Below are 70,823 nucleotides of genomic sequence, written 5' to 3' on the forward strand. Positions count from 1 at the left end.
CGCTGTGGGGCTCCGTGGTGGCCCCCAGAATCTTGCTCACCTGAAGGGCGCGGGCGCCCTCATCCAGAGGGCGCTGCAACTTAACACGCCGGGGACCAATAGTCGCCCTTCTCCAGGGCAGCGCCTCGGTACTCCGGAACAGGCCGTAGTAGCGGATGCATCTGGGTCTCCATCAACCACGCATCAAGGAAAACACGACGCGGGTATCACAGATAGCCCGCACCAGTGCTCAGGGAAGGAAGGCAGGGCTCAGACCCGCCGGAGCTCAGGAGTGGGGTGGGCTTCGATCCTAGGAGGCGTGGAAGGGGTGGGGCGCTCCAAGGGGGCGTGGCAGTCAAGAGGGCGGGGCCCAAGGGGTGGGGACTAGGGCTACCCAGGCCCGCGGAGCTGGGGGTGGGCGGCTAGTTTTTGCAACGGCTAGGAGCCTGTGGGTTTATTATAAGGCGGAGCTCGGCGGGAGAGGTGCGGGCCAGAGCAGACAGAGCCTGGTGCAAAGGAACGGATCTGGCAGTCGGAAACTGACTCCAGCCGGAGGAACCTGCAACCCTCACTCAGGACAGCAGCGTGCTGGGCAGGCGTCCGGGACCGCAAAGCACAGCGCAATCAGCAGAGCGGTCCCGCAGCTCCGCGCAACCCGCAACTCCGACCCGCGCAGCCTGCCGAGCTCCCGCCGCCGGTCTGGGCAGCATGAGGCGCGCGGCGCTCTGGCTCTGGCTCTGCGCGTTGGCGCTGCGCCTGCAGCCTATCCTCCCGGTGAGTGTGGCCCGGGGCAGGGCTGGAAGGCGGCGGGAAGCCTGGACTCGCCACCCGCCGATGCCATGCAGGCGGCGGCACGTGGAGGGGGAGGGGAGCGGGGACTTCTTCCCGCGCTGCCTGGCGGATCCAGGGATGGTGAGCCCTTAAATAAGGACTCCTCTCCCAGTTCCCTCCACGGTCCGTGGGTGCCGCGCGAGTCCCACAGCTCGTAGTCGGGGCTGGGGCGTCCCGCAGAGTGGAGCCTTCACTGGTTCCCGGCTCCCAGTTAAGTAAAACGACTCCACATGGGTCTGAGTCCGCCGGCCTGTGGCGGCGCCTGGAGTCACTCTCTCCCGTGGCTGTCTCGCTGGCCACCTCAGCGGCCTGGCCTTCGCCAGTGACCCAAAGGGATGCAGTGGCCATGGCCACAACGCCCTTTCCGCAGACCCTAATTCAAACCAGACTGTGTCGGCTGCGCCCCCAGCGCCGGGGAGCCCGGGCGCTCGGCCCTTTGCACCCGGGCAAGTTTGGGCGCAGCAGAGCTGGCGTGGGAGCGGGAGGGGCGGACGTGCGGGTTGCCGGAGGGACCGGGATCAGGACTGTGCGTGGGACACAGGAGGGTGGCGTGGGGCCCTTGAGTTTTTCTCTGGCTGTCCCAGGTGAGCTGGGCCGAGCCGGCAGTGGGAGACTCCGGGAAGTTGGCTTCACAACGCTAAAGACCCTAAGAACCCAACTTTGGGGTCGCTGAAGTTGTGCTGCCCCCCGGAGGGCCTCCTCCGCATGGCCAGCGCTGGGGACCCTCCCCGCGAGTGGACCCCGGTACGGCTCTTCCCCTCCCCCGACTCGGCTTTGTGCTGAAGCCGCGCGCAGGGAAGGCGGGTCCCTTGGCCCGCCCAGTAGGGCCGCGGGGAAAGAGGGACGAACGTGGAGCTGGCGATTGGTGGGGGGAGGCCTCTGAGTAGGATGCAGCCATCCACCTTTGGCGGGGGTCGGTCTCTCTAACGAGCGACTTGGCCGACAAAGAGCTTGTCGAGGGTCCCTAGAAAGTGCTCTCCCGCCCCAGCCGCCGTCCGCTAGCCCGCCTTCCCCAACGGGGGCGCTTTGTTCTCGGCCCCAGTAACCCTTCCCTGGGAACCGCCCCGCAGCGCCGGCCCTTGACGTGGGCCGGGTCCCGGGTCGCCGCCAGGTGTCAGCGCTGCCCGCCGGGTGTCCACGCCCCTAGCCCCCGCACCCACTATGGAGTACCGGGGTTCCTAAACTGGCCGGCTTGACCATCCCCCTGAGAGGCAGAGGCGAGGTGCAGAGCCTCAGACTTTATCCCTTCCGGAAGTGGCAGTCTCCCACCGCCACATCTGGTCTGCTTAACTTCGATAGTCCTGGCAAAGAGAGGCACGTGCACAGGGAAGGCGAGCTGAGCGCTGGTAGACACCCAGGTCGTGTGCATATTAGGTGGCACCTGGACACATCCCCGATCACTGCTAATAGGCTTTGTCTTTGCCGCTTCCCAGGTGACTCCATCACTCTGGAGTCTGAGAGGACCTCGATACCTATCAAACTGCCCATGAGTTGGGGGGCTGTAGGGTGCTGAATCAAGGTTCTCAGGGAGGGATATGGTTTCCAAACTGAGTCTCCGTTGCACTCCCGGCTTTAAGGTCCAAGAAATTGCTCTTGAGGGTTGTGGTTTCTGTGGGACTCAGATCATGCCTGGAATCAAAGTTACCACTGTGGAGAAGAAAGCGGAGCCGCTTGGCATGTCTCCCTGACCCGCCTGGCATTACCTCCAGCCCGACTCTCCAGGCCCAATGTGAGGCCTCGCTGGGGCAGTAGAGATGCTGTATTGCATTTCTTTGCAGCCAGGATCTGAAGAGGTGTCGATCGCTTTCCTGCTGTCTTTGGTGAGGCAGATATTCCTGTGAACTAGGGTCCTCAAGCTCCCGTTATCACGGCTGGGTAGGCATGCAATTGGTGGCCGGTTCTCTATGGACTGTGCTTCCTTTCTGACCTGGGAGCTTGGGCCCTCTAGGCAAACACAAGGTGAGGGACCTCCAGTCCTGGGAGGGTTTCCTGGAGGAAGGGATTGAGCAGAGTCTGAGCTCAGTCACTGTCTGAACTTTGGGGACAGACTCCTACTTGAAGACAAGGGTGTACTTTTTGCTTCTTATTTTATAAAGTTGGGTTTGTTCTCTTCCATAAAAAAAAAAAAAGAAACATGTTTGGTTAGAAGTGGGTACATAGAGTGAGGGCATTTCCAGAGCGTCCCCCCCCCCCCCCCCCCCCCGAATAATGAAAGCAGCTGGGATTTGCTTTAAATGGAAGCAGATACCCAGAGGTTGCCAGAGATCTTGTCCCCTTCCGAGGGTTCCCTTAGCTCCTGTGGGAAGCAGGTCAGAGCACCTCTGGGGACCAGTGAGTGGGACAGAGAGGGACTGTTGGGTGTCTGCCTTTGAATGGGCAAGGGGAGTCTGCTGCGAACCACTCCCCAGAGACTGCAACAGGTTTGTCTAAACTGTCCCTCAGTGTGTGTGTCCCCGTGGTCTTTTGTCTCAGCTATGTAAGGAAAAAAGTCACTCTGGAATAGTTATTCGCTATTTTTTCTCTTTTCTTTCCTTAATTATTTGGACTAGTAGAGACATTTCCCCTGAGGTCTGGCAGAGTGGGAGGGAGTGGGGGAGGATGGGCTCAGCCTTTGGAGGTGATGTCACTGCTGGCTTCAGCTCCCTAGAGAGGGTGGAGCTGGTTTTAGCCTACCTGTGGCTCCTGATGGGCCCCAGTAAAACCTCATTAACACACATTGGTGGGGAGCAGGGCCTGGAAAGAATGACAGGAAAACTTGGTTTTTGCAGTACTTTCTAGACGTCTCCATCCCCCCTCCTCCCAGCGCTGCAGCAGAATTTTGGATTCCTGAAATCCTCTGAGAATGTATCATCATGGTAGTCAGACGCTTTTCCCTGAGTTAAAATCGCCTCCTTACAAAGTATCCTTTTTTGTTGTTGTTTGGAGACAGGGTCTCGGCTATTGTAGCACTAGCTGCCCTGGAACTCACTGTGTAGACCAGGCTGGCCTGGAACTCACAGAGATCCACCTGCTTCTGACTCTAAGTGCTGGATTTAAAGGTGCATGCCACCACGCCCCGCTTTTACAAAGTATTCTTTCTTGGAGCAGGATTCTGAAACCCTTATTTCCTCTCCGTTATCCTCAACAATAAAAGGCTAGTTGTATTTAATCCCTTCTGATGCTAGGCCCTCCTCTTCATGATGCCAGGTCAAGCACTCTCCTGGTTCTATGCGGCTCTGAAGAACACGATGTCCTCGTGCCTGGTAGTTTTCATTCTTAACTGCCCCTTTCCTTCTCACTCTCTGGTAGTGACACTGGTGTGACCAAACGCAAACATATTTTCTTTTCAATTCTGGTTTATTTTCTTTAGCAGGCCGAAAAACAAATCAGATTGGTTATAATTCTTACAAGAACAAAGGTCTCACCTTTGGGTTACTCTCAGGCTGTGTGAATTTGACATTTCTCGTGGGTCTATGTTGAGGTCGCTGCAGTGTGGTGGTAGACTGGACAAAGGGGAGCTGCCACCCCTACAGTCTTTGACCTAGAGTGATGTGGAGGCTCTGGCCAGGCGAAGGACTTAGGGACCTCCCTCAGTGAAGACATGTACACAGTGCCAGGAAGCATCTGTGAGCATGAACCCCGGTTCTCTAGCTCCTCTCCTCTGTGAGTTTTGGACTCCAGCTACCTAGGACTAACATGGCTAGCTCATTCTATGTGTTAATTAGCAAAGGCCTTTGTTTTGTTTTGAGACTGATTCTCAACTCTGTGGCCTAGCCTGGCCTTGACGTCTTAGCCATTCTTCTGCCTCGACTTCCAAAGTGCTGACATGACAGACATGAGCCCACCGTGCCTGGCTGGGACTCTTAGCCTTGGTCTTTCCCCTTCTCTTCAGAGTATGTTTCTAGTTCATGTTCTCCACAGTTGAGCACCCATGCTGTTTGGCAGGTCAGAAACAGCTTTGGATCAAGTAGCACCCCATGCTGAAGCTCAACTCTGCCACCAATTTACTATGTAATCTTAAGTGACTCACTTTCCACTCTGCCCATCCTCATCTGCAGGACAGACGTTGCCGTACCTGTTCTTTCTGTCCTCATTCTGTCACTTGCGTACTCATTTCCTAAGAGATGGTGTGAAAGTGCCTTGTATTGAAAGTGCCCGAGGAAAGACAGCTCTTGACACTAGTTAAGGTTACCTTTAATTGACTGCTTGGTGCTTTTCCTCCTGTCCAGCTTAGTCTTTCCTTCTTAGCCTTTAGGATACACACCATCGCCTCATCTTTTGAATGGGGGAAGAAATGGCTTACAGAGGCCAGCCCTTCACAGAGAAGAAAGTGGCAGAAACAGGCCTTTTGGGATGTGGTTGCATGTGTGTGCTTGTGTGTATATGTATACACTTAAGTATATGTATGATATAAATATGCTGTAAAGTTGTCAGTGCCTACAACCCCAAGACACCCTGTACACGAGGTCTGGCTGAGCCCTGTGAGGCTCTGCCTGGTGTTTCCAGGTCTTACTTGGTTGTGAGCATTTTGTGTAGAGGGGGCACTTGGCTGGATTGAGTTGGCCTGCACTGTGCCTTTGGGCAAATCCTGAGTACTGGGCAACACCCTGGGCCTTGGCTGGGTGTACCTGATGGTTGCTTGGGTACAGGCAAGAGCTCTTCATAGAAAGGTAAGATCAGGAGACAGCAGCGGGGTCCTGACAGTGGGCAATATGTATCCTGGGCTACACAAAGTTCACATGCTGTTGACTGAGTGCCAAGGAGTCTGTCTGGGCGGGGCATGGAGGACACACAGATTTAGTAAAGCCTTTGTAAGCCCTGGGGAGGTGGGTATCCTGGCCACAAGACTCCTGGCTCCTATGCTGCATGCTCCTTCTGGCTCTCTCCAATGCCGGGGGTATGCTAGGGTAGTGTTTTGGACATTAAGTTATATCTAGTCTAGTCCCAAAGCTCACAGAACATACTGTTTCCTAATTGCCTTTTTTTTTTTGCCCCAATTCAATGATTTTGAAGTGTTGGGTTTGAAAATTCCCCCTGAGAGCCTGCTTTAGTGCGTGCAGAGGGAAGATATTGGAACAGGAAGTCTGTAGAAAGAGTGCTTTCATCTCCAGGACCTTGTGCCCTGGAGCAGAGTCAGCAGGGTGTCATTTCCCTATTGGTTATTCCAGGAGAGACTGAGTGTTAGGTGGGAATGCACTTTCTAGAACCTTCTATCGAGAATGACAGGAGTACCTTGGCAAGTGCCAAAAGTGCATGGGTATTTGTCTTTTACCATAAGCAGGTAGCTTCTGGTAAAAGGTCCTTAGAGTGAGACCCTGAATTTGTTGCCATTTCAGCTCCAGAGGGACATGGGGGTGGGGGTGGGGGCTGGGCAGCCTGCTTGCTCTGGGATGGCTCTTGTTCTGTAGGAGCTTTCCAGATTACTTCCCCATTGTTGATGCTGGGGAAGCCCTGGCAAGGGGTGGACATTGGAAGAGGGGCATCCCGCTGCCTTCTATGTGCTGTGTGATTGGGGAGTCAGGAGGCCTGGTGAAGCCTGCAAGTGGAGGCAGGTTTCACATGACTGGGGAGAACTCAGGAGGAAGTCTTTGGACCACTGACAGGTGGGTGTGGTGGTGTTGGTCTTGGTGGTAGACTAACTCTCCTTTTAGAGATTTGCCTAGGAATCTTTCCTGCTGACTCTGGAACTCAGAGGCTTCCAGAGGTAGCTCTGCTGGGAGCCTCTCAAGGGTCTCAGACTGTCTCCTGGTGTTTGTGGCTTCGTGGGCTGCCTAATTATATAGAGAGGTTACGTTTCTCTGGCCTCCAGCCCTGGGAAAAGTTCTGCCCAGTGACTCACCTGAGGCCTGCAGCCGTGTGTGCGCTCAGGCACACAGGCATGCTCAGGGGCTGCGGCCATGCCGGCGCAGCCCTGGCGGTCTCTTTCCACCAGGCTTTCCTTTGACTTCTCCAGCAGTGGTAGAAACATCTGGGAAATGTGGTCACCTCTTATTTGCAGCCCCCTCCCTTTCTGGGTGTCTTCCCCCTTCTGAACTGCGCATCTGATGTTCTTTGTATCCCTGGCTTAGAAGCATGCAGAAATGATTCCTTTCTTTGGCCTAGCCTTGTTCCTGACTTCCTTGTGGCCCAGGTAAGTAGCTGACCCTCTGGGCCTGTGACATCTGCTCCAGGACCTCTTCCTTCCTACTGCTGCATCTTTAAGAGTCATGAGCTAGCAGAGAGACCTTGTCTTGGGATGGGTGAAGGTGACCCTGCAGGACCTCCCAGACTGCTTTTGCTCTGTCCTTATTCCTTCTGGGGACTCATCAGAGACAACTGGCTGCTCCAGGGGTCTCAGGAGAGACCACCCTGGAAACAGAGGTGAGGCAGGTTTTCAGATCTGTGCCCTTGGCATTCATTGTGGGAACTAGAGTGGATGAAGCCCTCTGGGCCAGGTCAGACTGGGGGTGGAGGCCAGGTGATGTTCTCTGCACCCACACCCAGGCACCCTGGCATCCTGGCATCCTCCCCAAGGTCCGCTCATCAGCAGGAATGAAAGCTGCGCCGGGCAGGTTGGGGCAGTGGGCAGGTGGGCGTGTTTATCACTGCGCTCATCAGCTGAGTCACGATGCCAGGCCCCATGAATCCTCCCTGGAGACTCACCCAATCCACCTTGACCCACTGGCGCCCACTGGCATGAAGTGGGGCAGGGCAGTGAGACAAGTCAGGCCTCAGGGGCTGAGAGGCAAAGGGGACTTCACTGTCTTCAGGTGTTCATGACCTATCCTGGCTGTGTCATGGGGCTTGTGGCTGTCTCAGGTGCCACCTGGGTCTCTACTGCCCCAGGAGGATTCTGCCTTAAATGCCAACCTGGCTAGAGTACCTGCTGGGGGTACCCAGGGAACACACCAAGGGAGAGTGCCCGTCTGTGGAGTAGACCAGACCCACCATGGTAGACCAGAGACAGTGGTAAAGGGCATTCGAGACTCAGCCCTTTCCTGGGTCTTCCTGGCCAGCTGGAGGGTTTTATCTCAGAGTTCCACAAGCCCTCATAAGATCCACTTGGGAGCCTAGACTACGAAGCAGACTTCTTTCAGGCTTTTAGACTTGCCAGCTTTTTGGCTATGGAGAGTGCTTGGGGAGGGTCTCATAGATGGGGCGTCAGGAAATACAAGATGGCCTTGTGCCTCTGTCTCCAAGGAACCCTTCCAGTACAATGACAGGGACGAGACACCTTTATCTTTCCCACTTAGGTCTATCCCAGATTTTTCTGTGGCCACAGAGGCCCCCTTCTGTCTCATGGAAGGGCCTGATGCCTGGGTCTGCTCACCTGTAGACATTGGGCAGACCAGGTGAGGGGGGACCCAGAGCTGGCAGGCTAACACTAGTCCTGGGGTAGGTGGATAGAGTGAGGGAACTTGGGGGCTGATGTCTACCCGTGGCATCCAGTGTGTGCTGGTTCTTGGTTGCCATACCGCAGTGGCTAAGGATGTTCCTGGGGCTTCACTGGTTGGGAACATGATTATGTTGGAGGGGCACAGAGTGACGCTAAGATATTCTCTGCAGCAGCCCTTGGCCTCGCTGCTAACCCGGAAGCACTCAGACCTTGGAGGTTCAGGTTTTTAGGAGAGTTCCAGGTGGATATGGGGGTCAGGTTTGGGCTCGCAAGGCCCCAGGCTGTAGAGTGTCTAAGGAGCCGCCAAAACCGTTGTGGGAGCGTGGAGGTTGACGTCATTTCAGCTTCTCCCAGAGAAAACTGAGGGGTGTGGTACAGTGTTAGGATCACCTCTCTCCCAGGATGGCATGTTGGGGAGGGATGGGGCCCTTGTTTCCTGGTCCTAGGTTTGGTCTATGGGCTGTATGGTCTCCAGGTTCTCCCCTACCTCCCTGCCCTTGCACTCTGAAGGGCATTCCAAGTAGGCACCGCGTTCCCTCTGTTCCCCCACCCCTAGGAGGAGGCTGGCCTGGATTGTAACTTCCTAGAAGTGGTCCTGAGGACTTCATTGGTGGATTTGAGGCAGGGCAGGCCGGGCATCCACTGGACTCACCAGCCACCTGTCTTTCCACAGAAGTCTGGGTCTGCCTACCTTTGGGTGTCCAAGCTAACTCATATCTTCGGGGCTTGAATAAGGGGCTCCTGGAGTATTAGCTTGCTCCTTCACCGGGGCTGGCCTAAACCCAGGGTAGGCTAGAGAGAAGTGTAGGGTAGAATCTGGCCCACCCGGACCACATCCTGCCTTTATTAGTTCCTTTAGCACCTTGCACATAACTCTTCTAAGTCTCAATTTTCTCACCCGTGAAATGGAAGTGAATGTGCGAAGTGGTTGGCATTCTCTGTCGTCTGGCGGGGGCTCCGACTACAGGAGTACTGAGTATGGCCTACTGTGTACAGCACTCACAGTGGCCGTGCCAGCGTAGGAGGGTGCGGAGTCTCCTTCATGTGATTGGCCCTCCTAGTCTTGCCCCAGGAGCGTTAGTGCCACAGGGTCTGAGAACATAGCTTTTGTCCTTCCTCAGAAGCCCAAACCTTTTCTGACAGTCCAGACTTTCATCTTCACTGAGTCTCTATATGAGGCTGGGCCCTGACATGAGCTGCATGGGCTGGGCTATCAAAGGGGGAGGAAGTAGGGGAAACAAGGCACCAGGGAACGTTGGCGGAGACTTGGGGGAGCAGGGTTCCAGTTGTAGGGAGCTGTAGGTTACCTTGAGAGGAAGCAGGTTTTCTTTAGACGCTAACACACTGGGCCAGAGTGCAAGGTGGGTGGAGGCCCTTGCCCTGAGCCCACTCAGTGCTGGTGAGGGCTGCTCTTCTGTGGAGTAGGGCTCTGGGCTGTGTTGTGATGATGACTGGGGTCTGGCGAAGCAAATCTGCCTGACCTTTCTTCACGTTGACGCTGTGTTCTCTTAAACAAGTGACTGTCCCCTTTGCCTCAGTTTCCACATTGTGTAAGATGGGTACAGCACAAGGGCCCGAAAGTGGCTTTAGAGACAGGTTAACTAATTCAGGGAAAGTGCTCAAACCGGTACCCCGCATGTCACTCAAGAAAGAGTGGCTGCCAATGACTGATTTCCTAAAGTCTAGATTTGCTTCTGTGTCTCATGTAACCCCTACAGCCTGGGTCAGGTCCTTAGTTTCTCCCACCCGCTGCTGGCCCCAGAACCTAGGTAGCTGAAGGCTGCCCCCATATTCCCTGTTAGTCACCTTTGTGTCAACGACAAAGACTGTGTGTGCTTGTGCAAGCCTCTCCAGGCTGTGAGATATCAGTGAAAGGGCCTAGGGTGTTTTGTTCCTGTGGGGCTGGGGCCAGTCCAGGAACTGAGGAACCCACCCACCCTTTCAGCCACAGGCTCCTCTCCGAGAGTCCTACCCTGCAGACTAGCCCACCCTGCCACGGGACCCCTCCCAGTGTGCTCTGCCTTCTGCTTGCTTCCCAGTGGCTTCGGTGTCTTTTCTGTCTGAATTGTACTTTACGTGAGAGGGGGAAGGCACAGATATCTTGTAGTTCAAGAGGGAAGGGGAAACGTACTATATTTCCTAGGTGTTTCTGTCACCTGCCTTCTGACAAAGGCTATAAAGACGTTTGCTCTTGGTCTCTTCTAGACTCCCTTTTATAATCTTTTCAGCTCCTACCCAGCTGCAGAGCCCCAGTTCCAGAAGTAGCCCCCCCCCCCATAGGAAACAGATTGATTGCTCCAATGTGAATGACTAGTACCCCTCAGCCCCTCCCATGGGCATTTTAATTTTTTCGGGAGGGCATTGTGCAACTGCAGGGACTCAAGAAGAGAGATTTGGTGGTTAGAGTTGGAGTCATGGCCCCAGCCTCCCAGCTGGAGCCCTGGCGGTTGCAGGTGTGTCAAGTGTCTGTGCCTCTGAAACCCAAGGACACTTTATTTAGCCAGTTCAGGGACCAGATGGCCAGAGAAGCCCAGGAGGCACAGGTGTCGGGTCTCCAGGCCCTGCTGAGTCTATAATCATCTAGGTAGCAGTTTTTGGGGTGCTGGCAGCCTTGGAGTGATCGTGGTGAGGGTTCCTGCACTGCTCTCTAACCCCCAGACTCGCCAGCCATCTCCAGTCCCTTGGCCCTGGCCAGCAAGATGTGCCCAAGGGAAGCCTAGAGGACCCAGTTTCTCTTTAGGTAGCCTGGGGTCAGTACGATGGTGGGGGGTGGGTGGGGGACAGTGCAAATGCCTTGGCTGCCCCTTCCATCTACACAGGCTGCGACCCAGAGATCCTTTGATTCCAGTCCTCTCCAGCAGCCTCCTGAGCCTGCTCTTTGGAAGTGGGGAGAGATGACATCAAGTCACTGTGCCCAGTGTCCCTGCCCTCCACCTAACCACTAACTACTGTTGGATGTCATGTTTGTGGTCTGCTGCCCGTCACTTCAGTCACGATGGTTTCTGGTTGCCCCTTGAGGGTGAGCTGACCTGCCCAGCCGGAGACCGTTTGGTATACAAGTCGTAGGTTGGACCCTGGAAGCCGTCTTGCTATCGTTCTGTCAAATCCCTGTCAAATCCCTGTGGTATATGGATGGGTAGCCCGAGTCAGGTTTGTTCCAAGAAAGGAGAGCCCAGATTATAAGACATCTTTTTTTTTTTTTCTTTTTCAAGACAGGGTTTCTCTAGCTTTGGAGCCTGTCCTAGAGCTAGCTCTTGTAGACCAGGCTGGCCTTGAACTCACAGAGATCTGCCTGCTTCTGCCTCCCAAGTGCTGGAAAGGCATGTGCCACCACCGCCTGGCTAAGACATCTTTTTTTGCTATTTCGGGTTTCTCATTTTCTCTGAGCATATCCGGTTGGTCAGGGCCCAAGGGCTTGACAAGAGGTGACCGTCAGGCAGGAGTGGGGTTCTGTCTGGCTCCCTCTGGGAGCAGTACCTAGTAGGAGGCTGGCTGGGCCTTGGCCAGGTGCCCTTGCTCTACACTGACTGAAATCTCGGCCTGCCTGTCCTAGCTGGGTTCTGGCGTGAGGGAGCTGTGGAGGAACTGGTCTTCCAGCCCCAGCGCCACACCCAGCTCTCAGCTGAGCCTGCTCAGAGGCTAGTCCTGGCATGTGGACTGTAGGGCAGGTGCCAGCCCCACAGGGAGGTGTGGGCATCAGGGTGTTTGAGTGACACTGACCTGTTGTGGGCCCCAAGATTGGAGGTATGGTACAGGGAAGGGGCCGAGCACTGGGAGACTTGGCTGTAGCATTGACCTTGGTTTGCCCTCTGATGTTACACTAAAGGGAGATGCTGACCAAAAGGGGTTATTGCAACCGAGAAAGGATACCATCTTTGTGCTTTGCCTATTCCCAGGAGTCCCCACGACACACACAGGGTGACTTGCAGGTGTAGAGTAGTGATGGGGATTGCTGAGGTGGGGGAATGTGTGTGCACCCAGGGGATCCTGGGAAATCGGTCCTGTCAGTGGAAATGCTCCCAGGGTCTGGGCCTCGGAGGTGCTTCGGGGTCTTGTGCTGCCTAGTAAGGCAGCTGATACTTCTCTTTACCTGCCTGTCCTCACCTTGGCCCCACCCTGGGTTGGGCCTCTCCCTCCCTCCCTACTGGGTCACCAGTCACCTTCTCTGCAGGTCCCAGCTTGACTGTTGGTGGAGAGACAGAAAGCTGATAAATCATGGTGCCTGTCAGCCGGAAATTTGGGTGTTGCCTCAAGGCACCAGTAGGGGCCCTCCCTCCTGGAGGTGGCTTTAGGAGGGGCGGGGAGGGGGCTTCCAGATCTTGGAGGCCTCCCTATCGTTTCTCAGGTCCCTGAGAGAGAAGTGAGGGACTGGGCATCATCCCAGCATGAAACTCTGCCTCCAATCCTTACACATTGTCCATCGTGACACGTGAGGGCCTTAAAAGAATTCAGGATTATCCAAACAAGCCACGTCATTCCCTACCCACACAATGGGTCCGGAGACACACAGGGAGCTGCTCAGACACCTAGCGTGGGAATAGTTGAGCTAGGACTGTCCCAGAGACCCTCGTTGGAGATGTTTTGGGACAATCCACCCTATTACTACATGCTCCCAGCACTTCATGTAGGACTGAGGAAAAGGTGACCGTGGGAAGGAGAACAGTCAAGACCCCAGGCTGAGGACTACCAGGATAGGAGGGAATTTTAGCCATGTTCTTTATTGTCTGCTCTACCCTTCTGGAGAAACAATGCGCCTTGTAGCACAGCTGCCCTTGAGGCCCATCATTTACCTTGGGGGCACCCTGGGATAGCTCAGTGTCGCCAGCATCTTCCCACTGATGTTGATCACATTGCACTATGGGGCAGCTAAGGTGAGGGTGTTGGGCTAGGAAGCCAGCTACTTGGGAAAAACAAGGTTGTTCCTGGTTGGCCCTGGCAGGAAGAAGGTTCTTGCTTTACTTGGTGAGTTCAAAGGCCTTTAGAAGATTGAATGTTCCCTCAGCTCCTTGGTGAAGTAGGCCCTCCTTGCACCATGGTGTTTGACGGCTAAGAGTGAAGGCATCAGAAGTAAAGAATAATCTAGAGCCTTCCCAGGTTGCTTTGCTCCTGGCTCTGGTTTACCGAGCTCTCTTGCCCGCTTGGTGCCTTGTCTTTGAACACTGAGTTCAGTCAGAGAACTGGAGTTGAGGTCTTGCCTCCCTCAGCTCCTGGCCACGGCACCTGTACATGGACCCTTGTCTCGTCAGATGACTGCTCTCAGAGTACAGTCTGATGTTGTGGTAGTTCTTGGGGTCCCCGGAGACAGGCAGTGGTTTGGATGTCGTTCTCTGGTCATGTGTCCAGTTGCACAGAGGGAGGTGAAATCTAGAATTCTGTATAGCTCAGAGTCCTCAGCACCCCAGAGCTGTGAATTCCGGGGGAAGAGGACTTCCTCATAGCTCTTAGATCCTTAGGTCTAACCAAGACACTGGGGTAGGGGTAGATCTCTTGTGTACCGTGAACCTGCTTGAAGCTCCCTGGGGTGCTGGTGATGGCATGGAGTCTTGGCTGGATGAGAGTGAAAGGTGTTTATCCTGGTGTGCCCGTGGGGGCCGTGTATCCCTACCCTCCTCAGCGGTGCGTGTTGATTGGACGGAGATCGTGTGACTGGAGCCTGGGCTTCTGGAACAGGTGTGGAGGCCCCAGACTAGCTGGGATCCAGGCTGCCTGGGAATGGCTGTGACCCAACTGCTTTGATAACAGCGGCTCTTTGTCACTGGCTGTCGTGACTAATGGGGCTTGTTGATTCAATGACTAGGTTCCCACCCACGGAAGCTGGGGCTTCTGTTATGGCACCAGGCAGCCACAGACAACCTATAGTTCTCCCTCCCTTTCCCACTCTGTGACCAGATGTTCCCAGCACTGCCCAAGTGAACTGTCTTTTCTACTGGGGCTCTTCCTATCCCAGCCCCTGAGGCTTCTCCTTCCTGAAGCCCCTGTAGTGAGGCGCTGAGTAGGTGCTGGGAGCTCTGTTAGGGCCAAGCCCAGTCTATTCCTTCACTTGTTTATACCATCAAGTTCTCCAAGGTGATGATTACAGAGTTTTGAAGTTACATTTAATAGCAAAATTCTGTACCTTAAAATTTTTCTTTTGTCAAATCCCATTTTGCGTGTGTGCCTATTTGTGTGTGTGTGTGTGTGTGTGTGTGTGTGTGCGCGCATGCGCTCGGACATGCATGTGGAGCTCAGAGGACAACTTGGGGAAATCAGTTCTTTCCCCCTACCATGTGGGTCCTGGGGATGGAACTTGGGTCGTCAGGCATGGAGGTGAGTGATTTACCCTTAAAACACAAAGTATCCAGCCCTATGGAGTCAGTAATGCTTTGTAAGGGTGGTGTGATTTAGGTACCACTGATTTGGTAGTACCTTAGGGCGCTGATTGGAAGCCATGGATACCTTTGTACCCAGTGGCTGCAGACTAGTGGGTGGGTGGGGGCCAGATGGGCATCCTCTCCAAAAGTCCATAATCCCTGAGCCTCTCGGAGATGCCCAGTTGGTACTGTGCTTTGGGGCACAGCTGAGGTGGATTCATACTCAGGATGTCACGACAAAGTGCTGGAATCCAGACTTCTCTCAGCCCTAGGCAGCCAGAACATAGGACTCCATCAGACTGCAGTGACGGCCACTGAGGGTGGCCCTCCTTCTTGTCAGTGTGGGTGTGGGAACTGGCAGGAAGTGGCTCCTTTAAGCATCCCAGCCAGCCTTCTGCCCACAGCTCCCAGCATGCTCTTTGGCAAGGGCTTGTAACTGGAGGTGAACTCTCTCCTGTACCTTGTCCTGACCCACGTTGAGTCAGGACCTAGCGTGTGCCTGGCACCCACCTGGGTTGCTAGGCAGGGCTAAGCCCACATCTTGCTTCCTGGTGGTACAGCTGTGGTCAAGAAACTGAGGCCATTTTGCTCGATGCAGACGGATTCAGCCAGGGGAGGTGGTCCTTAGGCCTGGGGGTGGGGAAGAAAGAATTGTTCTGTGTGGTGTGGGGACACTTGGCTAGATGGCCTTGGGTAGGTCCTTCACTCTGGGAGGGGCTGTTTCTTATCTGTCAGAGATGCTAATCTCAGGTGGACCTGGAGGAGCTGCAGGGGAGAGGTGTTGGAATCAGAGAGTGCTGGAAATTCTCTTCAGCTGGAGGGAAAACTGAGTAAGGCCTTTGCCTCTTTTTTTTTTTTTTTTTTTTTTTTTTTTTTTTTCCTGCACTGGGTCCCTGACTTGGGTATCTCAAGAGGGTCCTTACTACACAGCCCCAGGGGATGACCAAAGCAGATGTCTACACCCCATGTTTCTGCCCCCAAACCTCTAATTTTGAGTTTTCAAATAAGCCAGCTTCCAGGCTCTTTGCTTCGGTGGGAGGGAGCTAAGTGGCCCTGAGTTTCATGGCCCATACCATGAAAATTTTTCTCACAATGAGGTCCCTGCTATATTCTTTGAAAGCTCTGTGTGTGTGTGTGTGTCTACACACCTGTATCCATGTGTGGTGTACATACACCACAACAGGCATGTGGAAGAGGTCAGGCAAACTTACAGGAATCTTTTCCTGTCTTCAGTTGAGTCTCAGGATCAAAGTCAGGTCACTCTTACCTGCTGAGCCATCTGAATGGCTGATTTTTTTGAGACCCACAGAGGCGAAAGATAAGACTGACTTGCATTTACCTCCCTGAGTGAGCGGCAAGAGATGGGAGACTCAATGGGAGTTTCTTTATCCCTAGATATCCCTAACAGTCTGGAAGGATCCAGGTCAGAAGCGATACTGGGGAGGGCCCTTATGAGCCTTCAAGAACACAATAGTCTTCTAAATGATACCTGGAGTTGCATCAAAAACTCTAGTCAGCTGGAACTAGGGGAAATAGGGTTCAGGCCACCTCCCCTCAGCCCCCCACCCTGAGTTCTTCACTGACCGAGATTTTTTTCTTCCCTCCCCTGTGATACCACCATGAAGTTCCTAGCTGAGGGTGGAGATGGGGCAGTCAGGGAATTGCTTCTCTTCCCTTAGCCGAGGTCAGGGGGTTATAGGATGGGGTTGCGCCCCCCTATTCCCTGACCTGGACCTGGTTTTCTGGTTTCAGTAGTGATTTGCTTTAGAAGTTTGTTGTTTAAACAAGATCATAGTGTTGGATTAAACTCAGCAAAGCCAGGGGGAACAGATTACTTCCCTGTGAAGACCCCATGTTATCTGGCTCTAAGAAGCCCTCCCTTTTGGGAAATTGCTGGCTTTGGGGACTTCTCTATGGAGGGAGGAGGCTAGCTGCCCTACGTGTGCCTGGACCCCACCCCAGTATATATTTTCAGCCTTAGCTACCTCATGTTGAATAAGGTCTGCACTCCTGGTTGTGACTTAGGCTGGTCTAGTTCGATCCGGGACCTCTGACCTATCTCCAGTTCTCCCTCCTACAGAGGGAGTCCATGGGTTAGGAGAGGATGGAGTTGGGACCTAGAATGAGGAAGAAGTTTTAATCTTGGGGTCTGTCCCCATCTGGAGGGTGCTGTTTTCTAGGAAGGCAGTCACAGAGACGGCTACCATGGGAATCTGGGGTACTACCTGGAGTAGCATAGGCATGATGTGGGTTGACATGTGAGGGGGTGGACTCTCAACTAACCTATGGATGGGTCAAAATGAACTTCGTCTGTTGCAGTGGGTTCTCAACCTGTGGGTCGCAACCCCTTTGGGGTCACAGACCAGATATTCCAATTACAATCCATAACAGTAATACAATTATAGTTATGAAGTGGCAGCGAGATCATTTTATGGGCGGGGTCATCACAGCACGAGGAACTGTATTAAAGCGTCACAGCATTGTGCTGTTACTGCTCATTGGAGTTGAACCCCAGTGAATCAACCGTCTTTGAAGTTGGGCCTGTTTAAGCTCCAAACCTTTGTCCCAGGGGAGGAGAGCATGCTTTTGCTTTGTGCTTCTAAAGGAACCTCAGTATTACTAGCAGCTTCTGCATGCACTGAACTGCCCTCAGTAGCCTGTAGGGCTTACACAGCTTCCCCCACTTCCCCAACAGCCATGCCTGACTCTCCCTGCTCTGTTCTATTCGTGAGCGAGGCCAATAGGGCTCTCTGGGTCCTGTCAAGCTTCCTGGACCAAGGTGACCCTGTTTCCTTGGTGCTAGCTTCAGCTGCACCACTCTGGATGTTTTGTAGAGGCTTAGTGAACCGGCTCTCTCCTGCCTCCTCGTCTCTTGAAATTCCATCTTGATCCTATGCCCTCCTGTTCATAAAAGCCTCCTGGCACCGGGGGTGGCCATGGACCCCAGAGTCCCTCACCACAAATTGGGCAGCTCTCACTCGTTACTTAGAACAATGGGCACAAATACTTGTTACCTGCCAAGGCTGTGTGTTCCTCACATAGAAATTCTGTGACCCTTTTGTAGTGCAGCTGTTAACGCTGGCATCCATTTTACAGGTGGGGAAACTGAAGCTGTAAGATGTGTAGGGACATTCTTAAGGCCACTCAGCTGGTGAATGACAGAGGTCAGGGGGTCTCAGGGGCCTTTAGTTGAACCATGCACTTCTTTTTCTGTTTTATTGAGACAAGAGTCTCTCTATATAGCCCTGGCTGGCCCAGAAGGCATGTAGACGAGGCTGGCCTCAAATTTGCTGCAATCTTTTATGTTTTCCTCTTAAGTATCAGGATTGTAGGCATGCACCACTCCTCCCAGATGTTCTGTTTTTTCTTTTTTACTCGATTCTTTGTTCTGGTCTGTGCTGGGGCCCCTGAAAGATGGTCTGTACTGAGCTGGGTTATTTGGGCTCCCACATCTCCACTGCGGGTCACCTACTTACCTGGTGTCCTGGAGCCAGTGCTGGGAGCAGCCATGGGCCTGACTCTCTGCCCCTTTCCCAGCCTGCCTAGCCGGGGGTGGTTCCACATCCCCCATCCCTGCCCAAGTCCTGTGGGACTGTGTTTGTGCTCCACCACCTGCGCCCCTTAGAGCTGGAGCCGGCAAGGCAGGCCACATTCCTGCAGCTGCCGTTGCCAAGGAGAGCCCATCCCAAGCCTACCGCCCATTCACTGGAGCCTCCTGAATGCAGGAGTCTTTTCAGATTCGCATTCACTGTCCCCGGCCCAAAGGGCGTCCTGGCCTTTTTTCACTAACAAGACCGGGATACAGTCCTTCCTGTGGTTGAGAAAACGGTCCTTGTGACCAGGCCTGGAGCCACCCTGTGTGGGCAGAGCTGCCTCAGCACAGACAGCTCCACCATGCCAGGCCTGGCCCCGCTTCTCATTCTTGAGGCTTCTGCGCCCACACCCCAGGGTCTAGCTCAACCGGATGCTGGTTTTCTAAGTATAAATTGTTTCTGGGGGGATTGTGAAAGCTCCCCAATGGTGGCCCCCAAGCCTGATTCTCAGGGTGGGATCAGCCTATGAGTTTCACATTGATCACAGTTTGTGTTCCCTAGTTGAGTTCCCTGACTAGACGGAGTACCCTGGGGTCCCTCGACTTGCACCAGGTTAGGTTGCTATAGAATCGGGGATATGAGGAAGAACAGTGGCTTCCCAGAGCTGAGAGCTCCATGCAGTGGTTTCCTGCATGTGTAACTGGGATGGTTGGCTGAGCCTGTTCAGCTGCCCGAGATGGGAACTCAGGGACTTGGAGCATTGGCCAAGCTTCATCTCAATCCCCTTTTTGATCTCTTCCAGCAAATCGTGGCTGTAAACGTACCTCCTGAAGATCAGGATGGCTCTGGGGACGACTCTGACAACTTCTCTGGCTCAGGCGCAGGTAAGGTGGACCCAGAACCCTGAGATGGCTACAGGTCATGGCCCCCTTCCTTCCCCATCCCGCCCTCAGCCATCGGAGTCAGAGGGACAGTGCCCAAGGGAAGAAGCTGGCGTCCAGCTGCACACAGTTTAGTTAAGGGAAACCCCCAGAGAAAGAAGTGAAGTGGATCCAAGACGCCATGGGCAGCGTCTAGAGACGACCCTTGGAGAAGGAGTTTGGCTCCACTGAGCCTTGGTGTTTCCGTCTGTGAGATGGGAATACTTTGACCTAGAGGCTGTTGGGAGCTGCAGGTAGCACAGTCTGCTGACTATAGGATTGCCCTCACCTCCTTCCCTAGATACCATCTGTCTGGGGGAAGAGATGGCTTTTTGTTACAGCTAGCCTAAGAGGTCTCCGAGGACTGAGGTGGGGGGATATTCAAAAGGGAAGTCGGGGTAGCAGTAGGAAGTGAACCAGAGCAAAGGGCTGGGAGATAAGAGATAAGATGTAGCCATGTGTTCCTGGGCCTTTGGGGAAGAGGGCAGGGTAGATGAGTGTCCTGGGTTAGGGTCCTATCATCTATGGTGCCATAGCCCATTCTCCCAGCAGAGCCCCTTCCCGGATTCCTGGGCTCTTCCTCACAGCTGAGAGAGCAGGCTGCAAAAGTACATCTTTTGTGGCCTCGTTTTCAGAGTTCAGCCTTGGCTAGTTCACCCTGGGGGACTCAGGCCCCTGTCTCCTCATAGCATGAACTTGTCAGGCTTGACACTCGGGAACCTCCCTACCCTGACACTCCCACTCTGACCCTGTAGGTGCTTTGCCAGACGTCACTTTGTCGCGGCAGACTTCTCCCACTTTGAAGGATGTGTGGCTCCTGACAGCCACACCCGCAGCACCAGAGCCCACCAGCAGGAACGCCGAGGCTGCCTTCACCTCCATCCTGTCAACTGTAGAGAAGAAGCCTGAGGAGGGAGAGCCAGTGCTTGTGCCAGTGGACACTGGCCTCACCGCTCGGGACAAGGAAATGGAGGTCACCACCAGGCCCAGGGAGACCACACAACTCCCGATCACCCAACGGGTCTCAACAGTCAGAGCCACCACAGCCCAGGCTGTCACGTCTCATCCCCACAGAGATGTGCAACCTGACCTCCACGAGACCTTGGTTCCCACAGCACCTGGCCAGCCTGACCATCAACCTCCAAGTGCAACAGAAGGAGGTACTTCTGTCGTCAAAGAAGTTGTCGAGGATGGAGCTACCAATCAGCTTCCTACAGGGGAGGGCTCTGGAGAGCAGGTGAGTGGCTTTGTATTTCCTGGGTGGCCACTAGTACCTGGCATCTGGCACCTTTCATCCTAATGTCCTTTGCCCTTTAAAGCATATTGTAGTCTTCACCACAGTGACAGGGTAACAGGGTCCCACCTTCCTCCTGCCCTGAACAAACCGATTACAAGATCAGCAGGAGGCTCCTTAGACATCACTCAAGAGCTAGCCACCCAACGTTACACCAGGATGACTTTTCTCTCTTAGAGCATCCTGGGATTTTCATACAGAAATGGGTGCTTTGTGTCACTCTGGGTGGTGTATCTGTGCCAAGGTCCCGAACGTGATTGCATTCCATGACAGCTGGTGGCATAGGTTGGGTGTGTCTGATGTAGGGTGGAAGGGGAACCCCAACAGGGTATGGCAGTGCTCCAGGCTGCTGTTGTGTCAATGGCTCCAGCCCGACCTGATGCCAGCTTGGCCTCCTGCAGGACTTCACCTTTGAAACATCTGGGGAGAACACAGCTGTGGCTGCCATAGAGCCTGACCAACGGAATCAGCAGCCAGTGGATGAAGGAGCCACAGGTGCCTCTCAGGGCCTTTTGGACAGGAAGGAAGTGCTGGGAGGTGAGTCTTTCTTTCAAGTAGGTAAGAGAAGGCAGGCTGTGGCTCTGTGGTAGTGTGGGGTACAGCCATCCTTAGCTATGGGGTGGCAAAGGAGAAGGTGTGACTACGGCCCAGGCCATTTCCTGTGTTGTCCATAGCTGCTCAACTGAGCCAGCCTCTGTCCACTCCCTAGGTGTCATCGCTGGAGGCCTGGTGGGGCTCATCTTTGCTGTGTGCCTGGTGGCTTTCATGCTGTACCGGATGAAGAAGAAGGACGAAGGCAGCTACTCCTTGGAGGAACCCAAACAAGCCAATGGCGGTGCCTACCAGAAACCCACCAAGCAGGAGGAGTTCTACGCCTGATGGAGGAATTGTTCTCCCCCCGCCCCTGCCACTCACTAGGCTCCTACTCGCCTCTTCTGTGAAAAACTTCAAGCCCTGGCCTCCCCACCACTGTGCCGCCTCCTCAGCACCCAGACCCTTCCAGCTGGTCCTGCCCGAGCAGCCCTAGGGTGTGCTGGGAATTCATTCTACTTCTTTGACTTCTGCCTAGAAGCTTGGGCGCAAAGGGTTTCTTGCATCTGACCTTTCTACCACAGCCACACCCGATGTCCACTATTCTGACTTGGTTTCTCCAAACGGGAGGAGACCCAGCTCTGGAGAAAAAGGGGACCCAACTGTTTTGGACCTAGGTGGCCTATTACGGCTGGAGGATCCAAGGGACCAGAGAGGGGCTTCGGTTGATATGCCATAGCACTTACCCATAGAAACTGCTAGGGTTGGCCGTGCTGTGGTAGGGGATGGAGTTTGGGGCTCCTTGGAATTCACTTCACGTTGTGGGGAAGCCTACTTTAGATATCAACTTGTTTTTGCACATGTTTCCTCTAGTTTCTCTGTTCAGAACCCCAGTAGGCTTTACTCCTGGGGTAAGGCAAGTCAATTGACTGGTGTCCCTCACCTCGCTTCCCTAATCTACACTCGGGAGACAGCATCGGGGTCATTCAGACTTTTCGTTTTTATTTTTAAACCTAGAAGAACCAAATCCGGATGCCAAAATGTAGGCTTAGTTTGTGCGTCGTCTCTTAAGTGTGTCGCTCATGCGTGCAACAGGGTATGTATGAACTATCTGTTTGTTGGTCCGTAAGGAGGCTGGCTAGCTCAGGATGCCACGGGGTAGCCACCTCTTGACCAGTCGTGCCTGCGTGCATGAACTCAGGGCCATGGCCGTGGCCTGGGCCACTGCAACGTTGGACGAGCCTGTGTGAGAGCTTTAACTCCTAGAGCACTAGAGCACAGTCGAGGGGCGGAGGGGAGAAGACTGGGGCAGGGGAGGGGTGCCAAGGGTGTCTAAGACTCTCCCGCCTTTGGTGCCATCTCTGGTCACCTTCTCTCCTGGAAGTTGACAAGACACATCTTGAGTATGGCTGGCACTGGCTCCTCCATCGAGAACCAAGTTCCCCTTCAGCCCCTGTGGCCCTGCCCCAGGCTGGAGTCAGAACTCCTTCCCAAAGAGCAAGAGTCTTTGCTTTTGGCAAAACGCTACTTAATCCAATGGGTTCTGTACAGTAGATTTTGCAGATGTAATAAACTTTAATATAAAGGAGTCCTATGAACTCTATTGCTTTTGCTTCTTCTCTGGGCTGGTGGTGTAGACGTAGCCAGCCTTTTCTCAGACCCTGGTAGCTCAGGGAAGCTTGGCTCAAGGCTATGTACCTCCAATCTCTGAGGGGTAGGATCCTGGGTCCAGGATTCCTCTGATTTTTTTGTTTGTTTGTTTTTGTTCTTTTGGTCAAACTTCTTTTGGAAGTTGGTATGTTCAGCCAAGGTTTTACAGGGCCTGATGTCCGCTCTTCTGAATGGTTTAAGTAGCAGGACTCTAGCGTAACTTGACCTAGGGTCACTAGAGTCACGCTTGGTTTGCAGAGCAGACACCTGGGACGCTTCCGAGGACTCCTCGCTTATTTAGCTCAATGATGTTCCAGCTGCTGGTGAGGCTGCTCCGTGGCTCAGCTAGACAAAAGACCTGTTTCCTCTGTTTCGTTCCAGAACTTGTTGCCAGAACGTAATGGCTGGATGTGATGTGGGGTGGGGGTGGGGTCAGACCAGAGACAGCGCTCAGCTGAGAGCTTGAGAGACAGGCTGGGCTCGTTCATGTAATTGCAATAAATGGTACGTGTCCATTTGGACAGCAGACTCTTTTGTGGTTGTGGAGTCTCTTCTTGGTTCGGCCATGTCCTACTCGGTCTGGATTTTGGAATGGGAGTTTAGCTGACCTGGGTTCTGGGCTTGGTACCAAATGGCAACAGTTTCTGCTGTCCTCACCAGGCCCCAGGGCAGGACTTTGGGCTTGCCTTCTCCCAGGATTCCCGGCTTTGCACCTGTCCAGCTCTCTAAGTGTGTCGTGCCAACTCCAGCTGGATTATCCCCTCCCCTGGGGTCATGAGCACTCTGCTGTCGCTGAGTTTCAGGGTTTGCTGTTTGTTCTGTTTGCTCATTGTGCAACTCTTAAAACACTCTCACTGGCAAATGGTCTTACGGGGTAAAGGTTTGCAAGTATTGTCTGTACATTGGGAAGAAATGACAGCGAAGGACTGGCAAATTGAAAAAATACAGAACACTGAGGAGTCCCCCCCCCCCCACGGATTTTGGGGCAGCTAGCTGTCTCCTCTCAGTCTCATCTGGTCCTGGGTGCAGCTCAGCCCTGACTCTAGGCATGTCCTTGGTGATGCAGGGCAGGAGGAACTGTACCTGTTGGTACAGGAGGACCTATGGGCTTCGGTTGCTTAGCACATAACAGTCTCTTCCCATGCATCATACTCCAAGAGCAGAACTGGTAGCTGAGCCTAGTGACATACATGCCTATATTACCAGCTTGGAAGACTCAGGGAGGAAGTTGGTAAGTTGAAAGTTTACCCAAGTTGCAGAGTGAGTTCAAGGTCAGCCTGGGCAAATAACAGAGGCCCTGTCTCACAAGGAAAAGCAAACAGAAGGGCCAGCAAGATGGCTCAGTAGGTAACTAACTCTGACAACTTGAGTTCGATCCTCAGAACCACCTGAAGAGAGAGAACGAGCAGACTGCTGAAAGTTACCTTCTGACATTTGCATGCACACACATGAGCACCCTCCCCAGCTAAATACACAAAATGATTTTTTCCTATTTAAAAAGTTATATAGTGTGTTTTGATTCTATTCTCCCCAGCTCCTCCCCACATCCCTCCTCAATCAACTTCTCTCTCCCAAGAAAAACTCAAAACAAGCAACAAAACATCCCAGTAAGAAAAAAAAGTAAGTAAATAAGTAAAAACAGAAAAAAAAAAAACATAGGCCTGGGGCCTGCTTTGGTGTGTATGGTTAATATACCAGTACACTGCCATGCCGTTAGAAAACATTTATTTTCTTTTTCCCATCAGGTATCCATTGCAAATAGCGTCCTAATAGCGTTTTGGTAAGGGGTGGAACTTTGTGTCCACTTTCCCTTGTCCCTGAGTGATTGTGTGTGGTTTGAACTAATGCAGGTCTTGTGTAGGCTGTCCAAGTCTCCAAGTTCATTTGTGCATCCGCCCCATCGCATCTGCAAGATGCCATTTCCTCGGAGTCATCCACCACCTCTGACTCTTACATTCTTTCCATTTCTTCTAAGTAGAGCTCTGACCTTGAGGGGAGGGGTTTAGTAAAGATATCCCATTTAGGACTGAGCGCTCCAAAGTCTCCAGCTCTGCATATTGTCCAGTTGTGGGTCTGTCTTCATTACCATCCACGGCAAGAGGCCACTTCTTTGGTGACAGCGGATGATGCCCTGGCCTGTGGGATATATATAGTCATTTTATGGCTGTGTTCTTTCACAGAATAATAACCCACAACCCTCTAGTTTCAGTTTCTTGGCTGTTTTAGCCGTGTCGGGCATGGGTTCCTTCATGGAGTGAGCCTTAAGTCTGATCAAAGAATGGTTGGCTCCTCCCATGACATTTGTGCCGCCACTATACCAATATATTTAGTCTCCAGGCGGGTTGCTGTTGGAGGTCACAGGGTTTGCAGTTGGGTGATGCTGCTGCTGACTTTTCCTTCAGTACCCTGTGGAGCACCGTCCAGGACCGCGAACGCTAGACAGCGGGAGTGAAGCCACTAGTTGGACATAGCCATCACAGTTTCTTCAGAAATTGAACATTTTAATTAAAAAAGTTTAAGCGTAAAGAGGGCTGGCGATACGTAGTTCAGTGGTAGCACACTTGCCTATCTGGCCTAAGCAAGACCCTAGCTTTAGTCACCGTTAATCTCCGGAAAAACATTCTCTGAAGTCATTCATTTGTTCCTTAAACACCGAAAGTAAGAATGCTGGTTCTTCCCCAGCCTCTGGGCTGGGTAGCAAAAGCAGTGATGGACTTGGCCTCCGAGCTATCCATCAATTTTATTAATTTATATTTTACCCAAGACCTCCAGAAAGAAGCTAAGATGTGTGTGGCCTGTTTGTCCCCATCCGACTCCAGCTCGCTGTCCTGAGTGCCATTGCCCCCTTTCCCATTTTTCAAGACTCTTCTCTGTAGGGAGCCACAGGGCACATTTCTGTCCCTCTTCCCCAGCTCCTGCCTCTGGAATGAGTGTGCTAGCATTCTACGTAGGAAGTCAGAGTCATGGAATTCCCCTTCGAGGGTTCTTCTGAGTAACTTTCTGAGCAGGGTTCGGCTGTATCATGTTCTTAATTTGCAGCTGGTTTCTGTTGGAATCGCAGCCCGGGCTTTGCTTGCCTCTGGGGTTTTGCTCCGAATGTCCTGTCACATTCAGAGTAAAGATCCGGGACCTCTGTTCTGCTCTCGGGGATGCAGAGACAAAGAAGGACAAAGCGGTGTCTGCAGAGTTCTGTGGAGGCTAGTGGCGATTGGAAGCATGGGGACATTGGTCCAGCTCAGCGTCAGGGTCATTGGAGCTCACCTGGGCTGCCCTTGGACCGAGTCTGGAGGAGCAAAGTGTAAGTGGCCTCTGACATAAAGAAGAGGCACTCCAGGAAGAAGGCCCACCTCAGCCAAAGGCAGGAATCCAGATGCTCGCGCTGACTGGAAAGCTGAAGCGGGTGCAGGAAGGCGAGACTGCAGTCTAGTGACAGCTGTGGAAAGAGAAGGCCTTGCAGATGGGTGGCGGAGCACAGATGGAGACATAGAGGCAGAACTAGCGGGATTTTTGAAGCCCATTCTTGGAGGATCTTGCTCTCCCTTGGGAGCCTGAGGGGAGCCCAAAGGCAAAGGGGTGAGATACGCATGCCTTCTGAACTCATGGTCTCGGTGAGGAGAGGTCACGAGGGGAGAGGGGACGGTAGCCTTTGAGGTGAGCAATCTTGAGCTGGTCTCGGCACTGACGGTGGTTGGTCCCAGAACAACACCTGGTAGGTCAGGAAACACATGTAGGCAAACAGGCTGCAGAGGCCCAGAAATCATGGCCATTTTAGAGGTATCCCATCCCCTGTGCCTGTCAAGCTGCCTGTGTTCCTTTTGTCCAGACTCCTGAAGCGTGATGGGCTTCTCTGAGCGTGAGATTCTGGTCCCTGGAGGTGGGAAGTGGTCCTGAGCCAGGGGCCTAGAGGGGCTTAGGAAACACTTCAGCTGTAGAGTTTCAGGCTCTTCCATCACCTCCTGGCTGTGGCAAAGCCTTCTGGCTTTCTCCCTTTCCCCTCCCTTATTACCCAGCACCATAGCATCTCCTTACCTGTGTGCCTATCCTTGGCCATGCACACTCTTATGATGTAATTGCCTCCACCCGCTCCTCAGCTGTTTTATTCGGTGGATGCTCAACTTCAAGGTGGGAGAGGCACATAAATAACCCCACTGCTTCCTGGCCACTCTTCCTTTTACACCTCCCTTGCTAAGATGTCTGCTGCCCTGGGAGTTCCTTGAAGGCAGCGGATCATTGTACAATAATCTGAGCTGGCAAACTCTTGCAGGCTTTGGGGTGTTTGCATGTCTAGCTAGGCTACTATCCTGCTCGGAAAGTCCAACAACTTTTAGACATGAATGAATAACACAAGCTATCCCCATCCACCCATCTAGAAATAGAAGACACAATGGTGTTGGGAGGGCAGATATTGGAGTGCTTCCGGGCTGTTGCACGGTGTGCCAATTCACATGAGTATTGGGAGACCTGCATGGTAGCAGTTACTGAAGGCATCTGTCTCTCTGTGGCTCCAGTCAAACAAGAGCAGGTGTCTGTCAAAAGATGTGCACGAGAATGCTCCTAGCATCTGTAGCCGTCATACACCAGACACGGAAGTATATGTCTCTCGGCAGGAGCAGAGAAAAAGTAGCTGGTGGCATATTCATATACAGGAATACTATTTGGCAATAATCAAGGAACCAAAGTGCCAAGGCACTCACGGCACAGGCAACTTACGAACTGCTTGAAGAAGCGAAGGAACCTAGGTTGCATAGTCCAGCTGTCAGAGTCTAGTTTACCTATAACAGAAACCAGTCTGGCCCTCTGGCCAAGGGTGTGATATTGACTAGGCTGGACACAAAGGAGCCTTCTAGGATGTAGGAAATATTCTCTGGTTTGGTGTGGGTGGTGATTACAAGGGTGAAGGTTTACACAAATAAACCATCAGTCGTGCGCTTAGGTATTGATTCCGCCGTAGGAAAGCAGCTTATCTAAGGGCTTCTGAGACTCTGATTGGCTTCCTTAAGCTCCACTGTAGCCTTTTCAGTAGAATCAGGGAAGCCCACATGCCCAAAGTTTTCTTCAGAGTCCCAGAGGATTCTAATTTATGGACAGAGAGGTCCAGGGCAAAACTACCCACGGCTGCATGCCAAGCAAGCCAGTTGCTTGTCTGGATTTGATGGGGTCTGGCAGCCAACTCCTTTCTCAACTGTGGGGTGGTGGACACGACACAGTGGGCAGCACTGATGACCCCTCCTCCCTCAGCTGCGACCTGGCCCCAGCTCTTTCTGTGCTTCCTGGAACCTGCCTTCCCCAGACGCTGTTCCCAGCACTTAAGGCTGAGAGCTAAGCCATTCCTCCACTCCAGGAAAATATTTGTTCAGGGACTTGGCACCCGCAGAGGAGGAAATCAAAGCCACTTTGGAACTGAGCTGGCGGCCTGCTGCCGGCTGCTTTGTCTGCCCTTGCAGACTACCTCGGCGCTGGTTGTGTCTAGGGCAGGGAAAACGAGTGCCACCTTGCAGAGAGGCCGGTGTCAGCTCTTCATTTAGTGTTCGGTCACCAGCCAGTTCCTCCAGTCCAGACTGGCAAAGCCTTCTCCATGCCAGGTTGGGTGCTGGGCTTGACCTTGCTCTCCAGGCTGATGTATGCAAGGGAGTGAGGGAGGCCAGTCAGAGGGAAGCCATGCTATCACAGGAAGAGCTCAGTGGTAGCGAGAAAGGCACTAGGAACCAGGCAGGGTGATTCTGTCCCTGGGGGCAAGTGTGAGATGTACTCCGAGTCAGCTGTGGAAAGAGGAGCTGGCAGGGCGCAGGGGGCATCTGGGAGGGAATATGGAGCAGCACAGCACGTGCAAAGGTCCCGAGTCAACAATGTCCCACTTCTTAGGAAGTCAATGGCATCGGCTAGGTTTGCAACCAGGAGTCCAGGGAGTGGGAACTGGAGAAAAGGTAGGCAGGGAACCGCCCACGATACCAGTTCGAGAGTGTGTGGACTTTATCTCCAGGGCAGAGAAGGGAGGTGTCTGTTGCAAAACATTCAAACACATTGATTTTTTTTGAGTCTTTTTTTTTTTTTTAATTTAGAAAAGTGTAAAAGATAAAACTAGCCGAGCATGGTGTCGCAGGCCTATAATCCCAGTTACTCCAAAAGGGTCGACAAAAGGGACTGCAAATATGAAGTCAGCCTGGATAACTCGGGGACTGGCTGTTTAGAGATGGGGGAGGGGAGGAAGGAAGAACAAGACAGAATGGAAGGAAGGAAGGAAGAAAAGGGGAAAAAGGAGTAGGAAGGCAGGCAGGCGTGGAGTTCAGAGCTTGTCTAGCACGCACCAGGCCTTAGGTTTAATCAGAAGTATGAGAAAGGGGTGGGGGAGAAGAGGAGGAGGAGGGGAGGGAGGGAGGAAGAGGAATGGATGGAAATGACAGGGGCTAACCTTATCTCAGTCCTACCGTCTAGATACTTCATGACATTTCAAAAGTTAAAAATACTTGTGGGCACATGACTAGAAGTCCAAACAGAGCGAGAAAGTACAAAATAGCAAGTGAACTCTGCCTCCCCACCTGTGGCTCAGGCCAAAGGCAACTTCCTTTAATGGGGTTTCAGGGTACATTTCCAGAATGTTTTTTTCCATGCATGTTCCTGAGAGGGTAAGCCTATGCTTTTAAAACTTGCACAAAACGGCCAGCTCTCTACACGGGAGATCTCTGTGGTTTCCTTTAGCATGCCAGCACCTGCAGAGGGCTCCGCCCTGTTCTCATAATGACTGGGGAGGGTACTCCGTGATGCAGATAGACTGACGCCATCCCAATTCCTTCTCCTGGCGGATGCCGGGTTAGCAGACTAACGCTGCTTTCCTTGGGCAGTACCGCACACAGCCTCCTGAATTACCATGGGGTCCCGGATGGGTGGAAGGGGATGTTCTTCACACCTGTCTTCTGAAAAAGGGACCAGCATCTTACAGCTGTCCCTGCGCCCAGACAGCAGTGAGAGTCTCAGATTCATCACCACACCTTATCAAATGGTCCCATCTGCTTCTGTGTGGGGTGGAGATGGCATTGCGGGTCTTTTCATTCCAGTTTGTTCAATTGCAGAGGAAGTGAGGAATCTCATCATACTTTTTTACCGTTCATGTTTCTGTGCGTGTGTGCATGTGTGGTGTAGTATGCATACATTATATATGCATGCTCAAATGTGTGTGGGTCTAGATGTGTGCACAGGTATCTGTACATATATGTGGAGGCCAGAGGTTGACATGAGGTTCTTCCTTGATACATATATACATATACACACGTGTATGTATGTGTGTGTGTGTGTGTGTGTGTGTGTGTGTGTGCGTTCCAACTTGCATTTTGACTCAGGGTCTCTCACTTGAACCAAGAACTCACTGATTTGTCTAGTGTAGCTAGCCAGTTTGCTCCAACAATCTCTAGCCTGTGTCCTGCCGTCTGGGACTGTAGAAGGCTGTGTACTGAGAATCCACTTGGGTCCTCAAGCTTGCAGGGCAAGTGCTTTGCTCACTGAGCCATCGGTGCAGACTGCATGTTTCTTTTTGCTATTCTCCCCACCTCCCCCCACCCCCCCCCCACAGGAAATCTAACTTTTCACATTTGGAGCTCACTTTCCTCATCAGCCCCTTTCTTCCCCCTGGATCCTGGGTTCTCAAACACTAAGATACTGGAAGCATTAGCATGAGAGCCTTGGTCTTCAGGAAGTCCCACTGTTGCAGTGTTAGGGGTTTTGGAGTTTCAGGATATGAGGACCACAGAGAGGATCTGTGAATGGTTTATGAAACCTGTCAGGAAGGACCTATCAGTGGGTTGAGTGGTTTTGGTGGAAGCCCAGGGTTCCTTCGGTTCTGTTGCCTACTGCCCTGGCAAATCCAGCTAGTGGCAAATCTGGATACGGTCCTCTGTGTAAAATACCCAGCTAGTTATCCACACGCCCGATCATCTGTGCCACGTTTCTCCTTCTCTGGCTGTGTGGGGAATGACAGGGGACAGGGCAACAAGAGAAGGGACACTTCCTTACTTTAAATACTATGGTGCCCTAAGCTGTGCCAACAACCCAGAAATTCCAGGATTTCAACACACAGTAGTACACTGACCCACATATGTCTTCTTGGAGTTGAGCCATCAAATCCCCCGAAGGGAACAAGTGTCCCACTGAGCTGAGTACAGAGGTATGTGGTGTATAGGGCGTTAGGGCCCTAGTTGGTGAGGGAAGTTAACTGGGCTTCTGGCTTCAGTCCTTTTCCATGTAGACTCTAGGACTTGACCTAAAGGAAATACTTAAAAAAATACACCACAGTGGGAAATTCTATTTTAAAAATTTAATTTATTTAAAATTCCCTCTCGATTTTAGTTAAATTTCTTTTATACTCTGTATGTATGGGTTAGGGCACATGAAGGGGAGAGGCAGGGCTTGGGCTGTAGCTCAGAGGTGGAGTGCTTCTTTCATATGTATGAGACCCTAAGCATTTCCAAGAAAAAAAAAAACAGAAAGGAGATGTAAAATTTTCCCTTTTAAAACCATATAAAGCGTATTAATGGTGGCTCATGTCTTTAGTCCCAGCATTCAGAGGCAGAGGCAATCAGACCTCTGTGTTTGAGGCCAGCCTGATCTTTGTACTGAGACCCCGTTTCAATAAAATAAAATAAACATATACAAAGTATATTTTAAAAACAGTAGACTTGCCCCTACTGCATAATTTTTTTTTACAAATGTGTACACTTTGTGTCTCTGCCCTATGGTTTGATGCAGTAAGTACTCTGCTCCCCACACTTCTCCATGCTCCTAATGGTCAGTCAGCCCTCAGATCTTTCTCCTCATAGTTTTGATATAGGTTTCCAGATAGTCTACGGGTGAAATCAGTTAGCAGGAGTCTTCTGAGTCTAGCCTCCCCAGGAGACAACATTGGGTTTATCCTAGTTGGGGATCTTAGGACCTTGTTACCTTTGTGGCTGTACAGTGTTATGCAGTCTGAAAACTTATGTCTGCATAGTGTTTTGCAGCCAAAATACTTATGTCAAGAGCAAATCCTGATTGGAATCCAGAAGCAGGGTCCACTCCAGAGGACAAAAAGTCATCCTTGAGAGTCCACTGAGGGGAACTGCTGCCCATCTGCCTGCCTGTATTCCTTCCTGTCTGTCTGCCTGCCTGCCTGTCTGCCTGCCTGCCTTCCTGTCTGTCTGCCTGTCTGCCTGCCTGCCTTCCTTCCTGTCTGTCTGCCTGTCTGCCTGCCTGCCTTCCTTCCTGTCTGTCTGCCTGTCTGCCTGCCTGCCTGTCTGCCTGCCTTCCTGTCTGTCTGCCTGCACGGATGCATTGAAATCTGCACACCCAGGGGACAGGCAAGAGTGAGCTTCAAGTCCAAACCTGTGCAACTGGAGGTGTCTTGAAGGGGATATGGTCACTCCTTTAGAGTCCACAGAGGAAGACAAGTTCAGGCAAGGTTCCTGAACTGGTCACATAAGCTCAAAATCCTGCTTCAACCCTTTTTCAGTCAAGTGAACTATCTCCCAGCATGCTACAGGGCTGAGGTCCCCTATTGGTGGTACTTGGTCTCGGTTAATGATGGGTGTTGTGATTGTACCAGTGACAGCTCAAGGCTGGAAAGGTGTCAGGAGCCCTGGGGTGACTATCTACCCCCCCACTATGCTCCCCTCCATCAGTGCCTCAGTTCCCCATCTGCACCTCACCCCCCACCAGCTGGAGAGTGTGGTACATCTTCTAGGACTCTTCCAAGATGTGGTGGTCATGTCTTCTGGCAGCCAGGCCTGGAACTGATGTTGAAGAGTCTTCCTTCATGCTTGATGCTCCCTGTTGCTTAAGGGACAAGGGACAGAGCCTACACTGGGCCCCTTGGTTCCTAATGCAGAAGCAGCCTGGACCGCCCTTGTAGGTCCAGCCTAGCCACCCAGGATAGGCATGTGGCCTGTGGGTGTGTTCTATTCTGGAGGAAGGGGGCCTTCATTAGCTACTGGCCTGTGCCCTCCAGGTTCCCAGGGCTATATTAAATGCTTGTTGGTTATTCCGTGTCTTTCTCTTCAACATCAGGTGTGCCACTTCCCTGAATTCATTAGTTTTCTGGTACAACTGACAAGGTCCTTCCAGTTTGAAGAAGCCAGACAGGAAATCACCCACCCTCCCGGGAAACTCTTCATTGCTGCGACCACTGGCAACTGGCCTGGTCACTGCTTCTCAGAGGAGAGCTTGGGTATTTCTGTGATGTGGTAGTGATAAGTTCAATATGATGCTGGTGACCAGGCTCACCCCCACCCCAAGCAGAGCTTCCGCCTACAGTGCTCGGGTGTCACAACCATCACAGTCTCCCATGGTCTCCCAGACACTCCAGGGTTGCTGGAGCGATGCTCTAATTCTCACCCTACGGATGAGGGAAAGGAAGTGTATGTGGAAAGGGGAAACTTTGAGCAAGGCTGCCCACAGTGGGGACGGAAGAGGGAATGCTGGGCAAAGCTGTGCCTGCAGGTGACTTTATCAGCCTTGCTCTTGCACCCCCCGTCCTTACCTGTGCCAGACAGCAGCCTGGATCTCAGACCTGGGTGTCTAGGTGAGTTCTGCCGCACCAGCAGAGGACCTCGAGCAGAGCCCACTGCCTTATGGGAAACCCAAGAATGTGGGTACCTTTCTTCAGGTTCCGCTGAAACTGTGAAAGAGACAGGCAAATGGACTTTCCTGCTAATTGCTACCCACCAGGATCTAGATCTCTCCGAGCGAGAGCTAGTATTACTTACATGCCAAGAAACCACTGACCCTAGACACACCCACCCCCTATGTTAGGGGAAATGTGTAATTCTGAAGCAGAGTTTGGCCTTAAACCCCATCCCACTTGCTGCCTGACTATAAACTCTTTGGAACATCAATCTCCTTGTCTGGGAAATGGGGCAGACAGCACTCAGCTCATCATTAGGACTCAGGCATAAATTAAGGTAATGTTTGTATCTGCTGAGCAGTTTGCAGGGGGCTCTCTGCAAGCCCTTTATAAATGGTAGCGATTACCGGCTCCGGTGACAGAGGCTACCTGGACAGGTGGAGGGACTCTTCTAGCTGCAGCTGCCCTGCCTAACCTCAGGCTACTAACCCAACCCCCAAAGCCTGGGAAAGGGTGGTCTGGAGAATGGGCATCAGTCCATTGTAAGTTGCATCCGTCCGTGATGGTAATGAGCCCTGCATGAACCAAACAGCCAGGAGGAAGATGGAAGCTCATTTCTTCCCCACCTCTGGCATCTCTGTGCCTCTATACCAGTGGCATAGTTCACACCAGAACCTGGTGCCCACGTCCCCCCGGTATAAGGGGACTATGGACAGCACAAGTTCTGACGATGCTAGCCAAAATGCTCAAGCTTCCATAAGGAAACCTAGGAGACGGTCCTGGGTTCAAAGGGAGATCTTCTCCTAGGACTATGTCTGCAGCTCACTTTCTCTACAACAAGTGGGCTCTTCAAGGTCAGGGCCCAAGACCCAAAGGAGTCCATCGGCCCACGGCAAGGACTCTCATGCATTATTAATATGCATTCAAAGGCAATAATGTTGTAGGCAGAGCTTGTGAGCCTGCAGCATGGGGTGAGAGAAGTCTCACTACAGGAGCAGGCACTGAATCCCATGTTCTTGAAGAAGCTAGCCAGGCAATGGGACAGGGTGCTCTAGGCAAATGCTAGTAACACTGAGGGGCAGGCACTCAGTGCACTGAGTTTGTATCAGGGGTAGGGAAGTGGTGGAGGATGGAGTTGGAGGGGTACCAGGGGTCAGAAAAGGAGGTACAGAGAGAGAATGATGCTGAGCTCCTGTTGATTTAGGAGAGCTGATTGTGTTCAGAGACTTACATCGGTGGTTTGAAACTGACCACAGTGGCGGAACTATTTACACCATGGGAATGGACAAGAGCTATAAATCAGAGGCTGTATTTAAAAACAAAAAACCAAGAGGGAAGAGTGGCAGTCTCCAGTGAATTTTAAATGAGGGCAAGGGATCATTAGCTTTGTTTCTTTTTTTTTTTTTTTAAAGATTTATTTAGATGGCTCAGAGGTTAAGAGCACTGGCTGTTCTTCCGGAGGTCCTGAGTTCAATTCCCAGCTTTGTTTCTTAAAGGGATGTTCTGGTCTGGCTGCTGCAGTAGGGAAGACAGGACTTGGATGACCTATCGAGGGTGCAAGGCGAGAGGGTGCAAGGCGGGGAGAGGACAGACTTCGGCTTGGTAACCTAACTCCTGCTGTGTGGGGGCTCAGCTTGGGGGTGGGGCGCAGGATTAGGCCCTCTCTCTCAGCCTTCCTAGGCTGGAGCCTGAGAATCTGCAATAAAACTCTTAATGAAAAACACCTGGGCTCTGCCCCCTAGCCAGGCCCTGGGATGCGGACGGGAAGGGGATTAGAGGATGGAGAGAGGACCACGCACTTTCCACCCGTGTGCTCATTCATGCATTAACTTTTGTCTCTCCCAACATTTTGCTCCTGGTCCTGGGTGTGAATAAGGAGTAGAGAAAAGGCACTAAGGGACACAGTACAGAACAGCGTATAGGGGTCATTATGGGGGGCGGCTGAGGTCACCTGGGCTACAGTACCCTATGTCTATGGTTGCCAGACCGTGTAAGCTTCTGATCCAGTCACAGCGTCAGAAACACTACTAGGATAGGGCCTAGACTTCTGCAGTCCCTTCACAGAGTGCTCTCTCTCTCTCTCTCTCTCTCTCTCTCTCTCTCTCTCTCTCCCTCTGTGTGTGTGTGTGTGTTTAGGGTAACCTGTGAGGATGCAGGAGGGATGGAGACTGACCCTGTCTTGTCCCTTTTGCCCAGGACACGTAGGGGAAGGAACCACTGAGATCCCAAAGTGGAGATTTGACTGATCCCAGAGCCCATTGGGGTTTGACCTAATCTAGTCCTGGCTTTCCATTCAGGAAGGGGATGAACTACTAGCCTTTGGCTCTGTCTTCTGAAGGAATATGCAGCAGGGAGTGGACCAGCTGGTCCAGAAGCAGCTGGGACCTCAGGGAGTATCTGCAGGGACCAGTCAGGTGGGTTGCTTGGGAGGACGCTACTCTGGCAGTGGACCCCTGAGTTTTACAACTGAATTTTGACTGGTGGTTGTGTATCTTCCAAGCCCTTCTCCACACTCGAAGTCTGTCCAGGTACAGGTGACCCCAGCAATAGTTACCGGGTCTGTAGAAGCATGTGACCTCTGTGAACACTGCAAACAGCGCCCCTTATGGGCCCAGGGAGCTTTACAGGCACGTGATCTTTGTTGTGACCAGGAAAGAAGCTATTTCTCCAAGCAGCCAGATGCCAACCACCAATCACCCTGACAAACACACAGTAGCCCAAATGTGCTCATCAGGAGCCACCAGAAAGGGCTCTTTTTGTAAAAAGTAGTCCCTGCTTCGAGGCCCTCATTGCCCTTCCCCCACCCACAGACTACCTTCTTCCCCATTCTCAGTTAATAAACACCCCTTAAAATGATGCTCAGGACTTTGAGGGCAGGGACGGGTGTGGTGAAAACTGAAATCCACAAGCTTCAAGCGTTCTGAGCAGCACAGCCCCCTGCTGTCAACACAACCACCAGCAGCATGGAACAAGGGCAGCCCTTGGATCCTTCTGGACACCATGTGAGGACGGAAGCCCAGGCATCTGGAGATGAAAGACACAGGGCCAGCTGCAGCCCTAGCCACCACCCAGGAGGCAGCAGAGTCGGTCTTCCCAGAGTTTTCCTCTAGGGCCATGTGGTTTCAGCCCATACCTTCAGCCCCACAATAGACACACGGCTTCTGTAGCGTTCACAGATCGTCCTGAGGAGAGGAACTGGCCTTGCTACCTGGGCTGTAAATGAACAGGAATATTTATGGGCATGGCTAAGTGGGTCTCTAGAACCCATCCGTGAAAGAGTCTACAAATCTAAAGGCTGTACTGTGTGAGGCAGGAGCCTTCCCTGAGGCAGCAGGCAGAGATACCCCCCTTTCATGTTTGTGGTACTACATGAAGCCACCCTTCCCTTTGTACCCATGTCTGATTCATCAGCAGTTGGCTTCTGAGAGGAGAGGAACAGTAACCTATGACTGGAAGCTGTTGGGAGCTTCCTTGCTGGATCTCTGGCTAAAACTAGGTCCTAGGCTTACTCTAGAAATTGGACGGCTGTTGGCAAGCTCATGCAAGCTGAGCCTCAGGCAGGCCTTCTGAGAAATCCCACCTGGACTGGCTCCCTGAGTCTGTAGGCCATGAGAGTGAAAGCAGGATTGAGGGGCTTAAGGGGCAGAGCTGAGGCCCTACCAAGCATCAATTGGATGTTCAGCTCCAAGCTTCTCACCGAGATCGCATCCCTGACCTTAGAGATGCCATCATCCCTCTAGAAAGACATGACATTCCTCAGGGCCTGGCCACTGTTAGCTGGACTCAGCACTGCCATGGCGGAGGTAGGGGTTGGAGTAGGGGGAACTGGTCTGGAGAGATGGGCAAGATGCCTCTCCCCTGGAAAAGACTGCAAAGCTGCAGACATTAGATACAAAGTTTGGGCGGGAGATGAGCTGATGGGAGACGGAAGCCTTCCTGTGGGAGCCTCTCTGCATGGAGCCGGCAGCGCTGACTACATCAATAGCAGTATGGCTACAGCAGCACTCACCATGGACTCTGTGAGGCAGGGTCCATATTGGGAAGCGTATGCTGACCTCCGGTTCCCAGCTGGCTTTCCCACTGTCTTCCTCCCGGCTTCAAGGCTACTTCCTGTGAGGGTTACTCAGTCTGCTGAGGCCTCCAGATGAGATGCCCGGCTAGCTGACCCCTCCGGCCATTCATCTTCATTTTGGAGAGACAACTAGGTTAATCCTCTGGATGCTTCCTCTGTCCTGTACAGGAGAGGTTCTCTTTGCACCTGACCATCTGCCCTACAGCTCTATTTAGGACGCTGCCAAGTGTCAGCCTCCCGCTGAGTCCCTGGAGGTGAATCCCGTGGCTTCTCCCTTGGCTCTTCCTTGTGTCTCCCACAGGGACTGCCCCTGCTTTACCAGTTACTCTCTGATCCCATCAACTCTCATAGAGAAGGTGTCCAGGAGGAGAGAGCCACTGAGCTCGATCCGGTAGTGCTAGGAGGACCTGTCTGAAACGTCAGTAACTTCTGAGGAAAGGGGACCTCGAAGCAGCTTGTCCTTCCCCCACCCTGACAGTTCTCTACTGTGACCTTCGTGGTCTTCAGGTTTTCCTCAGGCCTGTGCTGTTCAACCGTTTCCCCCGGGGAAGCTCCCTGAACAACTCAAGAAGGCACACAACTCAAAAGGTCTTCAGGAAATCCCCGAAACCTACCAGGTTCACAAGGCCTCCAGAGTAACCTTTACTGTTTACTTTTATTAGCTGAGCGTCCCTCTCAGAAGCGCAGAACCAAGCTGCGGTTAGTACTCTCAGATGGCCAGCTGCCGGGACGAGGTTTAGATTAACTTGAGGCACCTGGAAAGGCCACTCTATCCTGCTAAGCTGCCTGCAGGCCTTGCAGTGTGCTCCAGGTTCCCAGCTTTGTGAGCTGTCACCCATGCTGAGATGGGCTTGGGCGATGCAGCTGTCTTTTGAGTCATTTCTGCTCCTGTAAGTCACCCCTCACCCATATTCCTGTAAGTGACCCCAAGAAAACTCGTGGTTCATCAAGTTGGACTTGGTTGCTCTCAGTACTTCGGTCTGGCGTGAGATTCCCATCTGGGCTGAACAGATGTGTGTCGCGTCTCCATAGGAAAAGATTTGTCACACAAGAGCCTGACTGGGGGTCAGGGAAAGTTTGACAGTGGTCGCAGGAGGTAAAAGTACACCTTGGAGATCTAAGGATGTGACACAAAGGGTCTGTCTGCCTGATGAGTCCCCAGGTCGAGGTAGCTGCCTGGTGACTCAGCCATTAGAAACCCCCAGGGCGAAGCAAAGATACACAGAGAGAAGCTGGCAGGACCCTGCCATAGCTTCATCTCTCCCCAGAAGGAGTATAATATCTGGCTTTCACACCCACCTGGGGGGGCTGTCTGTTGCTGGAAGCCTCCCCCCCTTGGGCTGTCCCTAGAGGCCCGGGGAATGATAACATGACTGTCTTCCCTGTGCTGAGCTGTCATGGGGCTGCTGGGAACTGCTGTGAGTAGCCAGTGCCTATGCTGGGGCTTTTACCACATGTACTCAGTAGCAGAACTGCTGAATGGCTCTGACCTGTGACAGTTACACCAAAAGGCCCCTCCCCCACCCTACCAGTGAGGCCGAGGACTTCCTGGAAATAGGTTCAATGAAGGGATTGTGATGTGGAACATTTGATGTGACCTGAGAACTTCCTGTTCAGATGACCCCTTGACCTCCTTCCTGAAAGTCTCCCGGACATGGGTAGGATGACCCTAAGTCAGATTTGCCTGAGTAGAGCTACCCACACAGGACTGCCCCACCCTGGACCCTTGGATACAGTGCTCCAATTTTCCAGGCCTCTTTGAAGGGCTGCTGTGTGTGTCGCTGCCTGGTGACCTGAGGGATGTTCCTGGGAAATCCCAACAGGAAGTGGATTGTCCCAGAGAAGGCTTCTGCACCCATGCTCCCTCAGGGCAGTGGGAAAACAGAAACACAAATGGGATTCTCTGGAACTGCTCCAGCCTGCTGCACAGGGTTGACTGGGGTCTCAGAAGGCTCCTCTGGACCTTTACCACAATTCTCCTGTATAAACGATGCTGTAGCGCATGGGTGTGGGCTCAGCTCCGGCTCCTGAGCTTGTCCCCACAGCAGTGAGCCTCATGAGTTCTTGAAGCTCCCAGTCAAAACCATCCTGTCTGCTGGGTTGTCCATACCTTGTGTGAACTTTGCCCAACTTTGAGCACTACCCTGTCTGTTCTGGTGTAGTCTGAGCCCTGTACGTGCTGATAATGAAGCTCATTGCCCCACACCTGTGGTAATGGGGAATTTCACATGGGAAGGCCTTACATGTATATCCTGGCTGGAGTCTTGAGGAAAAGGCTGTAGCAGAAATAAAAGTCCTCTGCCTTCTTGTATAGTATCATTTAGTCCCATCTTCCAGACGAAAAAGCGTCTGGGTCACTGTCCTTGCCAACTAACATACCCCAAGCTCTGCATGGAGAGGTATGCCAAGGAGAAGCCTTGATCTGAGGCTAGATCCAGGATGCTCTCTAAGAAGAAAGGTCTTCCTGGGGGTTTTAAACATTAATTTATTCTCATTTTGTGTGTATGGGAGTTTTGTCTGTATGTTTGTCTGTGTGCCCACCGAGGCCAGAAGAAGGCATTGGATCTCCTGGAACGAGAGTTATCAGCAATTGTCAGCTGCCATGTAGGTGCTGAGAACTGATCCTGCATCCTTTTCAAGAGCAGCAAGTCCAAGTTTTTATAGTTACTGAGCCACCTCTCCAGCTTCCTCTCTGAGCTTCTCAAGGCCCTGGTATCACCTGTGGCCTTGACAGGTCTAGGGACTTTCTCTTGGCGTCACTCTTTTGTTTTGCCCTACTGGGGATAAAGTCCATCCTCCCCGGTCCTGTTAAAGGCATGCTCACTGGAACTGGCCAACCAGTGGGTCAGCTGGGTCCCCCAAGGCTTTTGCTGTCTGCCTGTGAAGCCAAAGGCTGAATCCGGCCTTGCCCAGACAGTTGTGAATACCAGCCCCATAGACTGGGCCCAGAGGAGGCAGGCTGAGGGCTGAAGGCCAGTCAGTCTCTCAAGAGATGTGGTAATCCTCACCCCCCCTTAAAGGCAGAGAATGTGAGATAAGCCACCAAGGCCACTCCTGAGTTGGACAACAGCGTGGTGTTACGTGTTGAGAAAGAGCAGAGGGCCTTGGAAGTGGGATCCAAGAGAAGGGTGATGCATGGCTGTGGTCAGAGCAACAACGGAGCAGCGTGGAGTGTGTTTGATTTCCTGGGAGAAGGCGAAGTGAATAGTGACTCAGTTGAGAAATAGCCGGTTGAGTGTTTGTTTTTGGAAGGACAGTGTCATCAGCAGGCAGTACAATTATGAGGCCTATAAAGAAAGATCTGGGAAGGCCTCAAGGATTTAACCCTCCGGCCGTGACGTGTTTCTGTCTCAGCACTCGGGCCCACCCTATGGGAAAGCCTGGGTTTGACCCCTGCCTCTTAGCATTTTAGGACGGGTCCCTCACAGGAAGACTTAAAACTCCCAAGTGGAAGGGCTTTGCAGGCTGGTGGGAACCCCCCCTCACCCAAGTTTACTGGCTGGCTGCTCTGCCTTTACTTAGCTCATAGCCTCTCTAGAGTCAGAATTCTCCTACACCCCTCCTGGAGGTCCCAGCATGCCCTGTCACTCCTAAGCAAGCTCATGTATCTTAGAGTCTTCTTGCTTCTGAAAGGGACCCCTCTTCTTGTATCCCTTTTCCTGGAGAAATGTGAACCTCTGCTCACCCTGTGTAGGGCTCTAAGGGTAGACCCAAGAAATGATTCGAGCACGTGAACAAATGAGTTGATCAGGCTAACTTACAAGACCATGGGTGAGGTGTTATAGGCGTGTGGGTGACCCCCCCCCCCAACAGCTGTGGCACCAAAAAGTACCACCCTCCAATATGGGTGATGACCTCAAAGTTTCATCAATGGAGTCCCTACTGTTTCTCAACTTTCTGCCTCCTACAGAGTCGGGCATCCTCTTAAAATGATGTGTAATTGGTGCCATATATGGAGCTGGAGTGGGGCAGGTGGGCATGAATGACTGGAGTCTCAGGTGAGGGTCCAATGGTCCTCTGCCTTTCGCTCAGAGGACAGAGTCCCAAAGGCTCTCAGGTCATTCTCAGTGTGACATCTCACCCAGGAGAACAGGGCGGATGGTTGACATCTTCCCACGTGGATGTCATGCTGCTCTCTTCTCTGCATGGTCTTCCCCATCCTACTACTCTGTCTGACAGGGCAGGCAGCATCATTTCAAACTTTCTGGTTAGAATCCGCAGGATCTCTCACAGATAGGGATATGTAAATATATGCAAATAGGGATGCCTTGACTTCCTGCTTTCCCATTTTTATCGATTACATGTGCTTTTCTGGTCTCATTGCTCTAGCTAAGACTTTGAGCACTATATTGAATAGGAGGGAAGCAGCAGGTCCTCTTGTGTGGTTCCTTATTTTAGGGAAAATGCTTTGGGACTTTTCATATGCAGTGCATTGATGGCTATAGATCTGTCGCATATTGCCTTTTGTACACTAAGGTATATTCCTTCCATTTCCTGAAGTTTTCATCACAAAGGGATATTGTACTTTGTCAAAAGTCCTCTCCATATGCATTGAGCTGATCTTATGGTTTCTGTCCTTGAGTGACAGACTCCCAACACACGTGTAGCTCAGACAGCTGGCTAGGAAATACCTCCTCCCTACTTTGCCTGTGCAAGTGGTCCACCTGGCAGCATCAGATGGTAGCCTGCTACGTGTTCATTGTGTGTCTCAGGCAAGGGCTCCTGAATCTCTCATCTCTAAAATGCTGGTCATAGCCTGGCGGTGGTGGCACATGCCTTTAATCCCAGCACTCAGATGCAGAGACAGGCAGATCTCTGTGAGTTTGAGGCCAGCCTGAGCTACAAAGTGAGTTCCAGGACAGGCTCCAAAGCTACAGAGAAACCCTGCCTCAAAAACAAAACAAAACAAAACAAAACAAACAAAAAACCCCCGCTGGTCATGAAGTGATCTGCTTCATAGACTTCCTGTGAAGGCAACAAATGGAGGTTCTCAATGGAAGAGGAAGGGACTGCAGGAGGCAGAGGTGGGGAATGAGAGCATCCTTTGGGGAGAGGGCTCCAGGGTGGCCACAAGACCCAGGGAAGAAACAAGAAGCAGTGTTCTAAGTATGTCACAGAGCTTGGGGCCTCCAAGGCTGGGTTGCTAAATCTGAGACAAAAACATGACAGAATTTTTTAGAATAGCCTTCCTTTCTTCCTTCCTTCCTTTCTTCCTTCCTTCCTTTCTTCCTTCCTTCCTTTCTTCCTTCCTTTCTGTCTTTCTTTTCCCCCCAATTGTGGAGAAACCATTGAAGACCCTTGTCCAGAAAGCCTGAATGATACTTTATATCAGCTAAGACCCTCTATCAGACCAGCTTTTACTGTTTATTGAAGAAGTGGGGGTGGCTTGGGAAGAAATCCACAGCCCCATCTATAACACCCCCAACTCTCCTGCCTTCACTGACAGCTGTTTTTCACAGCCCCACCCCTAGCACCAGCCCGTTCCAGGCTTCCCAGCCTCTGATGCTGAGATGCCTGGAAATGGTACAGTTCATTTAGGACAAAGGACTTTAGTACTCCATTCAACAAACAAGAGGTCCAGCCTTCAGGGAGGTGGAGTGGGCAGGTGTGGAGATGGCAGGAGTCCACAGGCAGTCTTGGCCCATAGGAGCTCTGAGTTCACCGTCTCTATGCGGCCCCCTCAGGAACTGTAGTGCTCCCAGGGAGGGGACCCTGGGCACTGGGTGTGGGGTGCACATGCTTAGGACATGCACACACTTGTTCTTCCCTGTGACCAGACCAGAGGTGAGACCATGGGCAAGGCTCAGGGGAACCCAGGGGAAGAAGAAGAGGGTTTTCTCCAGCTTTCCACCCGCCAATATCCTGAATAAGGGTAAGTGGGACCCGGCAGCTCCTACTTGTTCCAATGCGGTCTTGGGGCTGGTGCTTTATAACTGAGACAGTTGGAAAAGGGTCAGGTGACACTGTTTGTGGGACATCTCCAGCTGAGTTGAAAACAGCACCACGGGCCTAGAGGCTACAGAGGGGAACTGGCATAGCAAAGACTGTAGTTATCACACCTAGCCTGACCGTCCTTTATCCCTCCTGGGAATGACTCTGGCCCTGCTCTATGGAGTCCCTGGAGCCGGGCAGGCGGGTGTGGCAGTCATTGTGTAAGGGGTGAGCTCACCCACTGTTCCGCCCCAGCCTGCACCAGCCTGCCCGCTGCTGGTTAATCATTGTTCAGGCACCCTGGCAGGCATGCAGGGTGCAGAGAAAGACATGATGGGGCACGGTTTGCCTCTGCCAGGTCTCAGCAAAGCTTTCTCACTCAGCAGGCCTGAGCTGGGCTGTTCCTCTGGACCCCACAGAGAACACTCTGCAGTGGGGCTGAGACTTCTCTTATTTCCTAGGTAGACCTTAGGTAAACAGTTCTGAGCGAAGGCAAGAACACACTTCTTGCATTTCCCCTCTTGGAGTGAACTCAGTGCAATTTAGTGGCATAGCTAGGACAGACAGCACTGCTCAAAGGCCTTGCCCCAAACCCCAGTGCCACCATCTACTAGGTGACTTTTGTCAGTCTTCATGATAGTGGTCATGGTTTCTGTTCAGGACTGCTGAAGGGTCAGAACACTTATAAGGTGATTTCTGTGCCAATAACTTGAAAACCTAGCGTCTTGAATCAAGTCTAAAACCCTCATCACTGGGCCTAGCTGGTTCTCCAAAAGGAGGAGAGTGGCCACCAGGTGTGGCCTGGCCTGACTGTATGCATTGTCTAGGCACCCTTCAGTGCCCTCTTGTGAACTGGATACAGCTCTCCCCAGTTCTCTCGATGAGAACGCTCAGATTCCAGGGTGTGGGGTAGGTGTGCGTGTGAAGCACCTGCCCAAGGTCACACAGTCTAAGCGACAGGAAGGTGAATTCCACCCCACGCTCGTCTGCACTCGGCTCCCATGCTTGCTCTCACTATCACCCAGCATCGCCAGGTTTACGGATCAAAGTTGCAAATCTGAACTTGTCCGGCAATTAAATTCTGCCCACGTTCGCTGGCACTCTCTGAGCCCACGTGGGGGTGGGGGCGAGGGGTTCTGCACTGACTCTGTGAGAAAGACAAGAGACCAGCAAGGCCTCGTTCACTCCCCTGGGCCTGAAAAACTCCATTCCCCTGTCCATGAGGAGACGGGAAGAGCTGGCACAGGCTTGGCTCAGGCCCAGTGCCACTGCAGCTGAAAGTCACAATATTTGCCACATTTCTTCATCTGTTATAGTTAGGTGGGGTGAGGGGCACTTATCTAGAGATTACGGGGACCTATGATATTTTCTCTCATCTCACACTCCTCCACGATGCTGTTACTAGCTGGGGTAGAAGCAGATACCACTGTTGGGGGACAGTACTAGGGACATCCCTTGGCTGGGATGGTACCAGAGACATGCCCTGCAAGCCAGATCTGTGGAACATTGTTTCCCAGGAAATGGTATAGCTGTCCAGACGTTCCTTTGGTCTAATTCAGAGGTGTGCCTTAAAGGATAGTCTTAGGAGCCAGATGGCTTTTCCTTGGGCCTATAGGGTTTTTGTGTCCCCTGTCCCTTGGAACTAGCACACTATTGAAGGGGAAGCTTCTGGAGAGGAACCTCAGGCCTTTCTTTGGGGGTCGGTCCTTGAATGTGTACATGTATATGTGCATGCATTTACAGGGAGGTATATGTATGTATGTATGTTTGTTTGTATGTATGTATGTGTGCATGTGCTGGGCGACAATGCTTCTCCAGAACAGGGAAGTTACTTGAGGTCATGCCACAAGAGCTTCTGAGACCTCTTCCTGGATCTTCCCCCTCCATGGTATGCTGACATTCCTCCTGTGGTATGTCCCTTCCCCAACCCCAGCTCTCAGCCTGCTCTCATCCTCCCTCCCTCCCTCCGTATGTGATCTCAGAATATACGCTGAGATTTACACACTGCCGAGCTGTTGGTGCCTGAAATAAGGCTTCCCATGAGGCCTCATGGACACTCTATCCATTCACTGACCGTCTTCCTGTTCCTATGGCCTGTGATCAGGGAACACAGCTTTGGGAAGGAGATTTGGGATGCAAAATGAGGCCAGATATGGATTGAAGAAATTGATGTGTTAGTCTTGATCATCATGGTGAGTGCCAAGCCTCAAGGTCCCTTACATGCCCAACAAGGTACCTTACAGTCCTTGGGCCCAAAGTGACCCTTCATGACCATGGTTGAAGCCATGGAGACCCAAGTACGGCATCAGGAAGTGTGTGTGATACATGATGCTGTGCCAGGAAGGCATGTAGAAGGTGCTGGAACAGTCCCGAGGAAGTGAGACAGCGCCTGCCTCCTCTAGTGTATCTCGCATACCCATCGCCTGCATTATCTCACACCTGCCAGCCCATGTGGTTGTTTAACAACACGTAATGGATGTACCTGGGAGGTAGAAGAAAAATAAGTAGGTCCTGAAGGAAGGAGAAGGTTCTAATCTCATCTTCAATTGCACACAAACATGCCCACTAGCCCCCAGTATCTTCCCGATCTCAGCGAACTTGGCCTTTCAACAGTCGTGGAGTTCTTAGGCAAACAGCCCTATTTGCAAGGATCAAGGAGAAGCCGAGGCTTCTCCATCCTCAGGTGTGTTACAATGAAAGCCAACTGTAGTCCAGATTCTGCCACGGTCCTTTGAATGACAAGTGTGCACAAGTCCGTCACTTTAATCTCCTCTCTGTCTGTCCCTAGACATGTCAACAAGTACTTCTGTGTGAGTTCGGTCCCTAAGACAGGGTTCTGTATTGTCAACAGGACCGGCCAACCTTCTAGTTGGGGATGGGGTACAAGGATGCCCAAGAGGAACACTTAGAACCAACTGGACTCCTGAATGTCAGGCAGACAGACTTTCCAGATTCTACTCTTGTCCAAGCATAAACATAGTTGCTGCCATCTTTCCATCCACGTCTTAAATGTCACATGGTGATAAATTGTCTGAAATGTTTTATACTGGCCAGTGGATTTGGGGAGTAGATTTGAATAACTGTTTGAGGCTCTTCTGCTCACCCCTGGAGTGTGAGTTTGTTGAATAATCACCCCGGAGCACTTAACTCACGTGTGAGATCATCCTCTGGTTCATTCACGAATAGTGCCACTAGCCAAAAGGTCCTCACTTCAGCACTGCTGGCCAGAGAGTCCTTTGCTGTGAGGTTGGCCTAAGCCTCTATGCTTTTCATAGCTTCTTTCCCAAGATCAGACAATCAAAAAGACTTCAAGACCTTGGCAACTATCCTCAGGACACAAAATCTCTACTGCTGTAACCCCACTGGACCAGAGAGACCATATTTATTTATTTAGAGACAGGGTCTAATTATGTAGCCCTAGCTACTCTGGAACTTGTTACTCTGGCCTTTAACTCACAGAGCTCTGCCTACCCCTGCCTCTCCCGAGAGCTGGGATTAAAGGTGTGTGGCACCATGCTTGGCTTGGATAATTTTTGTATTAGAAACATTTAAGCAAATATAAAATACAGAGAACAGTGTGGTGGATCTCCATTTAGTCAGCAGCAAATCTCAACAAGTGTCTGCTCCAATTTCACTTCATGTCCCCTTCCACCCACTCCTTATTATTTGGAAGCAAAGATCAGATAGCTCATCTACATCTGTTGAAGTATCTACCACTGAAAGGTGAAAAAACTTTTCAATCTCAAGTATACTGCTATCATAGCTTGAAAACTAAAAGCAATTATATATTTAATATTTTAATTTAATATAAAACACCCAGTAAGTAATGCTGGCTATTTGTAAGGATGAAGTAGACCTGTGATTCAATAGGATACCTGAAGAGCAAGCAGGAAAAGGGAAAAACGAAGAAGAAGAAGAAGAAGAAGAAGAAGAAGAAGAAGAAGAAGAAGAAGAAGAAGAAGAAGAAGAAGAAGAAGCAGCAGCAGCAGCAGCAGCAGCAGCCCAGGACCTGCCCACACTTAAGAGGCAAGTGTTTTCCTAAACATTGCCTTGACACACACACATTTGAAAGGTTATTTCCCTGCTCTGAATCTCATCTAAATACAAACTCCCAACTCGTCTGCTGCCTTTTCAGGTTATTGCCATGGCTCCATGTGCTTCTGTCTTTACCTGATGTACTGGCATCCAGAGATACCGACACTCAAGGACACTAGGTGCCTACTTTGTTTTGGAGGGACTGAAATGATGCTCTTCCCCAAAATGCTGAGGTTTGTGCAGTCTTAAAGGAGTGTAGGAACGGTGAAAATCTGGGCAGCATCCCACACAGTCAGACACAAGGGGATCCTCACAGAGCGGTTTGTTTAAGACTATAGCACTCCCGCTAAGGCCCTCTGGAAGAGGCAGAATTTCCTCAGCAACCAGGTTCCCGGATGACCTTCATTTCGCATTTATGAAGCGCATCCAGGGCAGGGCATAGAAGGATGACAGCAAGTCTGACTGCTTACGATGAGATGCACAGGTAGCTGGGAAATGCTTCCGTACCCTGCAAGGACCTTACAGCGGTCGCAGGCCACATGCCCAGGACAGGCTGCATATTGGTACTGCTGCGGCTGGTCACCTCCCTCTAGTTCGTCCTCTAGACAAACCTTGCCTGGGTGCTGGCAGACCCCATCATTAGCCTCTTCCCACAGTAGCAGGCAGTTCAGTCTATCTACCCATCACGGAGATCTTTGCTTGCTTGGGTCTACAGAAATGCCCAGAACTTGGTCTATCCTTATATGAACTCCTGATTGCCCCTTCCCCCTTCTGGCCTTTAGAGTCCATTCCTGTGAGGATATCTTCATTCATTAAATAAATAGCTATTGAAGACCTACTATGTGCCAGCTACAAACCTAGGGACTGGACTAGACAATAATATAAACACCCTCCCACTCCCGGTTTGAAGGTTCACATGCTACAGAACATTGCGCCCACCCCGACTGTTAATGACGGTACGGACAGACTTAGGGCCGCCATCTCTCAGACGTGCTGGGGATCCTTATTTCAAATTATCACCTTTTCCCAAGGGATCAGGTTTGCTGAGCAGTATGACTTAAGAGCGAGTTCTTGGGGCAGTGAGACAGCACACTCTGTAAAGGTATCTGTCACCAAGCCTAATGGCATGAGTTCAGTCCCGGGAACTCACATTGTGGAAGGGGAACCAACGCTTGCAAGTTATTTCTGGATTCCAGGAGTACACCATGGCATATACCACACACAAATGCACAACACAAAAATAAATAAATAATATAATTTTAAAGCATTTTTTCCTAAGAGAGCTCTGCCCTGTTATGCCACAAAAACTTGTCCTTGGGCTATCTAGCCCCAATATTAAATTTTCTCCAAGAAAAGTAGGTCAGTTTCAAGGTGATTTTCCTTTCCACTGGGACAGCGTTCCTCTCTCTCTCTCTCTCTCTCTCTCTCTCTCTCTCTCTCTCTCCCTCCCTCCCTCCCTCCCTCCCTCCCTCCCTCCCTCCCTCTCTCTCTCTCTCTCTCTCTCTCTCTCTCTCTCTCTCTCTCTCTCTCTGTGTGTGTGTGTGTGTGTGTCTGCCCGCACCTGTGTGAACTGTGGAGGGACCACTGGAGGGGGGGGTGTCTAAGTTTCTACAGTCTGTTGAATTCTATGAGGATTCCATGTGGCTTCTGAAGGGATTCTATCAAACGTCTACTTGGATTCCATTAAGATAGCCGAAGGATACTATGTTTATCCACAAGAAGTATACACCAATCCTATAAAGATCCAAAGAGGTTTTCAACCACGAGGCTCCCAGCCTTGGCTTGTGGGTGGATGAGCAAAGAGCTTTGCCTTCAGCGGCCGCCCCCGCCCCCGCCCTCGCCCTATAAACTATACTGCATTGCTTTTCCGGGAGCCTCCTTCTGGTGCCCTGCAAAGAATCAGTTTAATGAGATGAATTTTTAAAAAAAAGAATAAAAGGAAAACCCCAGAGCAAACAGCACATGGTGTACTTGGCAGAGGGCATCTCTGACATGAAAGGATGTTGGGGCGCATCAAAGGTGCCGGATACAGACGCGAAGCGCCTGCTCCTCCTGGGGCCAGTGACTTCCAAAAGGAATCAGGAGAGCCACTTCCGGTACCCTGGCCGGCTACCTCAGCACTCTTTTTTCCTGAGTTTGGGTCCCTGTTGTCAAAGCTGTCTTTGCGAGCGCTCGTTGGAGGTGCAAGCAGACAGGCGGCTTCTTAAGCTCCACCCACACTGGGCCACAGTTACCGGCCGCCTGTGGGAGGCTGGGCTGCTCCCAGGAGCGCTGGCTCCTGGTCAGCTCTAGGCAGGTTCCCACAAGTGCTGTTCTCCACCCATGGGTTGTGGAGGACAGCTGCAAGCAGACCTCTGGTCAGGCAGCTGGGAAGAATCAAGGGAGAAAAAAAAAGCAAGACTGTTTGAGCCAGGCTTGGGAGGAAGAAGAAAGGAGATGCCTGATAGCCACTGGCCCAGTTCCTGCAGGTCAAGGCACTGTCTTCTGGTTCATCTGCCCTCCTCCTAGACCCAGCGCCCTCCAGTAGAACTTTCTATGCTGGTGGAAATAGGTCTTCATTGTTATGATATGGTAACTCTATCCAACTGCCAGCAATCAAATACGTCTAATGAACGCTTAAATAGCCATCTTGCAACTAAGGAGCTGAATGTGTAAAATTGCCGAAGTTTAGTAGATTTAAATGTTACTTTATAAAATGAGTGAGTGGCAACCCCATTATTTTATTTCATTTTTTGACATAGGATCTCATGAAGCTCAAGCTGGCTTTAAATTCACCAGGGAGCACAAGGTGGCCTTGAACTTCTGACCCTCCTGCTTCTATCTCTCCAGTAGGGGGATTACAAGTGTACGCCCCTCCCCATCCTCTTGTATGCTGGGGTACAGGTTGAATCCTGGCTTTTTGCATACTAGATCAGCTCTCTAATGATTGAGCCACATCCCCAGCCTGCAGCAACCAAGACAGGGCACTTGGGTGCAGGTGGCACATACTGGTTGTCTCTCACAGGTCAGCAAGCTCTGTGTCTACACAGGACAGTTCTTACCTGTCTGCAGTAGCGATTCCTGTTGGTGCACTGAGTGTATATCACCAGAAATGTGGACGTGCCTTACCTGTGGATGATTGGGGAAATCTGCGTTCGAGTCTGCACGCAGCCCCCCGACTTGTGGGTGAACCTGGGTAGGTCTTCTCTCTGCAGTAAGAGAACAAAGGTTGGCTATGCCAGAGGTTTAGTGACTTTCAAGTGGCCTGGGTATGGGATAGAAGAGCCCTGCAAGGCATTATGGACTTTTTTCCTTGCCTGTCTTGCACACGCGTCAGGCCCACCAATGGTAAACAGGTCAAGGGAAAATATCAGAGACAATTATCTAAATGATAGTGATGAGGTACTTGGCTTTGTGGCTAAACTGTTAATAGCTTCAAATCTCAGCTCCATTACCTACAGCCTGTGGGCCTTTTTGTTGTGTCAGCTTTGAGCTGGTGCGAAGAGCTTGGGCTTGGGTGTCACTGGAGACTTGGGTCTAAACTGGTAGTGGTCTGGAGTTGACGTCTATGCACTGGTGAGAACAAGCTACTGAATTCTCAGGGATTTTGTGTGCTAGTTGATAGACATATCATTAACAACTTAACTACAATCAAATAAATTACATTAAAAGCAAAGGTAAAGAGAGGATTTCAAATTCACCACTCTGCAATCATTTTACTATTAGAGTTATTTATGTAACTGTCTGTAGATTGACTTTTTTTTCTTTGCTGAGGGTTATCAAACCCAGGCCTTGTACACGCTAGACAAATTCTCTACCACTGAGCCTTATAGGTAGGAACATGAATCACTTGACTGCCCACATTTCTGGGTTTGTTGACACTGCGTTAGCAGCCTGAGTTAGCAATAGTCATGGGAATATTTATGCTAAGTAAAAGTTGGCAAGCAACAAATGATGGCTTGGTTTTTGTTTTATTGATTGTTCAGACATAGAAATAATAGTAATAGAAAGTAATAGAAGGGGAAATAACGCAAATAAAATCTAATTATGCCTTTTCCAGTTATTACATTGTCAAATTTAAAGATAGAGGAAATATTCACACGTTGGTCCTCTTCACTGATCTAGCAAAGGTGACCTTCATGTTGTAACTATACACAGGTGGTTTTAAAACATTTTTCAGTGCCCTACCAGTTTAATAGCTGTGCCAGTTTCTGGCAGGCAAGGTAACTCTGCCTCAAGTGGTGCTTCTTTGTGGACCCCAGTGTTGCTGGCCATCTGTAAAATATAGATTTAAAATGTCACATGTGTGTGACAGGCTGTCAGTATCTTCCAATATGCCTTGCTCTTTTATTAGGGGAAAGAGAGAGAGAGAGGGAGGGAGGGAGAGAGAGATTACATTTTCAGACTCCTTTGCAGCTACAGAGAGAGATTGAGATTACGTTTTCAGACTCCTTTGCAGCTAGAGTGAAAGACTGAGATTTTATTTCCAGACTCCTTTGCAGCTAGAGTGCTGGAGTTGAGTTCATGTCTACCTGGGAGACACACAAATTTTGGGGAAGCAGAAATGAAGGAAGTCATGTTTCTTGTCATCAGACAATGGTGTGACAGGGTCACTTGGCATTTCCTTTGACTCGTCTAAGCAGCCAAAACTGTCAGGCTGAGATTCCATGGCCCTCACTGAACCTGAGGTAGAAGTTGACACTCAGAGAGTAGGGGGCAGATAGGCTCAGATGGGACTCCACTGCTCCCACTTGCTCCTATGGCTCCTAGAACCATTAGCCCGTGTCCCCTTCGCTACATGCTGCCCAAGATGAAGCACGCTTCTCACTTCTTCAGCCCCCCCTCCCAGGCCTGTGTTCTCCAGGTGGACTCCCCTCCTGGTCGAGAGTGACCCTCCCCAGACCACTTAGCTCTACCTCACCCACCAGCTGTGTGTGTTCCCCCTCCTGTCTCTGATACCAGGAAGGAAGTTATACTTGGAGGTGCACCCACTCCAGTCCTGGAGATATTTTCTGCTTTTCTGGTCTTCAGGTTGAACCCCAATATCTGTCTCTGGTTTTTTTTTTTAATTAATTGTGCTACATTATATGGGAAGGCAACACGGCTGATCCAGCACAGGAGAACTTTGGCAGTAAGCACTGGAGGGCTTTTAGCACAAGCCAAGCTTTTCCTGGCCCAGAGGTAAGGTCTTGGAAGAGGCGCAGGCATGGGGCATGGCGCTGGCTATGTACCGGCTATCCTGGGTACTGATCTGAGGTCAGAGTTAGTGAATCCATACTTATGTTCTTGGTTCTACTAGTTTGTCCCTCACATGTTTATAGATCCAGGGTTTTTATAGATGTGTTTTATGCATGCCTGTAGGTTTTATCTGATGCTCTTAGGCCAGACCTTCTCTGGTTAGCCAAATGGTAGGTAGGGGAAGGCCTTGATCTCAGAGTCCCGAGCTGTGGTTTAGAGTTCTCACCAGCCCCAGACTGTGTTGCGTCACCCAGACCTGCTCTTTTCATCTCTAGACCCTGCTGTAAAGTTGGACATCAACCCCCTGTCTCGCGTGGTAATTTAAAAACGGGCTTATGATCATGTTTATGTTTCTTTTGACATCTTCCCTCCCCCTCCCAGGAAAAGCTAGATGCTACCAGACCAAGTTGTGTTTAGCTATAACCTTTTAGCCTGGGTTTTCTGCAGGTGGTCAGGGTTGCTTAGCCTGACCCAGCTTTTTCTAGAAAGAAGGTACGTCCTGAGACCAGGAAACCAGTTGCCAAGGAGGAGGACAAGGAAGGTGGATGCTCTTTCTTCTGGGTGTTTCAGGAGGAGTGGGATGAAACAGGGAACTAAGGCTATCCTGAGTGGTGGCAGATGGATGACCAGCTATACCATCTTTCTGCTGCCCTTCCCCTCCCCAAGAAGCTTTATCAGGGAAGGCTTCATCTTTGTTTGGAAAGTCCAGAGTCTGGTGAAGTAAGGGTCTGATCAAATGTCTGAGTCTCTGAATATCTCATCAGGTTATGTTCTCTGGCCTAGGTGTCTGTACTGGTACTCAAGGAACCAGAGTAGAACCCCTTCTACATTCTCCCTCTGCTTTCTCATCCCATGGCAATCCTGCTTGATGCTGCTGGTTCAATTAAGTGGGTAGTCTAATGCCTACCTCCATCCCACCCCACTCCACCCCATAGCCCTGGCTGTCCTGGAACTCACTCTGTAAACCAGAAGTCTGCTGGCCTCTGCCTTCCGAGTGCTGGGAATAAAGGTGTGCACCACCACTGCCCTGCTGGCCCTGTTTCTTACCGGTTTTTTTTGGGGGGGAGGGGCTCACTCCTGCCTCCTTGGGCAGTGTCCTTGACCTTCTTCTCCCACAGTTCTCTGTATTCTATGAGTCATAGTTTGAGATCAGCTCTGACAACGGGCTCTCCTCTCCTATCACCATTTCCAGAAGGTTTGACCAGACTTGGCACAGGAGAAAAAGCTGAGTCTGCCTAGGTCTGAGCCCATAAAGGGAACAGCCAGCTGCCTGCGCCCTGCATGCCAGCCTGGATTTCCTATTAGACACAGCTTTACGGCAGGAAAGCCTGCCCGCCAGAGCTGGGGCTGGCAGCTCCATCTACCCGTTCTGAACCTGGATGTCTGCCCTAGCAGATGTGATTTAACTTGCTGCAGGAGAAATATCTATAAAAAGTTAACTATTGTCGTAAAAGCGGCCCATCAGACCCAGGGCAGGACTGCTGGAGGAACGCCCAGCCTCTGGGTCATTCTCATCTCAGAGACCACGACTCTGCTGGCCAAATGCATCGTTCTCCCTGGACCTCTTCCCCACTCTTGATATGAGAAGGGTGTCAGTCACAAAACTGTCCTGATGGGCAAAAGTTGGTGTGTCATTGCTGTTGCATTCCTCAGATGGTCTCCTCCAGTGCTGTGGAGACCGGGATGCATCCTTCAGTAACAGTGTGCAAATCCCCAATGCGCATGCGCATGCCGCTGCAAAGAGGGGGGGGATTTGCAGAGTGGCCTGAAGGGGTCTCTCTCTTGGGCTTCTATTTGGGAAAGAAGCCCAGAAGTAAAGAGGAACATGGCCCACCATTGTGGGAACCTCAGGCAGAATTCCCCCTGTCTCTCCTCACATAGTGTACCCCCATATTCAAAAGCGATGGCTCTTCTCTCCTCCCTGGGGCCTGGACTTTATGGCGGGAAGGGAGGAGTTGTGGGTGGGAAGCAGTTCCTGAAGAGTCGCTCCATTGACCCCTCTCCACAAACCATAGTCCCCTTCCACCTGCTATACAGGAATGATCAATGACATGCAGGGAGGGGAGGCGGCAGAAGCCAAGAAGACTTTTATCCTCTAGGGAGACTTTGTCCCCTCCCTTTTCACTTCCTTAGCTGCAGAGCTCAAAACACTGCTCTCCAACTCGGAAAGAGTATGTGGTGCTCAGGAAGGTAAGTGTGACAGGCTGGTGGCCTCCTTGTGGACTGTTGCTGTGGCTATGTATACACAGATACACGATGGAGGCCAGAGGGCAGCCTGGAGTGTCTGCAGTTCCTCACAATGCCATCCACATTGTTTTCTGAGACAGGAGTGGCCCCTCTTGGCCTGGAACTCACTGATTCTGCCAGGCTTCCGGGTCAGGAGTCACCCAGGGTTCATGTCTCTTCCTCTCCGGGGTGAGCATCACAAGCACAGGCTGCCGTACCCAGCCCTTTTAGGAACCTAGGGATTGAACTCGGGTCCTCGTACTTGTACGCCACGCCCTTTGCCAACTGAACTGTCCGAGCACCAGCCTGTGTTTTACTTATGTTTTCTTTCTCCCACATGGTCCGCATCCTTGTTCCTGGTAATGCTGAGGAACAGACTGGGCATCAGCTCTAGGAGAAGACAGGGACTTCATTAAGAGGTGTTGGGCTTAGCCATGGGAGTGGAGCTGTCATTTCTGTGGGCTCCAAAGGCAGGAGCCTCGTTCTTTGGTACCTTGATGGCAAGAACAATTGAGAACAGCCATGACACCAGAGTGAAGAGTCGCTCAGGGGCTAGTGGCTATCAAAAGAGACAGCGGAGTGGGAGACCTGGTTCTCCTGCAATGGGTATGGACAGGCCGCTGCTTGTGAGAGCCCTTGGAGATGGGTAGGAAGCAGAGGGGGAGCCATGGGCAACCTCCTTCCCACTCCTAGCCATCACCCTGAAACGAAGGACCACCCTCACCTGCTCCAAAGCATGGCATGCTCCTGAAGGGCCCCCAGTAGGGTGGGCAGTGAGCCTGACAGCCACACTGGACTGAGCTGCTCAAGCCTTCGACCTGTGCCTTGATGTGTCTACACCGCACCACCGAGGAGGATCAGCTGTCTGCCCTTGAGGGGTTCCAGTAAGTAGGACACACAGGCGCCCGATTCTTAGGGCACACAGTGCATGAGTAAGCACTAGACAGCGTCTGTGTCACCCTGCTCTGATGTGAGTAACGGACTGAGCCATTCCATGTGACAGACAGGAGACACCCTGGGCCCACGGTTCTCCTTGACTTGGTGTGAATCATAGCCACCATTTTCCAGGCACGAACATTGGTGGCTGCTAAGGCCCGTTTTTTCCCTGGAGACTGATTGTCTCCTGCTGTGACAGGTTGCATTTCGTTTAAATGCCACTCTCCCTATGACAGTACAGGCAGGACCAACCCCAGGATGCCAGGGAAGGCAAGGCCCAGAGAGATGGGTTATTGCTTGATTGCTTCTTGGTTTGAAGAGCTTGTCCCCTCTCTCACATGAGCCAGCACATGGATGGAGTCAGTCACACTTTCCAGCGACCGATACTCTCTCTGTGTGTATGATGTATGTAGTTTGTGTGTATGATGTATGCAGTTTGTGTGTATGTTTTGTGAGTGTGACATGAATTCAGGGATATGCGTGTGATGTGAGACTGTAAAGACCCCTGAGTAGGACCAAGAATATGTCAACTGTGACCCAGCTAGCCACCTACACATAGTTCAGGCCTTTGTGTAGACAGAGCCATTCCCAGGTCTGGCTTACAATAGTCAGGAGAGGGAAGGAGTGACAGGTATAGCCCTAAATTTAGAAACCTCTTGCACGTTTTCTGGCCCAGGTCCCTGGTAAGTAAACCTTTCCTGTTAGAGAGATAATTCCCATGTTCCACTTGTCTGTCTGTCTGTGATATACCCCCCCCCCCCACACACACACCTGTTAACTGCTGTGGTCCCTCCCTTTCACAGCCAGGAGGGAGATAGGGAAGTAGGAAACTGGAGAGGCCTGGTGGCTGTGCCAAGGCTGTGTGAAAAGTGGGACTGAACCCGGTGCCAGGGTTGGGGCTGCTCCCAGGCAGGAGTCCACAGCCTCTTGGGAGCCCCTGCCTGTCTCATGTCTGTCCAGCTCTCAGGTGGAGGGCCAGCAGCCCCGTGACACATCAGGGTCTCCACGCTCTGTCCTAGTCTCTCGCATAGCAGAGAAAACACACAAGTAGGAAGTCTGCAGAAAGGACAGGCCATCCGATCCAAAGCGAGTTTCAGGTAAGCACAGAATAGTTTTTTAAACAGTTATGTCCCAGTTAACATGGCATGGGAAATACGCATGCTAAAAAAAAAAATCTATTTCTTTATCTGACCTTTGCATGGAGCTGAGAGTGTCGCCATCACCTGAGCACCTTCGCTTGAAGGGAAAGCCAGTGATTGACATGAGTCAGAGAGCTCTCCCTGTGTCTGGGTACTGGACTACATCTTCTTGTATGTTCCTCTCTCTTAAACCTCATACTCCACCACACTCCATCTCAAACACAGACTGTGTTCTTTAGTTCTGCCCCTTTACGTGTCTCCAACGTAGCTTTCCCTTACCTCTTTTCTTCATAAGCCAGTTTCTTAAAAACAAAACAACCTAACTCTTAAATTTGCTTAAAAGTTTTTTTCTAACATTTGTGTGTGTGTGTGTGTGTGTGTGTGTGTGTGTGTGTAGAGAGCAAAATTGTAGGAATTGACTCTCTCAGTCTGCTATGTATGGCTTGAGGATTGAACCCAGGTCCTCAAACCTGGCAGCAAGCACTTTTACCCTCTTATCCCTCCTGCTGGCCCAATAAGTAAATATATTCTTCTCTCATATACTACATCCTGACTGTGGTTTCCCCTCCCTCTTCTCCTCCCATTCTGCCCCCCCTCACCACCCACTTCCCCCTGTTTCCCTTCAGAAAAGAGCAGACCTCCCTCCAAGGGATATCAAACAAACATGGCATTTCCAGTTACAGTAAGACTAGGCACCTTCCCTTGTATTAAGGCTGGACGAGGCACTCCTGGGTCGAAAAGGGCCCAGAAGCAGGCAAAAGAGTCAGAGACGGTCCCTGTTCCTACTGTTAGCAGTCCCATGAGAACACCTAGCCACACAACCATAACGTATGGGCAGAGGGCCTAGGTCAGACCCATATTGGCTTCATGATGGTCGGTTCAGTCTCTGTGAACCTCTTCGAGCCCACGTTAGTTGTGAATATTTCTTAAGGCAAATTCTCACCCTGCAGCCCGGGTTGAACTGGCGCTTACTATGTAGTCTAGGTTAGCTTCAAAGTCCCAACATCTTTGCCTCAAAACTTCCTGGGTGCGGCTATTACAGGTGTGCACTACCAGACCTGGTTCTAATTATTACTATTTTATTATGATTCATAATTGGGGCCGGGGATAAAGCTCGGGGCCTTGTGTGTGCCGAGTATATGTTCTATTTCAGTACAATGTTTCCTGTGTGTCCATGTCTATACATTTGCTCCCCATGTTGTATTCGGAGACAGGGTCTCCCCCCGAATATGGAGCTCACTGATTGGCTAGACGGGTCAGGTAGTGAGCTATAGGGATCCACTTCTGTCTGTCTTTCTAGTCCTGAGATTACAAGCCTGTGTGCCATCACTGCAGGCTGCTTTACATAGGCTCTGGGGATAACCTCAGGTCTTTATGCCAAGTGAACACTTACTGGGCTGAGTCATCTCTTTACTTTACCCCGATGTGTCTTAGAGTAAACTGCTCTTTGAGACAGGGTTTGTTGGGAGTGACTGTCCTCTGGGCCAAGCAGTTGTCATTTCGGGGCGTTCATCTGTGACTTCGTACAAAAGAATCATTCCAGCTGGGTTTGTTGAATATTTACATGGCCTCATAGTGGGGCGGGGTGTGCCCCAAGATCCTCACCTCAGTATCCAGCCACTCCCTATCACTTGTTGTATACAACTCTGCCTTGTATGGGACCCCTGGGAAGGACTTGAGTATATAGGCCTGGAGAGACTGGGCGAGGGAGGACTCCTGTTGGATATGAGAAAACCCTTCTCTTTGCTAGGCAAAAGCTTTCCAGGCCCACCCTACTTGGTGAAGGAGCACTCCCACCCCATAAGTAACCCCTGACCTATGTTCTATATGAAGATTAATAAACTCCTTGGTTCCCAGAGTCAATTTTGGTGGAATTGTGGTTTGTCGTCGGGAAGTTAGGTTAGACGTTCATGCCTCCCTCTGGAAAGATATTTTAACAACAGGTCTCGATGTAGCCCAGGCTGGCCGTGACCTCCTAGAAGAATCATTATACTCATTATCATGTCGCACAAGCAGCTGCAACACAAAACGCAACGCTGTGCTGGCCAATTCACATCTGTAATCTCAACTCTCAGGAAGCTGAGGCCAGATGTGAGTCTCCACCGGGCTCTTTTGAGATCCTCACTCACTCAAAACAAAACAAAACAAAACACCCAATTTGTCTATTCAAATGGATGCTGTTTGGAGGTTGGGCTACTCTGAAGCATTTTAGCCACAAGCTCAAGAAATCTTGGTCCACGCAACACCCATCTTACACCTTAATGCCAACAGAAGAACCCCATTTATCTCCAGAGGCTAAAATGCAGCAGTAAAATTCAGCGGCTCCTTTCCCAGCTTGCCTTTGGCCAGCACGTGGGTGTTTGAGTCAGCTCTGCCTGTGAAGGTCTAAGTGAAGTCCCCAGAAAGCTTTTGAGAAAGTTTCACTTCCACGTTTAAAAGCTAAATAAACCCTCGAAACAGCCAACAAGATTGCCAAGGAACTAGCAGATTAAAAACAAACAAACAAACAAACAAACAAACAAAAAAGTGGTAGACACATACAAAAGAATATCATTCGACTCTGCAAAATAGAATCCTGTCCTATTTCACAGCGTGGAGGAAGCTTGAGGACAGTCGGCTAAGTGAAGTCACGACGCGCCAGTGAGCACGCGACTTCATTCTCTAGGAGGTGTTTTCCAGAACCCAGGTTCATAGAAAGAGCACACAGACTGTGGCTGTCTGGTGAAATGGGGGGAAGGAACTGCTCGGTGGGGAGTTTCAGTTTTGCAAGACGAGAATGGTCCTGGGCATGGTTACACAATAGCGCGCCCGATTCCTGATTCTCACCGGCAGCGGCAGCGGCAGCGGCAGCGTAGCGTAGCTAGCGTTGCAGACGGATGATGGCAAGGGTTGTGTAACACTGGAGTCTCTGAATCACTCCCTTTATGAGGGTTCGCCGCTCCAGACCGAGCGTTTTTAAACAAACCTCTAGGTAAGTTACTCTTGACGGCTTTAGATAAGGTCGTCGGTGTGTATGAATCCCAGTGCTCCAGGATCCCTTTTGTAGTCATGAGGGAATGTGTCTAAAAATTTGCGTCCGAGCAGATCTGGAGAGAACCCAGGAATCTTTAAAACTTCCCTGGAAATGAATTGGTTATGTGAACTCAGACATTTTATTCATTAAAAACACGTCCATTTTAATTTATTGTGTGTTCATGTGTGGGGGTCAGAGGACAGCTGGCAGGAGTCACATCTCTCTTTCTACCATGTGGGTCTTGGGGTTCAAACTCAGCCCTTCAAGCTTGTCAGCAATTGCTTTCATCCACTGAGCCATCTCATGGTTTCTTACTCAGTTTTAATTAGGCTGGTTTGTGACCTGCACCGGGGGCACAAGAGCCAGAGACTTCCTTATGTAATCAGAACTGGAGACAAAATTAGAGAAATACAAATTTCATCAGGTGATTTACCATTCATGAAAATTATTTTTGGATGCCCCATAAAAGCGACCACTGTGACACCCTAGATCTGCAGAAACAAGCATCCCGCAACCTGAGACACTCTAACTGTCCCTGTCTACGGACTGTCACAAAGCTAAGATGCTGAATAGACCCTGGTCCCAACCTCTGAAACTGAGAAGAACTGAGCGCTTCGAGTGGGAGGAGGGGTGGACTTCTCACGGTTCCCACCTGGGACCCTCGCTCCCTTCTCAAGCATGCTGGTGCCAGGATGTGAACCGTGCATCTTGTGGCCTCCTGACACAGCAGGGTAGAGTGGGATACCCTGCAGATACCATGATGACTCCTGAATGGGATAACTGAAGAAACTAGCGGGGAAGTCAGGGAACAGGCACATGGTGGCACTTGCCCAGCCCATTTCAAGTCCCCGCCTTCTCCCTCACACCCACCACTAGCCAGGCCACTCATTCATCTCCTGCCTCCTGGCCTGCCTCCCCATGTAAATACTTACCCCGGTACCTTGGGGCTGGACTCATTTCTTCCTGAACCTGTTTGCTGCCTACCTGGCTCCAGCCCTACCTTCCAGGTCCCCATCTTCACCTCTCACCTTGTCCTCCGTGTCCTGGCCTCTTTAGCAACCCTGTTGCAAACGGTCCTTTAGCCTTTGAATGACCTCATTTCAGCATTTACCAGGCTGGACCAAGGTTTGGTCCCATGCCTAGCAGGCTGTGATCTCAGAGGCAGGTCAAGGACCCTGAGGACACTGCAGACCAGCCTGTGAGACACAGTTGATAGCGTGGGAACAGAGACTACCACACAGCTCTTCTGGAACCTGCCAGCCAGAGTCTCACTCAGGAGGTCGCAGGAAGGCCTACAGCTTTGCCATCTGCCGATCCATACACATTCCAGAAGTTTGCTTGGCTTGGAGGGGATACATGATGTGATGAGCATTTGGATCCAGAGGACCTGTGTTTGGAACCAGGTTTCTTTCTCTTTTAGCTCCAGTGTCTTTAAACGTCACTTACTACAGAGTTGTTCCCAGGAGGTAGGGACAGTGTATGAAAGGTTTTGCTCCTAGGCACCAGTGACCAATTTAGGAATATATGTAAAAAAAAAAGCCTTTTCAATGATTAAAATTCACAAAATACTTAGGGTTGGTCCTGAAAGATGTCTGAGAGACACTGAAAAAAAATCATAAAAGGTAAACCCTCAAGGGATGACGTAGGCAATCTTGAGAAACTGCAATATTGTGCAGATGTCCATCCAGACACTACAACACAACATTCACACTCCCTTGCTCACTGGAGTCTTAATGCCCATTGACAGGGGATAACTGAGAGCCACACTAAGAAAGCAAGCAAAAGACTGTTCTGAAAGGTAAACCAAGGTACACCAAAACTTTCAAGAGTCTGATTTGTATATTAGAGAGCTCTAAGCCAGAAGTTTGTAGTTCCACTTCAGGAGCAAGAGAGACTCTCAAACCATAAACAAGGACAAAAATCAAAGGGGAGGGTTGACTCTACGGCTGCCTGGCTTGTCCCCCATAGGTAAGTCTCTGCTCTGTAAATTTCCAAGTGGCTTGGCTTAAACTTCCGTTTTTCTTTAACATAGAAACAAAGAAATATATTGCTTGTGTTAGTTCTCCTAAGTCTGCAATTCAAGCAAGAATGAGATCATTATAGACCTAACTGGTTTTGTCTGCTAAGGACTGGTCTCCATTTTAACATACTTTAGCAAAACTTACTATGAAGTGTAAGTGGGACATCTCTGTGTCCCGGCAACTGCTTCCAAATAACCACAAAGAGGCTTAATATTAATTATAAATGCTCGGCTGATAGCTCAGGCTTATTACTAACTAGCTATTACAACTTAAATTAATCTATTTCTATTAATCTACATTCTGCCACATGGCATTACCTCTCTTTCATCTTGTACCTCTTGTTTCTTCTTTGTGTCTTGTTGGCTCCTCTGACTCCACCCTTCTTCCCAATGTCCTTAGTGTGATTCTCCCTTTCAACCTTATCCTGTCCAGCTATTGGCCAGTCTGCTTCTCTATTAAACCAATCACAGTGTAATTTACACAGTGTAAAGGAGTATTCCACAATGAAGTTATAAGATCACCAAACAACTTAGAGAGGTGTGGTGGTCTGCAACCATAATCAGAGGACTAAAGTTAGAGAGGATTCCCACAATTGTGAGGCCAGGCTAGGCTACATAGTAAGTTTGAGGTAGCCTGGGATACAGAGCTAGACTCTGTCTCAACAAACATGAGAGGGAGAAAGATGAGAGGGAGGAAAAGGAGAGAGAGAGAGAGAGAGAGTGAGTGAGAGAGAGAGAGAGAGAGAGAGAGAGAGAACATGGGTGATAGACGGAAATTTAGTATATGATGAATTTGGTGTTTCCAATGAGTGACCAAACACTCTCTCAACAATGTTGGAAGAATGGTGGGCGTGGTGGTGCACACCTTTAATCCCAGCACTCAGGAGGCAGAGGCAGGTGGATCTCTGTGAGTTTGAGGCCAGGTTGGTCTGTAGAGCAAGTTCCAGGATAGCCAGGACCACACAGTGAAACTCTGACTCAAAATGTAGTATGAACGGCAGGCTGTGTCCTGCCACCTGGCTAGCTTTACCGGAAATAATTACACAGAAACTGTATTCATTTAAACACTGCCTGGCCCATTAGTTTCAGCCTCTTATTGGCTAATTCTCAAATCATGCTTTAACCCATATTTAGTAATCTGTGTAGCACCACGAGGTTGTGGCTTACCAGGAGGGATCTTAGCCTGTGTCCATCTCGGAGAGGAGAGGCATGGTGACTGACTGAGGCGTCTGCCTCACTGCCTTCTTCCCAGCATTCTGTTCTGTCTACTGAACCCACCTAATTTTCTGTCCTATCAAAGGGCCAAGGCAGTTTCTTTATTAACCAATGAAAGTAAAACATAGACAGATGACCCTCCTTCATCATAAAAAACAAACATATAAGAAATAAACAAGAAATAACCGCAAATTATGAGGTCAGATTGGTCCTACCTCACCCTCATCATGAACTCCAGATCGCACACACAGCTAAATGCTTTTTTTTAAGTCTTCAAAGGAATCAGAAGAAATGCATAAGAGTGTTCACATGGTTCTGGAACACAGAAAGATTATGAAATAAATGAGGATTTTACAAGCTATAGAATAGTTATTCTAAAGCTATATGAAAATGTTAAAGCACAACAATGGATCGATTGTTTTTGAAAAGAATGATTACTTTGTCTTTTTGAAAGAGGGTCTTTTTATTGTATTTATGTGTATGTGTGTGTACACGCACACAAACATATGTGGCACACATTGTGGAGGTCATAGGACACCTTGTGGGTGTCATTTTTCTTCTTTAAACACATAGGTCTCAAGGATCAAACACAGGTCCTCAGTCTTTGTGGCAGGTGTCTTTAACCACCCCCAGCCATTTTCTGGAATTTTGATAATTTGCATAGGCTGCTCTCAAACTTCTGGGGTGAAGTGATCCTCCTATATGAGCCTCCCTGTAGCTGGGATTAATTACAAGTGCACAGATCCAGATCTGACAATCAACGGGAATTAACCAATGTAATTTCAAGATAATGAGGTCTGTGAGTCATTGGAAGAGGGATGGAAGCTTGAGCCCATGGGAAGTAAACCTATACAGAGAAGTCTAGAATAGAGTTGGAGTCCCTGGGCATTTGTGGGGAAGAAGGAGGAAGGGTCGGGTTTGGTGGGAGGAGAGAAACAGAGAAAGAGAACTCGAGTTAATTTTTTGAATTTTATTCATTTTGTGTACATGTGTATGTATGTGGATCTCAGAGAACAACTCGTAAGAATCAGTTCTTTCCTTCCACCAGGGTCTCAACTCAGGCTATCGGGCTTAGTGCTAAATGTCTTTACTGCTGAGCCATCTTGCCAGCCCTAACTTGAGTTAGTTTTGTTTTGTTCAGTTTGGAGAGAGTGTTCTACCATGTAGCCTTGAATGGCTTACAGCTCACGGCATAGAGCTCTGCCCGCCTCTGCCTCATGAGTGCTGGGGAATTAACAGCTCTTGAGTTAATTTCGAAAAAAAAAATAAAACTAGGGGCTGGAGAGATAGCTCAGTGGTTAAGAGCATTGCCTGCTCTTCCAAAGGTCCTGAGTTCAATTCCCAGCAACTGCATGGTGGCTCACAACCATCTGTAATGAGGTCTGGTGCCCTCTTCTAGCCTGTAGGCATGCATGCAGACAGATTACTGAGAATACTGTATACATAATAATAAATAAATCTTTAAAAAATAAATAAAATAAAACTATGAATTTTTTTAGTGAAAAAAAAAAAGGAAAGTTCTTAACTTTGCCCTTTGCACCGGAAGTAGCATCCAGAAACATTGGTGAATTGACTTCATCAAATTTTAAAACTTCTTTATTTGAGAAAGGGAAAGAAAAGATAAGTCACAGACATGGAGCAGGTATTCTTAAAATACATTTCTCATAAAGAACTGCTACCCAGAGCACGGGAAAACCTCCAGATTGAGCAGGAACAACAACAACAACAACAACAACAACAACAAAAACAGTCAAGTTAAAAAAATATGCAGAAGCCGGGCGATAGTGGCGCATGCCTTTAATCCCAGCACTCGGGAGGCAGAGGCAGGCAGATCTCTGTGAGTTCGAGACCAGCCTGGTCTACAAGAACTAGTTCCAGGACAGGCTCCAAAGCCACAGAGAAACCCTGTCTCGAAAAACCAAAAAAAAAATAAATAAATAAAAAATATGCAGAAGACTCTCCGGGCAGTGGTGGCGCATTCCTTTAATCCCGGCACTTGGAAGGCAGAGGCAGGTGGATCTCTGTGAGTTCAAGGTCAGCCTGCTCTACAGAGCAAGTTCTAGGAAAGCCATGGCTGTTACACAGAGAAACTCTGTCTTGAAAAAACAAAAACAAAATTAAAACAACAACAACAACAAAAAGAGCAGAAGACACAAACAGACATTCATCAGAATGTATTTAAGATTGTTAGCATACAAAGATGCTCAGCATCTTCAGTCATTAGGGAAATGACAATTAAAATCCCATGAGCTGTGACACTATACATCTATCAAGATGGCCAACAAACAAACAAAAAGCCTGGTGACAGCATCAAACACTGGGCAGGATGTAAAGCAGCTGGGTCATTTGTACTTTGCAGGTGGCCCCAGAAGAAGCTCTGGGTCATTTGGAAGCAACCTGTCAATGTTTTAAAGAGCTAAGCAAGACACCACCACAGGACCTAATGTTGTACTTCTGAATGTTTATCTTGGAAAAGTGAAATTTAGGCTCACGTGAAAACCCTTGTATACCAGTGCTCACAGTAAGTTCATTAGTAATGTCCCTAAGTTGGGATGTTACAACCCAGGCATCCTTCAGTGAGCAAACACTTAAACAAAGTATGATGCATCCACATCCTAGCAACTGAAAGAAGCAAACCACTGATCTAAGGAACAACTTGACCCTGGAGGTCACATGCTATTGGCTCTGTGCATAGAATATTCTTGAGATGACAAAATGTTGGAAATGGAAAATAGAGCCATGCTGCTGGAGTTAGGATTGAGCGGTGCCCTCATTCCATTTCTGTTGCTTAATAAAACATCCTGGTCAAAGCAACGTAGGGAGGAAGGGGTTGACTTGGCTTGCAAATCACACTTGGTCACTGAGGGGATGTCAGGCAGGAACTCACAGTACAGCCATAGTCAGGAGCAAAGAGAGAAAATGAACACCCTTGCTCACTGCCTGCTTGCTTTCGTGTAGTTTTCTCCTTTTTTCATTTTTTATTGATTTTTATTGAGCTCTGCATTTTTCTCTGTTCCCCTCCCTGCTTCTTCCCTCCCCTTTCAACCCTCCCCCAAGGTCCCCATACTCCCAATTTACTCAGGAGATCTTGTCTTTTTCTACTTTCTACTTCCCATGTAGAGTAGACCTATGTATGTCTCTCTTAGGGTTCTCATTGTTGTCTAAGTTCTCTGGGATTGTGGTTTGTAGGCTGGCTTTCTTTGCTTTATGTTTAAAAACCACCTATGAGTGAGTACATGTGATCATTGTCTTTCTGTGTCTGGGTTACCTCACTCAAAATAATGTTTTCTAGCTCCACCCATTTTTCCTGCAAAATTCAAGCTGTCATTTTTTTCTGATGTGTAGTACTCCATTGTGTAAATATACCACATTTTCCTTATCCATTCTTCAGTCAAGGGGCATTTAGGTTGTTTGCAGGTTCTGGTTATGACAAACAAAGCTGCTATGAACATAGTTGAGCATGTGTCCTTGTGGCACGATTGAGCATCCTTTGGCTATATACCCAAAAGTGGTATTATTGGGTCTTGAGGAAGGTTGTTTCCTAATTTTGTGAGAAATCGCCACACTGACATCCAAAGGGGTTGTACCAGCTTGCATTCCCACCAGAAATGTTTTATCCTGTCTTACATAGTTCATGACCCCTGCCTAGGGAATGGTGCTGCCCACAGTGGGCTATAATTGGCAAACAAGACAACCCTCCTCGTCCCTGAAGACCTGCCTACAGACCACTGATTCCTCAGCTGGTGCTCTCTTCCTGGGTGAGTGTGGTCTGTGGAAAGTGGATATTTAAAATTGACCATCATATAAGGCATTGAGGTAGGAAAGAAGAGAGAAAGGTGAGTGAGACTTGAGAGGGGCAACGTGGAGGCTGGTTGTGGAAGTGAGTGCTCCAAATTCAATGTCCTGGGTGTGCTGTTACATTGAAAACTTAAACTAAAAACTCCAAGGTATTAGAAGAAATACTTTTTATAGTTACTGATTGTGAAATCTTGTGAAATATGATGCCTACTACAACATCTTCTAAGGGAGAGATCAACAAATTCACCAAAAGGCACAAAAGTGGGTGCTGTGGAGAGGCAGGGGCAGGAGGATTTGAGTTTGAGGCTAGCTTGGGCCACATAGCAAGACATACTGACTTTGAAAAGTACAAAACAACAAAACACAAAACCTAAACAACACACAAGAAACTGGGCAAAGGTTATTTTAAAAAAATCAGTTTGACACCTAAGTGCTCACAAACATTTGAAAGGATATAATGCCCCTCAAATTAAAGGGACTGTCAGTCAAAGATATGAGAAGCCGTACTTAAATCTATCAGAAATGCAAACTAGGAAATTTTTCCCAGGTCAGGGCTGCTGAAGATGCAGGCAGTACCCTCACATTCTGTTGAAAAGTACGAGTCGGTAAAGCCGCTTTGAAGATAGAGCTCTGGGGAGTAGGCTGACTGGGTCAAAGTTAAGAGTGTTTTTATTTTAATTGATTCTATCTTTAAGAGACTACCAAATCTCACCACCTCTGTGTGGTAGGGTCTGCATGCACACCCAGAGAAAAAGCAAAGCAAATTCACACACACACACACACACACACACACACACACACACACACACACACACACACACACACACACAGAGAGACACACACACACACTATGCATGCACACATGTGCGCACACTTTTTCTGGTGGTAATTTTCATGTTAAGTTCATGACCACAAACCTCAAATGATCATGTGATGCAACCTGATAATCCTAAAATCCTCCCTAGTATGATTTCTTTTTTTCCCACGGTGATTATTTTATACTGCCTCTCTATACCCCTCACATCCCCCTGCCAACCCATCATAGCCAGTTCTTAACTTTAACACTTAAACAAAACAAAACAAAAATAGTTCGCAGACAGCTGGGCCTCACAACTCCAACTCTCCATCCCTTACAGTATCTGCGCCAACCTTACTTTCTCCCCGTCTTGCCTCCCTGGTCCTTACAAAGAGCATTTGCTGAGGACCAGGACCCAATCCTGCTGTTGTCTCCTCTCTTCTCCATCATTTGATTTGCACCCTTTCTTCTCAGTCATTTTCACTGGCGCTCAAGTGTGCTCCGTTATTTACCGTCTTGAGAATGTAATCTCTTTTGCCACGTTCTTTCCTGGGTCTACTGCTATGTCTGCCCACAATGACAGAAGTGTAGGTGTTATTAAAACAAACAAACAATCAACTCTGACCCTTGACCCCTTTGCACAGCCCAGAACTCCTGCTGGCAGTGAATGCAAATTCCATATAGGTTAAACACCTTGTCTATATTGCAGCCGCTGTGCCCCCAAGACTCAAAATAATCCGGTCCCAACAATACTATTTGGTGAGAGTTTTGCAAATAGGTGTGAGAAAAGAGCTGAATGGCCACGGAAGTGCTGCAGCTCGGCCTCTTGAGAGCAGGTAGGGGTCTGGGGACGACACCTAAAGTTTAACTACATTTCCTGAACAACAAAAACGTGTTAAAACCAGAAACCTGGGGCTGGAGAGAGAGCTCAGTGGTTAAAAGCATTTGCTGCTTGCAGAGGATCTGGGCTCAATTTCTAGTACCATTATAGATCACAATTGTCTGTGACTCTAGTTCCAGGGGATCTGGTGCCTTTTCTGACCTCTGAGAGCAATAAACACCTACGTGGCACACTTAAGCCCACATGGCAAAGCACCCATACAGATAAAATAAAAGAAATCTTAACAAAGCAAAAACCAGGAGTCTGCCTTTCACATGCTGCTCGAGAAAGTAACTCCAAAGCAAAGACTTGCGTGTGAAGGACACGGTCCTAGACGGGGAGGATGACCCCCAAGGTGGATGAAGACGCCTGCAAATCTCATGAGATAGGGATTCATATATGGAATACATACAGCTCATCCCCAAATACAAACACCTCTGTTCAAAAGTGGTCAACGGCCTTGAGTAGACATTTCTCCAAAGAAGATGCAGAGGGGACCATAGGCAAGTAAACGGATGCTCAACTTTAGAAGACATCAAGGAAAAGCAAGTCAGACCCACAGTGGGCTTGCACTTCACTTCATTGAAGGTGGTTGCTACTTTTTAAAAATATAGTATACTATTTTTTACTTGTAACTTTTTAAAAATCTTACCAATGGATTGTTTATTAATACCTCATTCCACTCTAGTTGTATATTTACAACTAAAGATTGTCTTTTTAAATTGTCTTTATTGAGCTATATATTTTTCTCTACTCTCCTCCCTCCTTCCCCGCTCCCCTTCTACCCTCTCCCATGATCCCCCATGCTCCCAATTTACTTAGGAGATCTTGCCTTTTTCTACTTCCCATGTAGATTAGATCCATGTGTGTCTCTCTTAGGGTCCTCTTTGTTATCTAGGCTCTCTGGAATTGTGAATTGTAGGCTTGTTTTCCTTTGCTTTATGTCTAAAAGCCACTTATGAGTGCATACATATTATATTTGTCTTTCTGGGTCAGGGTTATCTCACTCAATACGATGTTTTCTAGCTCCATCCATTTGCCAGCAAATTTCAAGATGTCATTATTTTTTTTCCACTATGTAGTACTCCATTGTGCAAATGTACCACATCTTTACCCATTCTTCGGTTGAGGGGCACTTGTGGGGGTGGGTGTTGCTCCTTTTTAATAAAAAGAATTGGTGAGTTTGTGGCCAGTGGAATACTGGGAGTTGTTGGTGAAATGGTATAGTTGCTATAGAAACAAGTTTGGCTGTTCCTCAAAAAGCTAACCATAGGCATACCACATGGCCTAGAGAGATGGTTCAGTGGTTAAGAGCACCGATTGCTTTTTCCAGAGGACCAGGTTCAATTCCCAGTGCCTATAAGATAGCTAACAACTCAAGTACCAAGGGTATCAAACATCTTCAAACTGGGTAGTGGTGGTGCACGCCTTTAATCCCAGCACTCGGGATGCAGAGACAGGTGGATCTTTGTGAGTTTGAGGCCAGCCTGGTCTACAGAGTGAGTTCCATGACAGCCAGGGCTACACAAAGAAACCCTGTTTTTTTTTTTTTTTTTTTTTTTTTTTTTTTTTTTTTTTTTTTTTTTTTTTTTAATCTTCTTTTGGTGTGTTTAGATATCTCTGCACACAGACATAACTGTAGATAAAACACCCATACATGTAAAATAAAATTAAGTAAGAAACCAAATGAAAATGTTCTTTTTAAATTAGAGATGCCATGTGATGCAGCAGCTCCCCTTCTAGGTGCACAGGGAGCTGAAAGCAGTGATGGAAACAGGCACTCAGACGATGAATGGCAGCATCAGTCACAGCAAGAAGAGCAAGCAACGGGGATGCCGATAAAGAGACGTCGATAACGAGACAGTCTCCATTTCAAGGCGAGGTTTGGGGACTGAACCTAAGTTTCAGGCAGGTAAGGCAGGCGTTCTGTCCAGCCCTAGGCAAGCGGATATCATCCGGCCTTGGAAAGGAAGGGAATGCAGACACATTCTACCGCACAAACTCTCAAAAGATTTGTCTAACGAAACAAACTAGACAGAAAAGGACAGACATCGTATAAGTCTACTTATGTGAGCAACGTGGACTAGCCAAAGCCATAGAGAGAAAAGCAGGGGTGGGGAGATACTGCTTAATGAGATTAAGTTTCTTTTCTTTTCTTTTCTTTTTTCAAGACAAGGTTTATCTGTGTAATACCCCTAGCTATCCTGGAACTAGCTCTTGAGGACCAGTCTGACCTTGAACTCAGAGATCCTCCTGTCCCTGCCTCCTGAGTGCTGGGCTTCAAGGCCACCTCCGCCAGGCAAGGCTAGGTTTCTATTGGAGATGATGAAAACATTCTGGAAATGAACAGGAATGGTACTTTTATAACCTGTGAATGCTGTAATCCACAACTACACTTAAGAAGAACTAACATGGTAAATTTGGGTTATGTCTATCTTACACCGTGCTATGGTTTGAAGAGCACATCCTCTCCGAGTTCATAGTAGCTTAGCACCCAGCATGGCAATTTCAAGAAGCA

At 50.1% G+C, this 70,823-nt stretch overlaps 1 protein-coding gene across 1 annotated transcript; it reads left to right on the top strand.

The window, feature by feature from the left end:
* The first annotated feature begins 386 nt into the window (after positions 1-386).
* On the top strand, positions 387-22,380 carry Sdc1 (syndecan 1). Its single transcript, XM_038319843.2, has 5 exons — positions 387-753; positions 18,850-18,931; positions 19,723-20,204; positions 20,663-20,798; positions 20,971-22,380. Exons 1-5 carry the CDS (start codon positions 688-690, stop codon positions 21,138-21,140), a joined length of 936 nt encoding a protein of 311 aa, XP_038175771.1. The 5' UTR covers positions 387-687; the 3' UTR covers positions 21,141-22,380.
* The last annotated feature ends 48,443 nt before the right edge of the window (positions 22,381-70,823 follow it).

Source organism: Arvicola amphibius, chromosome 2, assembly GCF_903992535.2.
Source record: "Arvicola amphibius chromosome 2, mArvAmp1.2, whole genome shotgun sequence".
NCBI classification, from domain to species: Eukaryota; Metazoa; Chordata; class Mammalia; order Rodentia; family Cricetidae; genus Arvicola; species Arvicola amphibius.

Bases quoted from the DNA above. Each gene is read 5' to 3' on its own strand.
- Sdc1 (XM_038319843.2), top strand. From the start codon at position 688: ATGAGGCGCGCGGCGCTCTGGCTCTGGCTCTGCGCGTTGGCGCTGCGC. The intron at 18,932-19,722 runs GTAAGGTGGACC...CTGACCCTGTAG, and splicing joins CTTCTCTGGCTCAGGCGCAG to GTGCTTTGCCAGACGTCACT. The intron at 20,205-20,662 runs GTGAGTGGCTTT...GGCCTCCTGCAG, and splicing joins GGGAGGGCTCTGGAGAGCAG to GACTTCACCTTTGAAACATC.